General features: G+C 49.5%; 3 protein-coding genes and 1 pseudogene across 8 annotated transcripts in view; 1 reads left to right on the forward strand and 3 right to left on the reverse strand.

Annotated features, from left to right (window-relative positions):
• Positions 1–2,382: 2,382 nt before the first annotated feature.
• Positions 2,383–25,237, reverse strand: TRIB3 (tribbles pseudokinase 3). 3 transcript variants are annotated; one of them, XM_012455253.2, is made up of 4 exons: positions 24,928–25,237; positions 13,590–13,880; positions 8,680–8,972; positions 2,383–3,742 (listed from the first exon to the last, which is right to left on the reverse strand). In XM_012455253.2, the coding sequence occupies exons 2-4, from the start codon at positions 13,878–13,880 to the stop codon at positions 3,250–3,252; spliced, it is 1,077 nt and encodes a 358-aa protein (XP_012310676.1). In that variant the 5' UTR covers positions 24,928–25,237; the 3' UTR covers positions 2,383–3,249. The 3 variants fall into 3 exon arrangements, with proteins under 3 accessions (XP_012310676.1, XP_012310674.1, XP_012310677.2); XM_012455251.2 differs by lacking the exon at positions 24,928–25,237 and adding an exon at positions 19,347–19,424; XM_012455254.3 differs by lacking the exon at positions 24,928–25,237 and adding an exon at positions 17,762–17,842.
• An 18,844-nt stretch (positions 25,238–44,081) lies between these two features.
• NRSN2 (neurensin 2) lies at positions 44,082–51,756 on the reverse strand. Of its 4 annotated transcripts, none has more exons than XM_012455250.2 (5): positions 51,529–51,756; positions 50,508–50,547; positions 49,616–49,735; positions 49,150–49,366; positions 44,082–45,736 (listed from the first exon to the last, which is right to left on the reverse strand). In XM_012455250.2, exons 4-5 carry the CDS (start codon positions 49,333–49,335, stop codon positions 45,311–45,313), a joined length of 612 nt encoding a protein of 203 aa, XP_012310673.2. In that variant the 5' UTR covers positions 49,336–49,366; positions 49,616–49,735; positions 50,508–50,547; positions 51,529–51,756; the 3' UTR covers positions 44,082–45,310. The 4 variants fall into 4 exon arrangements, with proteins under 4 accessions (XP_012310673.2, XP_064238237.1, XP_012310672.2 ...); XM_064382167.1 differs by lacking the exon at positions 51,529–51,756 and adding an exon at positions 51,421–51,521; XM_012455249.2 differs by lacking the exon at positions 51,529–51,756 and having other exon boundaries at positions 49,150–49,344; positions 50,508–50,932.
• Positions 51,757–60,525: 8,769 nt separating this feature from the next.
• On the forward strand, positions 60,526–60,613 carry LOC135277076 (U6 spliceosomal RNA; annotated as a pseudogene).
• A 7,800-nt stretch (positions 60,614–68,413) lies between these two features.
• SOX12 (SRY-box transcription factor 12) overlaps positions 68,414–69,706 on the reverse strand; it is a 2,817-nt gene continuing 1,524 nt past the window's right edge. Inside the window, exon 1 of the mRNA XM_064382168.1 lies at positions 68,414–69,706. This exon is cut by the window's right edge and continues 1,524 nt beyond it. The gene's annotated coding sequence lies outside the window, so the exon portion shown is untranslated.

Below are 69,706 nucleotides of genomic sequence, written 5' to 3' on the forward strand. Positions count from 1 at the left end.
GAGTGGACTATGCTTATTGGAGGATGAGGCCACGTGGAGCAGAGAAAAGCCTTCCTGTGAAAGTAGACATTCGAGCTGCTTGCTGCCTGCAGCTGCAGGAGTGACCCAGCTGAATCCAGCCCAAATTGCCAACCCGGAGAATCATAAACTACTGTTTGGGGTTTGCAGCAGACTGACATGACCTCGTTAATGGTGGAGAATATTTTTCCTCCCTTCACTGGTGGCAAGTTTTCCTTAGTCATGGTAATTAACACTATCTACCAGACGAAGTCCGAATCTGAAAGACTTAGCACAAGAAGCTTAATTTCTTGCTCAGTGAAATCCAAGGTGGATCTAGTGGTTCTCCTCTAGCTTGTAGCTAAAGGAACTCGTGGCCCCAAAGTGGCTGTGGCAGGGGAAGAGAGGGATGAGGCTCACTAGCTCTCCCTTGCTTCAGCCTGTTACTGCTACACACAGCACATTGGTCAGAACTAGTCATGTGACTGTAAGGGAAGCTAGAAAATGTAGGGGAGCACCTGAAATATTGGGATGCCTGTGTTTGCCACAGCGAACTTCCACAAATATAATTAATTATGTCATTTGCATGGTTATCTGTTTAACATCTGTCTCATCTATGAGACTGTGAATCCTTGAGGGCAGGGGCACATCCGTCGCATGGCACCTGGCCTGTAGCAGACGTTCAGCGGTGGTTGTTGAATTGCTAAATGAATGAATAATCTGGCAGGTCACAATAGGATCTTTTGTGTTCAGCCCCCAGTGGCAGAGACAAGCCTCAAGTAAGTTTCTAACAGTCCTTCCCTTTGAGTAATATACATGTACTAATTTGATAGTGTAAAATTCATATACAATGATGATTTAATGAAGACAAATAGAACACAAAAGTCCTCACTAATTAGGGTTGGGGTGTGGTGACATCCACTATTTGATGAATGAATATTACATTTTTTAATTATTATCATTATTATTATTATTTTGAGAAAGAGTCTTGCTTTGTTGCTCAGGCTGGAGTGCAGTGGTGCAACTTGGCTCACTGCAATCTCCACCTCCTGGGTTCAAGTGATATTCCTGCCTCAGGTTCCCAAGTAGCTGGGATCACAGGCGCACACCACCACGCCTGGCTATTTTTGGTATTTTTAGTAGAGATGGGGTTTCACCCTGTTGGCCAGACTGGTCTTGAACTCCTGACCTCAAGTGATCTGCCAGCCTCAGCCTCCCAAAGTGCTGGGATGACAGGCATGAGCCACCATGCCCATCTGATATTACATTTTTTAATGGGCACTTTTCATGTGGCTGCATCTGTGTAGCCTTGTCAAAAGTTCTGCTTCAAGGCAAAACCAGATGAGTCTTTTTCTCTGTTGTGAGGTCTTGGATGAGTCTTCTGCTCTCTCCAAAGCTCATTTGTCTTTTCTGTAAAATGACAGGAGCATCTACCTCACTGAATTCTTGTGAGGTGTAAATGAGTCTCTTTGTGTAATGGAGTAAAGTGTTGGCACGGTATCTGCCCTTTTCAGCCCCTCCGTTCCCCTTGCTCCACTGGTAGGTATCAGGCCAACTTTCAGCTTGGAGGCAGCTAGGACAGGGTCTATTGGAAGCTGGGAGGGGCAAGGTAGAGAGGTCAGGGGCTGCCCCATGAGACCCTAGACACAACTAGGCTCTGTTCTGGGCAATGCTGGGTGCACAGAGATGAGACTGACTTGTCCCAAAAAAGAGATGCAGGAGCAACTTTCATTGCCGGCTTATTATGCCAGGCGCTGCTTGTTCTAAATGCTTTACACAAAGTACTCATTCAGGTTCTCATAAGTTAGGTACTATTATTGTCCCCCATGGTACAGTTGAAGAATCTGAGGCACAGAGTGATTAAGAAACTTGCCAAGGGTCAAACAGCTATTGAGTGCTGGAGCCAGGATTTAATTCTGGGCAGCCTGACTCCAGAGTTCTGAGTTCTCAGGTAGTACAATGCCCCTGCCTTCTTCCTCTGGTCACGGACCTCTCTAATGTGACACCTGCTATAGCCATTGGGCCAGCAGTCTCAAGGGACAATGCAGTCAAGAGACAGAAGGAACCTGGAGAGCCGGGGTCCTGCTCACAGCCTGGAGTTGAATGGACCAGCACTGAAGCCCACCCTATCCACTGACTTCTTGCTTTGTGTGAAACATATTTCTGTCTTGTTGAAGCCATTTCGACTCAGAAAGTACCCTAATAGAGACACCGCTGCTGCCAGAAGAAACAGAGGGCGTGCAGGAAAACCCGCTGGGCTCCAGGTAATCTGTTCTCACAAACCACTCAGCCGAGGTTGAGACACTGGGGGCCAGTTTTGAAGGCAAGGAAAACTGATAAAAGATGGTTGGAAAGGATGGAAGAAATCACCTAGATAAATGAAAGTATTTCATAATTCTCCTTTATTAGGCACAGGTGAAAATACATACTCATGGTTTCCAAAACCTAGAGTATTGACCTGGGATCGTGGACCCCAACTGTTCCCAGAACAGTCCCACCTGGGACTTTCCAGGTGGCCACAGGACAGACCCTGCCTAATCCTGTCCCTCAACCTTGGTGCTCAGGTCAGAAGCCCCATGGTTGACAGGCCTGGACCCTCATTCCAGAACATTCTTGAGTTAGACAATAACTAGCCTCATAGTTTGGATTCTTATCTCTGGCCCAAATCCCGGGCTTGGGCCTGGAAAGAGAATCTCTTGATGAAGAGGACAGAGATGCTGGGAACACAGGTCCCAGAGTGAGCTGGGCTTGGGTCCTGAGTTTCAGGGGAGCAGCCTGGAACCTTTGGCGCAGGGATATCTCCCTTTCTCTGAAAAGGTACAAGATAAAAATGCAGCTGGTTTGTTTGTGAAACGGATTGTCCTTCGACAGAGGTGCCTGAACACCAGTACCAGTGGAGGCTGACACTGGCACAAAGTGTACCCAGTGTAGACAGTGACCGATGGCCATAGAAAAGTGTTGTCAGCTCAAGAATCCCAGTTTGTCATCTCTGTGAGCAGGGAGTATTGTCTCCTTTGCTCACTGCTGTGTTCCCAGCACCTAGAACAGGGCTTGGCACTTAATACGCACCCAAGCAGGAATTGCATGTGTGTGGAACAAAGCAGGTGTGTACACAGCACACTCCACTCAGGCTTCTGCCTTTCTCCCTTTTGGAAGGCACTGAAGGTTTGGCTCAGTTCAGAGGCAGGAGAAAGCTTGGAGCCACCCCAAACTCAATCCAGTGTTGGCAGCTGAGCATGTAGTGGGGTGGCCCTAGCCATACAGAACCAATTCTCTGTCTTCCTGTTCTTCCTTGGCTTCATCCAGCCCTGGTCCATCAGGGACCACCTGGTCAGCCTCCCAGAGATGGGATCGGGTTGGGGCTGAGGGGATCGGGTCCTCCCGAAGCCAGGGGTGCAGGAGGATGCTTGTGGCTGTAAGCCGCTCAGCTGGCTCCCGACGAAGGAGGCAGCGAACCAGACAGCGGGCAGGGGCTGAGAGGCCTGCAGGCAAGGCATAGGCCCCGCGGCGGATCTTGCCAAAGAGCAGGACAGGCTCTGAGTCCTGGAAAGGGTAGCGGCCGGCCAGCATGGTGAAGAGTGCCACGCCCAGGCTCCAGACATCCGCTGCCTTGCCTGAGTATGATGCCCGTGAGCTGAGTATTTCAGGTCCCACGTAGGCTGGGCATGCGTTCTTATCCCACAGGGAATCATCCGGCCCGGTCAGCACACAGGTGTCCTCCAGGTTCTCCAGCACCAGCTTCTTCCTGGGACATGGGGAGAAACATAAGGGTCAAGTCCTACCCAGAGCCCCCATGCCACTACCCCATACTATCCCCTTAGTGGCATCCACTTTCAAGTGCCTGTTGGTCTTTGACAGACACAAGCCAGTCCTTTGATGTCTGATCCTATTTTATAGAAAACTAAGCCCAGGCTCAGAGAGGTTAAGTCATTTAAGGCCACAGAGCAATTAAATTTAAACTAACATTCTGAACGGAATAAATTTCTCAACAGTCCCTTGAGAAGGGGACTGATTAAGAGAGGCTTAACTCTTTTAGCCCCTCTTAAACCAGATGCAAACTTAGGGTCCAGGCAGGTATAAAATGAGAGAAACAGGAAGTGTGCCAGACATTTCAGCGCAAGCCTGCCTAAAAAGGGCACCACTAACAACACATTCTAGGGTTTATCAAGTGTCGGCTGTGTTCTTCGCCCTTGGCCCAGCTTATTACCTGGCTTATCTCCTTCTATCCAGGCTACAACCTGCAAGGAAGACACCATTTTACAGCTCTAGAGCATCAGCCTGGGATGGGAACCCTGGCTCGCAGATACCCAGAGCCAGTGCTGTGACCCACTCTTGTAGTTTTCACGATGGCCCCATGTTCCCATTCTTTTCCCCAAGAGAAGTCAGGAATCCTATTTTAATGAAAAAGTCCCCATTTAAAAAATATTGGCAACCAGTTTCAATAAAAAGCACGAACAGGTGAGCAGGGCAAAAAGAAAAGTGTGTGTAAGGCTGGGTGCGGTAGCTCAAATCTGTGATCCTAGCACTTTGGGAGGCTGAGGCAGGTGGATCACTTGAGTTCAGGAGTTCAAGACCAGCCTGGGCAACATGGTGAAACCCTATCTTTTTTTTTTTTTTTTTTTTTTAAAGATGGGGTTTCACCATGATGGCCAGGCTGGTCTTGAATTCCTGACCTCAGGTGATCAACCCACCTCAGCCTCCCAAAGTGCTAGGATTACAGGCGTGAGCCACCGCGCCTGGCCAGGTGAAGCCCTATCTCTACGAAAAATACAAAAATTAGCCAGGTGTGGTGACTCGTACCTGTAGTCCCAGCTACTTGGGAGGCTGAGGCAGGAGGATATCACTTGAGCCCAGGAGGCGGAGGTTGCAGTGAGCTGATAGCTCCACTGCACTCTAGCCTGGGGGACAGAGTGAGAACCTGTCTCAAAAAAAAAAAAAGCGTATCCTGCCATTTGCAATTTTCTACTTTAAACAACTCCCACAGAGCACTCTAAGATGACTTTAATAGTAATCATTCTGTTACCACTGCTATTAATTCTTCTTTATGGCACCACTCCCTGGGTGTCCATTGGCATTTCACAAATACTGACCAATCCTATGAATCACAGTATTGAGGGATGAGGAGTGTCAGCATTATTGGCCCATTTTACAGATGAAGAAACAAAGGCTCAGGCAGGTGAAGTCATTGCTCAGGGCTAAAAACCCAGTAAGAAGCAGAACCCAGGATTTAAACACAGGTCTATCTAACTTACGGTCTCTCTTCTACCAATGACTCATGATTTTTCTTTTCTTCTTTAGAGACAGGGTCTCACTCTGTCACCCAGGCTGGAGTGCAGTGGTGCAATCCTAGCTCACTGCAACCTCAAACGTCTGGGCTCAGCCTCCCAAGTAGCTGGGATCACAGGTGTGCACCAGCACACCTGGCTAATTTTTCTAAATTTTTGTGCAGATGAGGTTTCACTATGTTGCCTAGGCTGGCCTCGAACTATGGTGTTCAAGCAGTCCTCCTGCTTTGGCCTCCCAAAGCACTGGGATTACAGGTGTGAACCATCAGATGATTTCTTGAAAAGAGCAGGAAGCACGTTCTCTCTTCCAGAAGGTCTGGGGTAGTTGTGTCTACTCTGAGCTTAAAATATGTTTGAAGTTACGCACTAGCTTAAAAATCATTATAAATTCTACTTCTTTAAAAAAAGCATGCTTCTTTTACTATAAAATGTAGACAGAAATATTAATAGAAAATCAGCCTTTGGGGCTGGGTGCGGAGGCCCACACCTATAATCTCAGCACTTTGGGCCGATACAGGCAGAGCACTTGAGGTCAGGAGTTCAAGACCAGCCTGGCCAACATGGCAAAACCCCATCTCTATTAAAAATACAAAAATTAGCCAAGTGTGGTGGTGTGTCCCTGTAGTCCCTGTAATCCCAGCTACTTAAGAGGCTGAGTCAGGAGAATCGCAAGAACCCAGGAGGCAGAGGTTGCAGTGCGTCAAGATCATGCCACTGCACTCCAACCTGGGCAACAGGGCGAGACTGTCTTAAAAGAAAAGAAAATTAGCCTTAGGCAAGCACCACAGTAATAACTGCTACAGGCAAGATGGATGGCTGCTAAAATTAGTGGGTGAAAGTTGAGCAAAAACAGGATATTTATATGCTTAGCTTACCTACCCCAAGGTATTTATCCATTACAAAGGCTAAATTAAAAACTTTAGAGGAGAGAAACCTGGCAGGTCCTACTCTAACCAAGTGATCAAGGTTACAACACAGTAACGACTATCAACTCAATACATCTCCTGATATGGCGTGGAGAGGAGCCTATTAATTCTGTGTTGTTCTTGCCCAAAATATATAACCACGGCTGGGCGCGGTGGCTCACGCCTGTAATCTCAGCACTTTAGGAGGCAGAGGTGGGTGGATCACCTGAGGTCAGGAGTTCGAGACCAGCCTGGCCATCATGGTGAAACCCCATCACTAAAGAAAAAAAAATATATATATATATACACACACACACACATATGTATATATATATAACTGCAATCTAACTTTGAGAAAATATCAATCAAATCCAAATTGAGGGACATACAAAGTAACTGATCAGTACTCTTCAAAAGTCTCAAGGTTATGGTGGGAGCAGTGGCTCACACCTATAATACCAGCACTTTGGGAGGCCGAGGGGGGCAGATTGCTTGAGCTCAGGAGTTCAAGGCCAGCCTGGGCAACATAGCAAGACCCCATCTCAATTAGCCAGGCGTAGTGGCACACACCTGGTGAACCTGCTACTCAGGAGGGTGAGGTGGGAGGATCACTTGAGCCCAGGAGTTCGAGGCTGCAGTAAGCTATGATCACACCACTGCACTCCAGCCTGGGTAACAGAGTGAGATCCTGTCTCAAAAAAAAAAAAAAAAAAATCATGGGTCGTCAAAGACAGGGAAAGACTGAGGAACTGTCTCAGATTAGAAGAGGCCAAGGAGACCACTGATAACTAAATTGGGATCCTCACTGGATCCTGCACAGCAAGGGGTGTTAGTGGGAAACTCGGAAAACTGGAATAAATTTGCGGCTTAGTTAATGGTACTCTCCCAAGGTTAATTTCTTAGTTTGGGTAATTGTACCATGGCTATGTCAGTTGTTAACATTGGAGGAAACTAGGGGAAGGATATATAAAAAATCTTTGAACTATTTTTGTAGGTTTTCTAAAAGTCTAAAAGTATTTCAAGATAAAAAGTTTTAAAAAATGTAATGGGGTCACACTCCTTCCTCCACAGAAAAATTCTGTGTAACTGGCAGCTTAGTGCACTCCCTGACACATCCTGGATGCCCTCAGGAGTCTGGAGAGGGAACAGGAGGCGAGTCCCTCTGCCCTCCCGCCCCCGGAAGAATTATCTTTTAAAAATTTTTCTTAGCATCTAGGCCAGGTGCAGTGGCTCACACCTGTAATCCCAGCACTTTGGGAGGCTGAGGCAGGTGGATCACCTAAGGTTAAGAGTTTGAGACCAGCCTGGCCAACATGGCAAAACCCCATTTCTACTAAAAGTAGAAAAAAATTAGCCAGGCATGGTGGTGCGTGCCTGTAGTCCCAGGTACTCAGGTGGCTGAGGCAGGAGTATCACTTGAACCTGGGCAGCAGAGGTTGCAGTGAGCCAAGATCGCGCCATTGCATTCCAGTCTGGGCAACAGGGGGACACTCTGTCTCAAAAAAAAATTTTTAGCATCCCAACCTAGAGAAGGAAGATTATCTTTTAACCAAAAAGTACTAATTCTCAGTTTCCCAGAAAAAGTTCCTGTGTGGGGAACCTCAGACCCTGTCTTGTTTTGACTGTGGTCTTGGAATCCTGAAAACACCCTAACAATCCAGCCCTTTTCCCTACTAATGGGGAAACTGAGGCTTGGAGACACTAGGTCACCCAGAGTCAGTTGGTAAGCCCAGCCAGGACCCCTGTCCCTCTAGCTCAGATTGAATTAGGACCCAGGCTCTGGTTCAAATCCCAGCTCTACCATTTATTCGCTGTGAGATCTTGGGCAAGTTACTTGAGCTCTCTGGACCTCAATTTCCTTGATCATATGAGGATAATAATAATGCCTTTCTCGCGTTTGTAAGGAAGGAGACCACGGTAGATAATGCGGCGATGCTTTCATCACTGTCAGCTACTATGACTTTCGCATCTCAGTGCCCGATCCCAGCATCCCGAGAGGCTCCCAAGAGGACTTAATCAACTCTTTTTTTTTTTTTTTTTTTTTTGAGATGGACTCCCGCTCTGTTGCCCAGGCTGGAGTGCAGTGGCACAATCTTGGCTCACTGTAACCTCTGCCTCCCTGGTTCAAGCTATTCTCCTGCCTCAGCCTCCCGAGTGGCTGGGATTACAGTTGTCAGCCATCACTCCTGGCTAATTTTTGTATTTTTAGTAGAGACACTGTTTCACCATGTTGGCCAGGGTGGTCTCGAACTCCTGACCTCAGGAGGTGATCTACCCGTCTTGGCCTCCCAAAGTGCTGGGAGTACAGCCATAAGCCACGGCACCCACCCAGCGTGAGTCAACTCTTCTCTGGTTACCAGACAGGGGCTGCTGGTTACTCCAGCCTCTCTACTTCTTGCCTAAGTTACTTTGTTTCCTGGGCCTCAGTTTCTCTCCATCATGGCCCACCCCCTGGGTGTGTCTGTGACTAGGATCTCTGCAACCACACTCACCTCTCACAGTCAGTAAAGACAAAGCGACGCAGCTTGAGATCACGCAGGACCAGACCATGCTGGTGACAGTGCGCCACGGCGGTGGCCATCTGGCGGAAGAGCGCAGCAGCCTCAGGCTCAGGGATGCGGCGGCGGTTTCGCACCAGGCTGTGCATGTCTCCGTGGGTCCGAGTGAAAAAGGCATAGAGGAGCTGGGTACCAGCCAGGACCTCAGTGGGCCGAGCCACATGCTTGTGTGGGGGCAGCCGCACGTAGGGCTCCAGCACGGCCAGGGCCTCGTGGATGGGGTACACCTGTGGGCAAAGCATGGTGTGAGCACAGCTGGGGACTCCCGGGAGCTGAGGCTGGTATTGCAAACATTGCAAACAGTCACAGCTGACCTGTTAGACACTACCACGTGCTAGCCATTACACTAAGTGCTTCACTTACCAAGTCATTCAGCCCTTACCACAGTCTTATAAGTAGGATAACTAGCTTCATTTTATACTTAAGGAAGCTGAGAGGCCTCACAGCCAGGATTTGAACCTGTGCACTCCATTGTCTGTGCTTTTTTTTTTTTTTTTGAGACAGAGTCTGGCTCTGTTACCCAGGCTGGAGTGCAATGGCACAACTCAGCTTACTTCATACTTGGCCTCCTGGGTTCAAGGGATCCTTCTGTCTCAGCCTCCCGAGTAGCTGGGATTACAGGCATGCGCCACTACAGCCAGCTAAGTTTTGTATTTTTAGTAGAGATGGGGTTTCACCATATTGACTGGGCTGGTCTCAAACTCCTGACCTCAGGTGATCCTCACACCTCAGCCTCCCAAAGGGCTGGGATTACAGATATAAGCCACCGTGCCCGGCCTTTTGTTTGTGCTCCTAACTGCTATGCTATATGGCCTCAAACATCAGATAACTGAAAAATAACAAATCACTCAAACAGAAAAATAACCCTCAAAGCATCCTCCAGAAGGGCAGATGATGCAGAAGGCACCTGATGCTCATCACCCTCACAGCTCCTGTCCTCTAGGCTTGACTGCCAACCTTTATTCAGCAAGCTGGCCCTGGGCCTGCGTGGCCAGCCGTGTGTCCAACTGCACTGACAGTCATGGACTCTGCTCCCCCGTGCCCACTGGGAAACCAATGCCCCAAAACTAAATTTTGAAAATGCGGACAAGTGTTGCAAAGGAACCAAGAAAGATGCAGTAATAGAGCGTTTTGTTTTCTTTTTGATTGTTGTTGTTGTTGTTTGAGACAGAGTTTTGCTCTTGTTGCCCAGGCTGGAGTTCAGTGGTGCAATCTTGGCTCACTACAACCTCCGCCTCCCGGGTTCGAGTGATTTTTCCTGCCTCAGCTTCCTGAGTAGCTGGAATTATAGGCATGTGCCACCATGCCTGACTAATTTTTTGTATTTTTAGTAGAGACAGGGTTTTGCCATGTTGGCCAGGCTGGTCTCGAACTCCCGACTTTAGGTGATCTGCCCGGTTTGGCCTCCCAAAGTGCTGGGATTACAGGCATGAGCCACTTCATGTGGTCTGGAATACAGTATTTTGGAAGGGGGCACCCATTTTAGAAAGTATGGTTCAATAGGGACTCTGGGAAAATGATCTGAATGATTCAGAGATGCCCATGGAATAAGCTTTCCGAGTAGGGACATAGGCAGTGCAAAGGCCCTGAGGCAGGAAAAAACCTGGCCTGCTCTAGAGACCCAACCAAAAATCAGTGTGGCCAGAAAGGGGTGAGGAAGTGAAAAAGAACATGGGATGAAGGTGATGAGGTTGATGGGAAATGTGTTAAGGGTCTATGGGCATCACAGCAAAACCTCGCCCTAGCCTGAAAGATGTGTCCCATTTTACCGATGGTAAGACTGGGTTCAGAAAAGGAAATGACTTATTAGAAGCCAGACAGCTAATCAGTGGCAGAACTAGTATACTCACTTCTTTTTGTCTGACTTTAAATCCTTTGCATGTTGTGTTGACTATGCCATGAAGAAAAATAAATAAGACACATATATATTTAATCCGTGATAAAAAAAAAAAAAAAAAAGTTGAAGTACATGACTTTAAAACCCAGTTGGGCTGGGCGCAGTGGCTCACGCCTGTAATCCCAACACTTCAGGAGGGTGAGGTGGGAGAATCACTTGAGGTCAGGAGTTTAAGACCAGCCTCACCAACATGGTGAAACCCTGTCTCTACTAAAAACACAAAAATTAGTCAAGTGTAGTGGTGTGCACCTGTAATCCCAGCTACTCTGGAGGCTGAGGCAGGAGAATCACTTGAACCTGGCAGGTGGAGATTGCACTGAGTCAAGATCATGCCACTGCACTCCAGCCTGGGTGACAGAATAAGACAAACAAACAAAAAAAGCCAGTTGGGGTGACATGGGGGAAATAACCCCAAAACAGAGATTGCCTTTTTTTTTCAGTCAGGGCGAGCTCATTCCTGCCCCCGTGCACTTACACTTGCTGAACCTGCGCCTGGATGCTCTTCCACTAGACCACGAGGCTGACTCCTTCCATTCGTTCAAGTCACTGCTCAAACGTCACCCCTCAGAGAGGTCTTCCTGGACCTCCCTTGCTAAAATCACCTGCACTCCTGCCCTCCTTGTCCTCTGATCTCCCTGTTCCCAGATTTATTTTTCTCCATAGTGCTTGTGATTACCTGACACATTTTTTTCTTTCTTTCTTTCTTTTTTTTTTTTTTTTGAGACAGAGTCTTGCTCTGTTGCCCAGGCTGGAGTGCAATGATGTGATCTTTGCTCATTGTAACCTCCGCCTCCCAAGTTCAAGTGATTCTCTTGACTCAGCCTCCCAAGTAGCTGGGACTACAGGTGCACACCACCATGACCAGCTAATTTTTGTATTTTTAGTAGAGACAGGGTTTCACTATATTGGCCAGGCTGGTCTTGAACCCCCAACCTCATGATCCACCCGCATCTACCTCCCAAAGTGCTGGGATTACAGGCGTGAGCCACTGTGCCCGGCCACCTGACACGTTTTACTTATTCACTTGTTTATTGTCTGTATCTCCCACTAGAATGTCAGCTTGATGAGAACAGAACTTTGTTTTTAACCACAGCATGGTACACGGCACATACGGGTGCTCAATGAAGTTGTGTTGATTAGTGAATAAGGTGATCACTTACAAAGACAGGATATTGATCTTTCTACACACCAACCAGAAAAGCTAAGGAAGTGTGGAAATGATCGTTCAGTGCCCGTGTTGCACACTGGCATGGGGTGAGTATGTTCCAATGGATTTTTGCCAATGTTTCTGGAGAATCGGGGCCCTGTGAACGCATGGTGCTTCTGTCCTGAGCCTGCTTGCATTATTCCTCTTGCCACAGACTCACCTCCACAGGGGGAGTGGAAAAGAACCTGTGATGCTGCAGGAAGGGGACCCAGAGTTCCGGGCTCCTTGGGGCATCTGGTTAGAGCACTGGAGAGCTGCGCACAAGAGCCCTGGTGACGCTAGGGGCTGGACTCTGTCTGGATCTACCCCCTGCTCACTGCATCTCCATCAACAGAGCAAAGCTCTGCTGCTGCTCCCAGGAGGAGGAGGCTTAAGTCCTTCTGCCTCTCTGTGCATTCCCAAGGGACCCAGGCCTACGCTACTGTCCCTTGTGTAACCAGGTCCCCTTATCCTCCTTATGCTTACCTGCCAGGACAGCCTGCCCTGATTGTGTCTGAAACACTTATCCTACACAGGCACATGACTCTCTGGATTCAGCCCCCCAGGCCCAATCCTAGCTCTGATACCACCTGACTCTGTCATGTGGCAAGTAATAGGCTTTCTGAGTCTCAGTGTCCTCTATCTGTAAAATGGGCACACTGATAGTAACCACCTCATTGGTTGTGTGAAGATGAAGAGACTGCGCACACGAAGCAATCAACATGGTACTGGGTGCGCAGTGAATACCTACGGTTACATTTTTATTCTCATTTCTGTCCTCTTGGACAGTCACTTGCCAGTGTCCTGCATGGGCTGACCCTCGGGGGCCTTGACCCTGCCCATTTCTGTAAAATGGCCCCAGGTTAGGCTCCATCACCCCTGGGGTCCCAGGAGGTGTTTTTGTTCTTGTTGATTTGTTTTTTGTTTTTTTTTTTGAGATGGAGTCTTGCTCTGTCATCAGGCTGGAGTGCAGTGGCGCAATCTCAGCTCACTGCAACCTCTATCTCCTGGGTTCAAGCGATCCCCCTGTCTCAGTCTCCTGAGTAGCTGGTACTACAGGCACGCGCCACCACACCTGGCTAATTCTTTGTATTTCAGTAGAGACGGGCTTTCACCATGTTGGCCATGATGGTCTCAATCTCCCGACCTCATGATCTGCCTGCTTCAGCCTCCCAAAGTGCTGGAATTACAGGCATGAGCCACCGCACCTGGCTGTTCCCAGGGGTTTTGATGTCTACCATGCCCTACCCTTCTCTTGTGCAAACATCTTCAGTGGCTCCGCACAGCCCAGTGGAGGCCCCTTGTTAACACCTTCATGACCAGCTGCTGCCAACCCTCATGTCCTGCCCGTTTCTGCACACCCTCTTCACCATGGCCATAGTGAAGTCCTTTTCATGCTCTAAAGTGCTATACCCTCACTTTTCTAGGCCTTTGCACAGCTGTTCCCCCTGCCTGCAGCTCTCGTCTGCAGCCACTTCTACCTGGCTAACGTCTGCTCGGCCTTTTCTGTGTCCCATGATCCCTAAGCTCTACTCCTGCAGCGTTTAGCACCCTGTAGGGCCTAAGCGTGAACTCCTCCAGGACTGGGGCTCCATCTGGTTTACCTCTCTGGTATCGGTCCAGCAGGTGCTCACTGGATGCTTCCCCACTAAACACAAGAATGAATGGGCATAAGGACCACTCTGCACCCTGGCAATCCTTTAGAGGTTTCCTTTCCAGGCCTCCTGTGATGCTGGGGGACAGTGGCCTGTGGACACGTACCTTGCAGGTATACTCAGTGCTTGTAGGGCAGTGCAGGGCCCGGTAGGCCCGCCCGCCCTCCTCGGGCTCCAGGAGAACATAGGGCCCAAGACGGGAGGCAGTGGCCACGGCGGCTGCACGATCTGGAGCAGCGGGTGGGCTCAGGGGCAACAGGCAGGGGGGCAGCCTGGGCTGGGTCCCGCTTCGAGCTCGTTTCTGGACAGGACACTCAGCGTCTAAGTTGTCCTCCAACTTCAACCGCTTCTTCCTGGACAGGGAACCTGCAGGAGCAGCCAGAGGAGTGGCTCGCATCTAGCAAAAAGGGGAGAAAGGCAGTAAAGTGAGACTGCTTGGTGGCCCCTTCTTTCCCCTGCTGGTGGGAGGGTATGGGGCACAACATTTATCGGGGCGATTTGGCAGTGTGTGTTAAAATGACAAAGTCACATATCCTTAACTGGGTGTCCCACTTCTAGGAATTTATCCTCCAGTTAAACGTCTCACAAAAATTTAAATACGGTAAAGTCTGTTTATCAGAGCCTTGTGTCCAATGGCAAAAGCAGGAAACATCCCAAATGTCAGGCAGTAGAAAGCTAGTTAAAACATCATGGTATAGCCATACAGCAGAATACTACACAGCTCTGAAAACGGACAAGAAAGCTCTCTATATACTGATGTGTACTGATCTCCGAGATGTATTAAGAGAAGAAAGCCAAACACAGAATTATGTGTTATAGAATGTGTTTATGTTTTCTTTAAAATTTTCTTCCCCAAGAGGTGGGGCCTTGCTACGTTGCTCAGGCTGGTCTCACACTCATGGCCTCAAGTGAACCTCTCATCTCGACTTCCTAGTAGCTGGGACTCTAGGAGTGAGCCACCACACCTGGCTATGCTTTTGTGTTTAAAAAGAATATATAGCCGGGTGCGGTGGCTCACGCCTGTAATCCCAGCACTTTGGGAGGCCGACGTGGGCGGATCACAAGGTCAAGAGATCAAGACCACCCTGGCCAATGTGGCGAAACCCCGTTTCTACTAAAAATACAAAAATTAGCAGGGCATGGTGGCATGTGCCTGTAGTCCCAGCTACTTGGGAGGCTGAGGTTGCAGTGAGCTGAGATCACACCACTGCACTCCAGCCTGGCGACAGAGCAAGACTCCATCTCAAAAAAAATATATATATATAGATATATAAAATATATATGTTATATTATATATATATTTGTTTGAATATGTATAATCTCTCTTTCTCTGGAAGGATGCATAAGATTAGGAGACTCTTACTATCAGAGCTCACTTGCAGTCTTGACCTCAGTGTTCAAGTGATCCTCCTACCTCAGCCTCCCAAATAGCTGGGACTACAGGTGTGCACTATGATGCCTGGCTAATTTTTGTATTTTTTGTAGGAATAGGGTCTCACTATGTTGCCCAGCTGGTCTCAAATTCCTGAGTGCAAGCAAGCCACCTGCCTCCGCCTCCCAAAGTGTTAGGATTACAAACGTGAGTGACTATGTTTGCCTGACTCTTTATAATTTTGAATTTGAGCCATGTAAATGTATTTCCTGGCTGGGTACGGTGGCTCATGCCTATAATCCCTGCACTTTGGGAGGCCGAGGCAGGTGGATCATGAGGTCAGGAGTTCAAGACCAGCCTGGTCTACATAGTGAAACCCTGTCTCTACTAAAAATATGAAAATTAGCTGGGCATGGTGGTGCATGCCTGTAATCCCAGCTGCTCAGGAGACTGAGACAGGAGAATCACTTGAACCTGGTGGGGTGGAGGTTGCAGTGAACTGAGATCGCACCACTGCATTCCACTCTGGGTGACAGAGCAAGACTCCATTTGGAAAAAAAAAATACAATTAGCTGGGCGTGATGGAACATGCCTGTAGTCTCAGCTACTCAAGAGGTTGAGGCAGGAGAATTGCTTGAACCTAAGAGTCAGAGGTTGCAGTGAGCCACGATCGTGCCACTGCACTCCAGCCTGAGCAACAGAGCAAGAGACTCTGTCTCAAAAAAAAAAAAAAAAGTATTTCCTAATCAGGAATTTACATTTAAGGAAATAAATACCTGCTTGAAAACACGGCTTATTCCTAAAAATTATACTAAAGAAGATCAACTAGTCTCGTAATCCATGGGTCTAGTACATTCACAGATGAGAGATATGATCTTGTTCATCCACTTAACACTGGGTGCTAGGGAAGAGCAGTGAGTTTGACAGCATTCTTGCCATCAGGATCTTCCAGTCCATTTGGAGGGCAGATGAGTAATAAAATCACATCCAAGGCTAGGTGCAGTGGCTCACACCTGTAATCCTAGCACTTTGGAAGGCCATGGTGGAAGATGGCTTGAACCCAAAAGTTAGAGACCAGCTTGGGCAACATAGTGAGACCCCGTCTCTACCAAAAAAAATTTGTTAAATTAGCTGAGTGTGGTGGTGGATGCCTGTAGTTTCAGCTACTCGGGAGGCTGAAGGGGGAAGATTGCTTGAGCCTGGGAGGTTGAGGCGCATTAAGCCATGTTTGTGCCACTGCACTCCAGCCTCCTCTCTTGCTCTGTTGTATGTGGTACTTCCAAGGCCAAGGTCGATGCTGGAGCTCCAGCAGAACCAGAGAGGCCTCTAGGTTTTTTACACAGGAGATAAATAACCGTCTATTTCATTTTAGCTGTTGTTAAGTGGCTGTTTCTATATTACAGCTGAACAGCTGAGCCTAATCCTAATTAACACATAATGGGATTTGGAATTATCCAAAGGCAGTGGGGAGCCACTGAAGGATTTTCAGCAGGGGAACATCATTCCTTTAGGGTGGATTTGAAAGTACAACACAGCGGCAGTGAGACTAGCTAGCAGGAGTCTAGGCAGGAGAAGGTGACCTAGGTGCTAGGTGGAGACACAAAGTCAAGGGCTCATAGGAGGAGGATCAAAAGGACTCAGTGGCAGACTGGATGGATCGGATGGATTGGATGTGGGGGGTGAGGGAGAGGGTGGAAGCAAGGTGAGGTCCAGCCTTTGGATCCTGCAAGGAAGACAGTGCTAGTGGGAAATAAAGGTGCAACCTTTGAGAAGTGCATTTTGACAATATCAAAATGAAAAGTAGGCTGGGCTCAGTGCCTCATGCCTGTAATCCCAGCACTTTGGGAGGCTGAGGCAGGAAGATCACTTGAGCCCAGGAGTTTAAGACCTGCCTAGGCAACGTAGCAAGACCCTGTCCCGAAGGAAAAAAAAATCATCTGGTCATGATGGCACACACCTGTAATCCCAGCCATGCAGGAGGTTGAAATAGGGGAATCACTTGAGCCCAGAAGGTAAAGGCTTCAGTGAGCCATGGTCAGGCACTCTAGACTGGGCAACAGAGTGAGACTCTCTCAAAAAAACAAAAATGAAAAACGTGTGAGCTTTGATTCAGCAATTAATCCCACTGCTAAGAATTGTGTGTGTGTGTGTGTGTGTGTGTGCGTGTGTGTGTGTAATGATGCAAATACAAGGTTATTTCTGCAGCCCTTGTGACAGAAACAATTGGCGGTCTATAATTATAAGACTGGTCACATAAATTATACTTCATCCACACAATGGAACAATCTGCAGCCATTTAAAAGGTTGAGGATGCTCTTTATAGGCTAATTGGAAGGATCTCCAGAATGAACTGTTAAAAAAGTGAAAAGAAAACCACCATCCACGCAGCTGTGTGACTGTGTGTGGGGTGGCTGAAGGAGAGGGCAGTGGCACGTCAGGGCAGGAAGGTTCTCTCTAGAACCCATCTGCCCACCCACTGAAACTCCATTCCAAGGGGGTACATGCCCAGGTATGAGCAGGTGTGAGAGAGACCTCAGTCTGGTTAAAGACTTTCCCAACAGTTCAAGGCAGGATTAACAGGGAAACATCAGAGTCAGTTACCAGACAGAGGCCCGCTTCTCCAAGTACACCGCTCTGAAAAACAAGAGCTGCCTCGGAAGGGAAGGCCTCCCCATGAGAGTGAAAGGTCATGACTTTGGTTTGGTAAGAATGCAATAAGGGGTGGCTGTAGTCAGATATTCTTGGGTTCTAATCCTGTCTCAGACCCTTTCTGGCTGGCAGGTACCCCTGGTCAAGTTCCTCAAGCTTTTGGAGCCTCAGTTCCTGTAAAGTGGGAAGGGGATGCAGAGCTTACAGGTTTTTAGTGATGATGAAATGAAAACACAAATGAAGAGCTTAGCATGGACCTGTTGCAGGGTAGGTGCTAGGAAGTGGTCACTATTAGCACTCATCCTGTTATTCTTCACAGCAAGATGCTTAAGTACCATCCTTGGGAGTCTTAGAAAGCACCCCAGGTAGGAGGTGGGGATGACCATTCTCCTTACGTCTCAAGACTGTTCTGAGTCCTGCAGGATGATACCTGGCTGTGCACATGCTTTGTGCCCTGTGCAGCAGGAGACTGCCTGCAGCCCCTCTGGCCTGTGCCACATCAGTACTCCAGGCTGCCTTGGCCCCAGCCATCCCTCAGAGTCCGGTGGGGCCTGGGATAAGCTCCACCCAGATGTGGACAGATGTGGTAACTGAGTCTATAAATCTTGAGCAAGGCATTTTGCAGACCTCACTGCAGAATAGAATCTGTGCTGTGGAATGAAAACAGCCCCTAATATCTACCTCTTGCTGTTCCCTGCCACACTTAGGACCCAGGGAAATGAGGGCGGGTTACATCAAGCACACACACACAAACTCAGGGCTGACAGGTGTGCACACATTCCTGAGACACTGTGTCTAAGCCAGCCAGCGACAAACACATCCAGGGCAGACAGACATTAAGTGACACACCCACTCTCACACACTCACACACACAGCCCTCCCAGCTATCACACCCATGGTCTACACAAGCAAGGCCGCACCCTCAGCACCTTCACCCCGCCCCGCACCCACCCTTCCCTGCCCCGTAACCCCCATCCCCCATGCAGCCAGGCCCCTCCCCTGGGAGCCAAAGTGAAAGGCGGCGGATGCCCCGGTCAGGAGGTTCATCGGAAATTGAAGGGCGGCCCTGGGACAGGAGGCGGGTGAGGCAGAGGGAGGGAGGAGGCTCTCGTCCCCCGCCCTCCCTGGTCTACAGGCACAGCACACACACTTACACACGCGCACCGTTCACCTGCAAACCAGGAGCCACGCAGCGGGGAGAACCGGCGGCCCTGCCCGGCCCCGCCTCCCGCGCCGCGCCCTCGCTCCCCCTCGCCGGACTTCTGCACCCTCGCTCCGTCCGCGGCCCGCTCCCAGGGCACCCCAGCCCTGTCCCGGCGGTGTCCTTTGCACCGCCAACCCCTGCCACCAAGTGCCCAGTCCTCCACACAGCTCTCACCATCCTCGGAGACACAGGTCCCCGGGACCCACCGTCACCCAGAACTCTCCCCTACAGGTTCACGCGGAGTCCCGCAGAGCCCCCAGCACCCCCACAAAGAGTCCTCCAGTGCCCCCCACCAGCCCCTCACCTCACCACACGACTTCCCTGTTCCACATTCACGCAGAACAGACCCCCACAAACCCTCCTCTAGGGGTGACAGCCGGAGCTCTCCATCCCCGGCTTCCCCAACCCAACTCGGGCTACCCCACGCCCACGGGGCCGCGTCGCCTGAGGCCCGGGGGAGCGCTCGGCCCAGGAGGTCCCCCGGACAGCAGGGTCTGTTAAAGGTGTGTGTGTTTGTGTGTGTGTGTAACATGCAGCAACACGCAGATGCCCAGAGGCTCCCGGCGCCCCCTTCCCCGGCCGCCCCCTCCAACACCCCAGCCTCCGGACGAGTCCACTGTTCGCCCCCCGCCGAGTACCTTGTCCAGGCGTCCCGCGTGGGTCCTGGTGCCGCCGGTGCTCAGGGCCTCCAGGGCACTCGCAGATGGGCCGGGCCTGCTGCGCTGCTGCCGAGCTCGGGATCCCCGTCTAGCTCCAGCCACGGCCCCAGTCCCAGCAGCGGACGCCTGCTGAGCCGCCGCCACTTCGGCTGCGAGTCTTGTGCGCGCCCAGCTCCCGGCCCGGGTGATGTAAACTTGAGCTAATCAGCCGCCTGTCTGATGCCCTCAGGCCCGGGATTGCACCATCCCCCATGCTCCGCCTCTCCAGGTCACCGCCAGGGCGCGCTCCGCCCGGGCCTCTCCCGTTCGCCCCGGCCGCTGGACCCGGGGACCCCACCCTCGCCGGCCCACTGGGGGTGTCTGGTCTCAGTGCAGACACCAGCCACGGACTCTCCCTGTCACCTTGGAAAAAAAAATTTGCTTTTCTGAACCTCAGTTTCCCCAAGAACATTCTTCCTTCTCAGGATGGTGCTTAAGAAAAAGAGCAAACAGTGACTGATGTCCGGGTGCTTCCCCATTTATAAAGCACGTTCCCACCACTGCCTTAGAAAACCTTTAGGAGAAGTGGACAGGCGGGAATCTCCATTCTCCCCGTTCTACTGCGAGCCAGCCTGAGGCCCAGCTATGGGCAAGTGGTCCAGAAACTTCGGGAAGGCTTAGGGACCTAAGAACTGACTCTGGGCTCAAAAGAACCAGTGTGGCCGCTGGGTGCGGTGGCTCACGCCAGTAATCCCAGCACTTTGGAAAGCCGACGCTGGTGGATCACCTAAGGTAGGGAGTTGCAGACCAGTCTGACCAACATGGAGAAACCCCGTCTCTACTAAAAATACAAAATTAGCCGGGTGTAATGGCACATGCCTGTAATCCCAGCTACTTGGGAGGCTGAGGCAGAATAATCTCTTGAACCTGGGAGGCAGAGGTTGCGGTGAGCCGAGATCAGGCCATTGCACTCCAGCCTGGGCAACAAGAGTGAAACTGCGTCTCAAAAAAAAAAAAAAAAAAAAAAAAAGAACCGGTGTGGCGCCCTGGCGAGGCCTGAGGTCTTGTGAGCTTCCCTGCGTTCCTTTGCTAGAGGGAGTCCAGCCTAGTGGTGAAGAGTCCCTAGAGCCAGCTGGCCTAAATGTTTCCTTCACCTCCGCTCCAACCCACAGTGCTACCCCAGAGAAGCTACCTAAAACCCTGCCTCAATTTCCTTCTCTATAAAATGGGCTCATAATTGCACTCACTTCATAAAGTTTTTGTAAGGGTTAAATAATTTAATATGTGTAAGACGCTTAGAACAGTGTGTGGCACACAGCAGATGCTCAATAGTGTAAACACTGGAGACAGACAGGAAAAGGAGCCTTTCATACACTTGCACCCTGGGCCTGGGAGGACTTGGTGTTACTTGCTTTGCGAAATCTTGGCTCACCACAACCTCTGCCTCCTGGGTTCAAGTGATCCTCCTGCGTCAGCCTCCTGGGTAGCTGGGATTATAGGCATGCCCCACCACATCCGGCTAATTTTGTATTTTTAGTAGAGATGGGATTTCTCCATGTTGGTCAGGCTGGTCTCGAACTCCCAAACTCAGGTGATCAGCCCACCTTGGCCTACCAAAGTGCTGGGCCCAGCATCTTTCTTAGAAATCCCTTTTAGGCCAGGTGCAGTGACTTAGAGGCCTGTAATCCCAGCACTTTGGGAGGCTGAGGCAGACCTCCCAAAGAGGTCAGGAGATCAAGACCATCCTGGCTAACACGGTGAAACCCTGTCTCAATTTTTAAAAAACACAAAAAGTTAGCCGGACATGGTGGCACGTGCCTGTAGTCCCAGTTACTCGGGAGGCTGAGGCAGGAGAATCTCTTGAACCCGGGAGGTAGAGGTTGCAGTGAGCCAAGATCGAGCCATTGCATTCCAGCCTGGGTGACAGAGTGAGACTCCGTCTCAAAAAAAAAGAAATTCCTTTTGATCTGAATTCGCCAGTGTCAAAAAATAACTCCTCAGCTGGGCAAGCTGGGTCATGTCTGTAATCCTAGCATTTTGGGAGGCCAAGGCGGGAGGATTGCTTGAGGCCAGGAGTTTAAGAATAGCCCAGGCAACATAGTAAGACCTTGTCTTTACAAAGAGAAAAAAAGAGCGGGCATGGTGATGTGAGTTTGTGGTCCCAGCTACTCAGGAAGCTGAGGCAGGAGGATCACTTGAGCCCAGGAGTTCAAGGTTACAGTGAACCGTGATTGTGCCTTTGTACTCCAGCTTGGGTGACAGTGAGATTCTGTGTCAAAAATAAATAAATAAATAAATAATTCCTCTAGGCAGAGGCTGGACTGGAAGCAGGGTGGAGTCATATTTGTTTTCCTGTATCCAAATCCCTGGGGACCAGTTCACCTGTGTCCCAGAGCCTTCAGGGCATATCAGGGTATTCTGGGATCTCATTTAACCTTGGTGACTCCCCTGCTGAGGAGGGGTGAATAAACTCATTTTCAATCCCGGGAAACCGAGACGGTTAGGAAGATCCCACAGCTGTAAGGGGTGAAGAAAGGCGGGAGGGTAGTTTCCTGGGGACCCCTCTGAAGGTGTGCTGGGTGTGTTTGCACATACTTAACGTTGTTTTGTGCTGTGTCACCCTGTTTTTTTTTTTTTTTGAGACAGAGTCTCTCTTTGTTGCCCAGGCTGGAGTGCAGTGGTGCAATCTCGGCTCACTGCAACCTCTGCCTCAGCCTCCCGAGTAGCTGAGACTACAGGTGCCCACCACCACACCCGGCTAATATTTTTGTATTTTTAGTAGAGACGAGGTTTCACAGAGTTAGCCAGGATGGTCTTGATCTCCTCACCTCGTGATCCGCCCGCCTCAGCCTCCCAAAGTGCTGGGATTACAGGCGTGAACCACTGTGCCCGGCTGTCACCCTCTATTATAAATGCTGGGGACTCAGCAGTGACCAGACTGACCCATCCCTGCTCTCACAAATCTTACAAATCAGTGGAGAGACAGACCATTATCAGGAAAATGAAATTGAAATTATGATTATGTAAAATAGATTGCATCATGCATTTTCTTGAATAAAACAGGAAAGATTTGTTTTCTGTCATGACTGAGGATGGCCATTTTCAGCAGGGCTTATGAGAAAGGTGATGTTTAAACTAGAAGCTGAGGGAAGAGAAGGGGTAAAGAGTACAAAGATGCAAAAGGGAGACAGAGAAAAATAGTAAGTCACCTCCATTCTGCAGACAGAAAGAGTCAAGGTAAGGGGCCTACCCAAGACAAGCCAGCTGATTGTATAAGACTGATTTCAGGCGGGGCGTGATGGCTCACGCCTGTAATCCCAGCACTTTGGGAGGCCGAGATGGGCGAATCATCTGAGGTCAGGAGTTCGAGACCAGCCTAGCCAACTTGGTGAAACGCTGTTTCTACTAAAAATACAAAAAATTAGCCAGGCGTGGTGGCATGCACCTGTAACCCCAGCTATCGGGAGGCTGAGGCAGGAGACTTGTTTGACCCCGGGAGGCAGAGTTGCAGTGAGCTGAGATTGCAACACTGCACTCTCAACAGAGTGAGACTCCATCTCAAAAAAATAAAATAAAATATTCAGTAAGATAAAAAATTCTCAGTCACACCAGCCACATTAGCCATGCATGATGTGCTCAATAACCACATGTAACAAATGGCTACTGCTCTGGTTTAGATGTGTCCCCCAAATGTCATATGCTGGAAACTTAATCCAGCAGTATTGAGAGGTTGGGAACTTTAGAGGTGATTGGATCATGAAACCTCTGCCCTCATGAATGGACGAATCTACTCATGGATTAATGGATTTGTGGGTTATCATTGGAGGAGAACTGGTGGCTTTATAACAAGAGGAAGAGAGACCCAAGCATAGGATGTCAGCATGCCCAGTCCCCTTGCCATGTGATGCCCTGTGCCACCTCCAGTCTCTTGAGAGAGTCCCCACCAGGAACAAGGCCCTCACCAGATGTGCCCCCTCAATCTTGGACTTCCCATCCTCCATAGCGGTAAGGAATAAATTACTTTTCTTTATAAATTTTTCAGTTTCAGGCATTCTATTATAAGCAACAGAAAACAGACTACAGCCACTCCCACCGGGGGTGGTGGCTCACGCCTGTAATCCCAGCATTTGGGAGGCCAAGGCAGGTGGATTGCCTGAGATTAGGAGTTTGAGACCAGCCTGGCCAACATGGAGAAACTCTGTCTCTACTAAAAATACAAAATTAGCTAGACATGGTGGTGCATGCCTCTAATCCCAGCTACTCGGGAGGCTGAGGCAGAAGTGCTTGAGCCTGGGAGGCAGAGGTTGCAGTGAGCTGAGATCACACCATTGCACTCCAGCCTGGGCAACAAGAGCAAAACGCTGTCTCGAAAACAAACAAACAAAACAAAAACAACAACACAAACCACTACCACATTGAGCATTACGACCCTGGACCAAGAATTCCTAACACATGGTCCAGGAATACAGCAGAGGTGAAGAGTCTAGGTAGGCTGGAGTTTGACTCCTAGATCCACACCATAAACACCAAATAGCCTCGAACCTCGGTGTCTGCATCTATAAAATGGAATTAATTATACCTCCCTTGCAGTGCAGTCATAGGATTAAATGCGTTGAGGCTGCCTCGTGTCATAGTAAACCACATTTCTTGGGTTCAAAACCACAGCTATTTTGGGCAAGTTACTTCAGCTCTTTGTACTTCAGCTTCCTCATCTGTAAAACGGGGATAAACAACAGTCCCTACCTCACTGGTTTGCACGAGAATTAAAGGATAATATTTGTGAAGTGTCTGGAATATAAATGCTATACAAGTATTTGTTTAGAAGTGAGAAAAAAAATAGTGACCAACACCTTAAAATTAAATGCAAAAATGTGCTCTTTTCTGGAGAGAGAGCCAGGCTTTTATGAATTTCTTTCTCTCTAGGCTCAGAACATCTTTCTACTCAGGTTTCTGAGCCCAGAAGGCTGCTTTTCTCTTTGCTGTAGTTTTCTTTTTCTTTCTTTTTTTAGACAGTGTCTTGCTCTGCTGCCCAGGCTGGAGAGAAGTGGTATGTGATCTCGGCTCACCGCAACCTTCACCTCCCAGGTTCGAGCAATTCTCCTGCCTCAGCTTCTCTGGGATTACAGGTGTGCACTATCATGCCTGACTAGTTTTTTTTGTATTTTTAGTAGAGACAGGGTTTCACCACATTGGCCAAGCTGGTCTTGACCTTAAATGATCCACCCACCTCGGCCTCCTAAAGTGCTAGGATTATAGGCATGAGCCACGGAGCCCGGCCTCTTTGCTGTAGTTCTGATGAATTCTGTCTCTGAGCCCCAGCCCTGGGATGAGGAGTTCAGAGGGCTGAGCTCGGAGGAATGAGAGGATGTGGAGCCCATAGCAATGACATGAGCCATGCCCGCCTCCTTCCCTTCCACCTGGGTGTTCCTGGTGACTGCCATATGCCTAACATCCCACCACAGGTGTCCTTGAAACTTTTCATTTCCATACATTTTCCCACAAAAGTGACACGATGCCTTAGAACTTCCGGTTTCATTCCAGGTCTGGCTGAAGCCTGTGAGATTGCGGACAAGTCACCTACCTTTGGGGGGTTCTCAAATTTCTTTTTTGTTTTGTTTTTTGTTGTTGTTGTTGTTTGAGACGGAGTTTTGCTCTTGTTGCCCAGGCTGGAGTGCAGTGGCAAGATCTCAGCTCACCGCAACTTCTTCCTCCTGAGTTCAAGCAATTCTCGTGCCTCAGCCTTCCTGAGTAGCTGGGATTACAGGAGCACACCACTACACCCAGCTAATTTTGTGTTTTTAGTAGAGATGGGGTTTCTCCGTGTTAATTAGGTTGATCTCGAACTCCCAACCTCAGGTGATCTGCCCACCTCGGCCTCCCGAAGTTCTGGGATTACAGGCGTGAGCCACCACGCCTGGCTCAAATTTCTGTAAAATAAGAAGAGAAAGTTGGAGTAGGTCAGTGTTTTCTGAAATATACTATGTACAACAATGGCAGATTGCCAGAGGGCTTTAGGGTCTCCAGTTTCTGTACGAAATAACATTGACTCATAATTGTGATGCACTTATGCCCTTTCAGTTTTCTTCCTGTTTCTCCAAGGACTCAGGGAGAAAGTCTCATTTAACAGCTTCTATGTTTTTAATGCCTCTCTTGTTAAGAATGAGAGAGCAGAATTCGGCTTGGAGCCTTCAGGAAGAAACAGGATTTAGCTAAAATGGAATAACCTTGTTCTGCTTTTCTCGTATTTAATTTTATGCTTACCTCTTCTTTATGTCAAATCATAGCATTCTATTTGAGGTCAGTGATTTAAAATTTTCATGGTAAATAAACTTATCTAAGTTTTTAAAAATGAGCTGGTTGAGGTCGGGCACGGTGGTTCATGCCTGTAATCCTAGCACATTGGGAGGCCGAGGTGGGCAGATCATGAGGTCAGGAGCTCAAGACCAGCCTGACCAACATGGTAAAGCCCCATCTCCACTAAAAATACAAAAATTAGCCAGGCGTGGTGGTGCATGTGGTTTCAGCTACTCAGAAGGCTGAGGCATGAGAATTGCTTGAACCCATGGAGGCAGAGGTTGCAGTGAACTGAGATCACACCACTGCACTTCAACCTGGGGACAGAGTGATACTCTGTCAAAAAAAAAAAATATATATGAAACTAATATAAAAAAGGCCAGGTGCGGTGGCTCATGCCTGTAATCCCAGCACTTTGGGAGGCTGAGGTGGGCGGATCATGAGATCATAAGATCAAGACTAGCCTGGCTAACATAGTGAAACCCCCTCTCTAATAAAAAAATACGAAAAATTAGCTGGGTGTGGTGGCACGTACCTGTGTTCCCAGCTACTTGGGAGGCTGAGGCAGGAGAATTGCTTAAATCTGGGAGGTGGAGGTTGCAGTGAGCTGAGATCGTGCCACTGCACTCCAGCCTGGGTGACAGAGCGAGACTCCATCTCAAAAAAAAAAAAAAAAAAAAATATATATATATATGTATATACACACACACACACACACACACATACATATACATGTGTATATAAAATAAATAAACGGCCAGGCTTATGCTTTTCTTTGGGAGCCCTTATCTAGGAGGCTGGGCACCTCTCTTCTCTGTCGGCTCCTACCATCCAGATCATGTAGGCTGGTCCTCAGGAGAGGCAGGAAGGCCAGCCTGGCAGTGGCCCCAGTGGGGGCCTGGGATTCTTCCTGAGAAAGGCTATTCTCGTGCCTGTGGGTGGAGCATGGCCCTGTGTGGAGACCTCCCTTATGTCAACTCATGTCATGTCATCCTCAGACTTCCCCATGAAGCTGCTGTTTTCATCCCTGGAGACAGATGAGTAAACCAGGTCTCAGAGCAGTGACATCAGCAGCCTAAGGAGTGAGGGGACAGTGGGATGCAGAGCCAGCTGGCCCGGCTCAAAATCATGTGGTCTCTTGTCCACTGCCTTGGACAAGTCGCTTAGCTACTTGAGACCCACGGCCCTATCTATAAAGCGGGATTGATGACAGTGTTCTCCTGTAGGGTTACTGAACTGCTTATTGTGATTGGGATTTTTTTTTGAGAGAGAGAGTCTCGCTCTGTCGCCCAGGCTAGAGTGTGGTGGGGTGATCATGACTCACTCTAGCCTCAACCTCCCAGGCTCAAGCGATCCTCCTGCCTCAGCTTCCTGAGTAGCTGGGACTACAGGCACGTGCCACCATGCCTGGCCTGGGAACTTGGATTAAAAGGAGGGTTAAATGGGTTAATAGAGGTCAAGTTCACCACTTAGGAGAGTTCCCAGCACAAAAGCAGCGGAGGGTGAGTGGCTATTATTATTTCTAAGGCGCCAGGGCTACTGCACTCCCTCCCACAGCAAACACACCTCTTGAGAGCTGAGGATGAAGGGGGAGGTGGGGACTCACTTCCTGAGAGTGGCCCATGTCTAGGCTGTGCCTTCCAGTGCTTTCTCATGTCAGCCTCACCACAGCCCTGTGAGCTAAGGATGAATTTACACCCACTTTGCAAGTGAGCAAATCCGCTGTCAAAGAGTGAAAGTAACCTGCTCGGGGTTACACAGCAAGCCAGTGGGGTGTTTTTGTTTTTTGTTTTTTATTTGAGACAGAATCTCACTCTCATTTAGGCTGGAGTGCAGTGGCATGATCTCAGCTTACTGCAACCTCTGCCTCCCAGGTTCAAACGATTCTCACGCTTCAGCCACCTGAGTAGCTCAGGTTACAGGCATGCACCACCATGCCTGGCTAATTTTTGTATTTTTGGTAGAGATGGGGTTTTACCATGTTGGCCAGGCTGGTCTCAAACTCCAGACCACAAGTGATTTGCCTGCATTAGCCTCCAAAGCGCTGGGATTACAGGCGTGAGCCTGTGCGTCCAGCCTGGGATTTAAACCCGGTCTTTGTGGTTCCAAAGTCCTCGTCACTCCACCATTTCAGGAGCCTCAGCAAGATTGATGGGAGGTTCTTGGGGAAATTCCATGCCCTCCTCAAGGGTGAAGGGTCCTCTCCCTCTGTGTGGTGGAAAGAGCTAGATCGTAGCCATGGGCTGAAGACAGCTGGCCTGCTTCTAACCTTGCCTATGACCTTGGACAGCTACAGGTCTCTCCCTGGGCTTAGCCACATAATTGCTGCTTTGTGTGTGCAAGGGATTAGAATCTCCAAACTTCCAGGGATTCTGATTCTCTTTCTTACCTTTCAGCTGAAGGAGAAGGGAGCCCCAGATCTGCCAGCTCCCAATGCTGGAATCAGTGCTGAGTCACCAGATCTTCCTTCCTGCCTTCCTTCCTACCTTCCTTTTGCCTTCAGGTCCTGAAGCCATCAGAGGCCAGAGAAGGAAGGGGATTATGTATGTCCAGTCCCAGTCACTGCCCAGCCCTTCTCTTTCTGAGAAGAGCTTTGGGATGGGGCAGTGGGGAGGGTGTGGAGCGCGGAAGCACTCAGCCAGTTGCATCAGAAAACCTTGCGCAAGGCACCCTCCTGGGTCAGGCACAGAGCCCTGTCCCATAGTCCCCACCCCTACCCTGTCCCCTGGGATGCCAGAGTGAGGACTGTTTGGCCTTGTGAGGAACACTGAGCCAGGACGGGCTGTCAGGGAGTGATGGAGGAAGTTGAGGGATGGAGGAAGGCTTTGGGGCCAGTGCTGAGAGGGGTTAGGCTGCCTGGGTGATGGAATTTGAGCTTGGAAGTTGCTCCTGAGGGCATTCAGATCCACCCCACCACCTGGCTCCTCTCCTGAAGAAGAAGACGAGATGAAGCCAGTGCCGTGGACACTGACCGAGCCCAGATCCTTGACTCTGGTCCTAGGCTGAACCCTATTGCCTGACTTTGCACTTCAACTGCACTCTGGCCTGAAACCTTGAACGTGGTCTGAGCCCTGATCACTAAGCCCTGAGCCCTAGCCACAGCTCACCCCTGAGCCAAGCCCCAAACTGAACGCTGTCTTGGTCATTGATTGGGCAGCCACCTTTTCCCCACAAGATCCATAAACTGAATTTGAATTCTAGCTCCTGATTGAGTTATAATCCTGGAGACAGATTTAGTTCTAATCCATTATGTGTGACCCCAGGCCCCAGAAAATCCCCAACTCTAAACCCAGATATCCTGGCCGTAGATTCTCTAGTCTTAACAGGGCAGTGATCAGGCACAGGCATCAAGAGATTGGCAACTGCTCCCCTCCCCTCTGGCCCGCTCCCCACGCCTCCCCACCCAGATCAAGGAAGGCCAATGGGCTGGATTGAATGTGGAGCAGCCCCCTGACCAGCCCGACTCTGACTCAGCAGGGTGGGGGCTGGAGGTGGAGTCAGGCAGGACCACTGGGGCTAGGCCAGGCAGGTGCTGAGTCAGGGCAGAGAGAGGGGATAGTCTCTGAGGGCAGAGCTGGTCTGGCAATGTGGGACGGTACATGTGGCCTGCCAGGCCCTTTGTAAAGCAGCTCCAGCCCTAAAGCCAGGTCCTTTAAGGCAAATAGCCCAGGTCCTATCCGTCTCCGTCTACCAATTTATTGTCCATTTTTCCATCACTTATCCGTGTTACTCTCTCCCAGAGCATCCTGTTCTTTTCACCAGAATACTTTTTTTTTTTTTTTTTTTGAGGCAGAGTTTTACTTTTATTGCTCAGGCTGGAGTGCAGTGGCGCAATCTCGGCTCACCGCAACCTCCACCTCCCCAATTCAAGCGATTCTTCTGCCTCAGCCTCCTGAGTAGCTGGGATTATAGGCATGCTCCACCATGCCCATCTAATTTTGTATTTTTAGTAGAGACAGGGTTTATCCATGTTGGTCAGGATGGTCTTGAGCTTCCAACCTCAGGTGATCTGCCCACCTTGGCCTCCCAAAGTGCTGGGATTACAGGCATAAGCCACCGTGCCCAGCCCGGATTCTAGGTGTATTTTAAAGGTGGAGCCAACAGGATTACTGATAGTCTAGATGTGGAGTGTGAGGGAAAAGGAGGTGACAGGTGCTGCCAAGTTTTCTTGGCCTGAACAGCGACACATATGGAACTGCCGTCAAATGAGATGGATCGAGGTGTTTGAGGGAAGCCCAGATTCTACTTTGGTTCTGTGGAGTCTGTGATGGCTTTTAGACATCCTTGAGGAGACATCAGGTAAGTATTTGAATGTATGGGCTGGAGTTCGGGGGAGAGGTCTCGGCTAAGGATACAGAGTTGGGAGTCACGGATGTGAAACTGGATGAGAGCTCCAGGGACCAAGTCCCGACTGCCCCAACAGGAAGGGGAGAAGCAGCAGGCCTGGGAAGGAGAAAAGCCAGCAGAGAGTGGAGGCCTGGCCAGCAAGTGAAGAGAAATACCTCAAGGAGCAGGGAGTGGTCAGTTGTGTCAAAACTGTTGAGCCGTTAAGAAGATGAAGAATGAGCACTGGGCATTGGATTTAGCAATGTGGTGACCTTGACAAGAGCAGTTTCAACTGGGGAAGTGACAGGTAGAAGCATGATTGGAATGGACTTAAGAGACAAGAGGGCCAGGCATGGTGGCTCCTGTCTGCAGTCCCAGCACCCTGGGAGGTTGAGATGGATGGATTGCTTGAGCCTGGGAGTTTGAAAGCAGCCTGGGCAACAGGGCAAAACCCAGTCTCTACAAAAAACGCAAAAATTAGCCAGGCATGGTAGTGCATGCCTATAGTCCCAGCTACTCGAGAGGCTGAGGTGGGAAGATCGTTTGAGCCCAGGAGACTGAGGCTTCAGTGAGCCATGATCACGTCACTACACTCCAGCCTGGGCAGGAGAGCAGACGCTGTTTCAGGGGGAGAGAGAGAAAGAAGAGGAATTAAAAACAGTGAGTATAGACAATTTTCTCAAAGACCTTTGCTGCAAAGGGGAGAAAAAATAGGATGGTAGCTATGGGGAGGGCTTAGGATTGAGTGAAAGAGGTTGTCTTAAAGACTCACTTATGAATCTATTCAATCACCTCGTGCCATGTACCTGTCCATCCTTACCATGCATCTGACCCATCATCCATTCCTCATCCCTAAGCTAAGAAGTCTGTCCAGAACCCCTGTAGGATACCAACTGCCATGCCAGACACTGGAATGGGACGTGGAGGGCAAGAAATGGACGAACCCAGACTCTGGCCCAGAGTAGGCAATTCAGTTTAGGTGAACTGAATGAATTGCAGAGCAAGAAGACCCTGTGCCTGCCCTCCTGCTCCTCGAGCAGGAGAGACAGAATGTCAGGGCTGGGGAGTATTGTCGAGTAGAAGTCAGAGGCGGGGGTGTCTTGCCTGAGGTCACACTTAAGGTCAGTGATGGAACCAGGACTCACACCCGGGCCTGCTCTCTTGGCAGACAGAGTCTCTCTTCCAGGGGGAGTTCCACTGGGACGGAACTTAGCTGAGGGCAAAGAGTGCGTAGGAGCATGGCACTTTGAGCAGACAGATTTTATTTTTTATTTTTATTTTTTGAGATGGAGTTTCACTTCTATTGCCCAGACTGGAGTGCAATGGCATGATCTCGGCTCACTGCAACCTCTGCCTCCCAAGTTCAAGCAATTCTTCTGCCTCAGCCTCCTGAGTGGCTGGAATTACAGGCATGCGCCACCAAGCCAGGCTAATTTTTTTGTATTTTTAGTAGAGACGGGGTTTCACCATGTTGGTCAGGCTGGTCTCAAACTCCCGACCTCAGGTAATCTACCCACCTTGGCCTCCCAAAATGCTGGGATTACAGGCATGAGCCACCGCAACCGGAGAGCAGATAGATTTTTAAATATTTTATTTTATTCAATATTAATTATTAATCGTATTATATTAATTATATTAATATTTATTTAAATATTTTAGCTCAAAATTCAAAGGCACAGAAGGGTAATACTTGAGAATTCTCCCTCCCATTCCTATCCCCAGCTCCTAGTTCGTCTTCCTGGGGTCAAGCCATTCTCTTGGGTTTCCTTCAAGACATAAGATATGACTATTTATTGTCACCTTTTTACACAGATGGGAGCACACGCCATGTCCTTCAGATTGCTTTTTTTTTCCTTCCTATTTATCAATTTATCTTGGGGAATCTTCCATGTCAGTCCAGAAGGACCTGCCCGTTCAGTTTTTACAGCTTGGTCCTATTCCATGGTTAGGAATGCACTGCTTTATTTAAACCACCCCTTGTCCATGAACATTTAATTATTTCCAGTCTTTTGCTGTAACAAACAGTGCTTCAATGTTCATACATGGGGGTGTGGAGAGGAGTTCTGTGCTAATTTCCTAGAAGCAGAATTTCTTTCTTTTTTGTTTTGTTTTGTTTTGAGACGGAGTTTCACTCTTGTTGTCCAGACTGGAGTGCAATCATACGATCTCGGCTCACGGCAACCTCTGCCTCCCAGGTTCAAGTGATTCTCCTGCCTTAGCCTCCAAGTAGCTGGGATTACAGGCACCCACAACCATGCCCCGCTAATTCTGTATTTTTAGTGGAGATGGGTTTTCTCCATGTTGGTCAGCTAATCTTACGCTCCAGACCTTAGGTGATCTGCCTGCCTCAATCTCCCTAAGTGCTGGGATTGCAGGTGTGAGCCACTGCACCCTACCTAGAAGCAGAATTTCTAAGTCAAAAGTTTGTGCATTTGCACTTTTAATAGGGATCTCCAACTCCTCCTCTATAGAGATTGTTATCAGTCTACCTCCTGCCGGCAAAGCATGTGAGTACCTGTTTCCCCAGAACTGCAACAGCTCTGGGTGTTATCAGTTTTTTATTTTTACCAATCTGATTCTGTAAAATGAAAGTACCTTCCCACAGCTTTCATATGCATTTCCCTTACTCCAGTGGATGAAACTTTCCGAATTTTCCAGCCACAAAGGCAGATGTGGAAGAGGTGCTCTCTCACAGTCGGTACCACCCCAGCCGCCCCTGTGGACAATGTGAGTCCCATCTCCGAGGTGAACAGCGGAGGTGAGAGGATACAAGGCGTGTTGGCTGAGTGTGGAGGCCCTGCGCTTCTGAGCACCGTCTCTACTCCCTTGGCTTCTCGGTCCTTCGGGCTCCCTCACTTCCCAGAGGGGATGTGTCATGGGCTGTCACATCTCTATCATGCCCCTGCATCTCTCACCCAAACAGGCCACCCAAGCCTAGCTCCCCTCCTTACTAAGCCATTTCTCTCTTCCTGCCATTCCATCTTTCTTTGGCCCAGAGCTTCTGGGAGGCTGGGCTAAGGTGACATCAGGCCCTCCTGCTTGGCCCCACGAGACACTAGAGAAAAATGTTAGTGTTTTAGACTACCATGGCTGGTCCAGTCCTTAGCTGTGGGTCAGCATGCAGCATGTGCATGTATGTGCATGCGTGTGCATGTGTGATAATGTGCACACATTGTTGTATATGGCAGAGATGCATGTCTCTGAGGCAGCCTGGAGCAAAAGAAAAAGTGCCTGGGTTCTGAAACAAGAACAGACCAGCCAGGCTTGCTGAGTCATCCAGAACAGACCAGCCAGGCTTGCCGAATCATCCAGGACAGACCTGCTAGGCTTGCTGAATCATCCTACAGCTATGCTCCCTATCTCCTAGTCCTTGACCCTACCAAGTTCTTCCTGCCCCAGGGCCTTTGCCCTTGCTGCTCCATCTGCCTGGAACTTTTCCTACATCTTTCCAGGCTCTTCCTTCTTCTTCAGGTCTCAGATCAAATATCTGGTCCTCAGAGAGACCTTCCCTGACCACTCGTCAAGCATCATGCCCCACTCCAACCCTGTAATTTGTTTCTAATCCATAACTCTGCTTTTTTTTTTTTTTTTGAGACAGATTCTCACTCTGTCACCCAGGCTGGAGTGCAGTGGCGCAATCTCGGCTCACTGCAACCTCCACCTCCTGGGTTAAAGTGATTCTACTGCCTCAGCCTCCTGAGTAGCTGGGACTACAGGTGTGTGTCACCACGCCTGGCTAAATTTTTGTATTTTTATTAGAGATGGGGTTTCACCATATTAGCCAGGATGGTCTCGATCTCCTGACCTCGTGATTTGCCTGCCTCAGCCTCCCAAAGTGCTGGGATTACAGGCGTGAGCCACCATGCCTGGCAACTCTGCCTTATTTTATTCATAGCACTTGCCAAGATTTGAAATGATCCCATTTATGTATTGAATTGTCTTTATTTTGAGACTGAGTCTCACTCTGTCACCCAGGCTGGAGTGCAGTGGTGCAATCTCCGCTCACTACAACCTCCACTTCCCGGGTTCAAGCGATTCTTGTGCCTCAGTCTCCCGAGTAGCTAGGATTACAAGCGTCCACCTCCACACCCAGCAATTTTTTGTATTTTTAAAGTAGAGACAGGGATTTCACCGTGTTGATCAGGAGTATCTCAAACTCCTGTCTCAGTCTTGGGATTACAGGCATGAGCCATGGTGCCTGACAAAATTGTCTTTTGTCCATCCCTTCTGCCCCATTAGAATGTAAGAACCTTGAAGGCAGGGATGCTGCATCCCCAGGTCTAGCACAGAGCCCAGCACCTACCAAGTGTTCAGTGAACGTTTGTCGAATGAATGAAGGAATGTAAAGTGCTCAGCACAATGCCTGACATAATAAAAAAATCAAAATTGCTGGCTCTTGTTGTTACATAAGTGTTAGTGACTATTATTGCTATTTTTGAGGACTACACGTCACTCAGCAATTCTTAGAGCAGGTAGTTATTTGAGTCCCGTATAATGGAGTGTCATAGGAGAAACAGGGATATGAGACTTAGTGGATACTGTTGAGGAATAGACAATAAACTGGGAAGACAGGAACTCAGCAAAAACAATCATGATGTGTTGAGCTCATGATGCATTGAGTTATTTTAACAAGACTGGAAGTGAGTATAATTACCCTTCCCCTCCTTTTTTTTTTTTTTTTTTTTTTGTCTTCAAATGGATTCTTGCTCTTGTTGCCCAGTCTGGAGTGCAATGGCACAATATCGGCTCACTGCAATCTCTGCCCCGTGGGTTCAAGAGAGTTTCCTGCCTCAGCCTCCCAAGCAGCTGGGATTACAGGCGCCTGCCACCATGCCTAGCTAATTTTTGTATTTTTAGTAGAGATGGGGTTGCACCATATTGGCCAGGCTGGTTTCGAACTCCTGACCTTGTGATCTGCCTGCCTCGGCCTTCCAAAGTGCTTGGATTATAGGCGGAGGCACCATGCCTGGCCCTACCCTACTTTTAGATTAGAAACTGAGGCTCAGAGAGGGTGACATGCCTAAGATCACCCAGTATGTCTCCAAAGCACTTAGCTCAGTGTCTGTGGAGACTGAGTGGCCAATGTGTCATCTGCACATCTGTCTGGATCTCCCTGGGGCATCTCCAGCACTTGTGTGTACCAGGGCACACTCCATACCCATGGGCACGGGGTGGTGAGCTTTGGCTGTGTGTGTTTCTCACTAGGGGTCAGAGAGGTCTTTACTCATGAGCTCCAGGGTCTGGGCTGAGGAGGCCTTTGTCCTGTGACTGGAAGAAGGAGCTCTTGCGTGGGTGTCAGGCATGACATGAGGCAGGCCTAGCTGGCACACAACAGGGGTGGGGGTGAAGAATGAGGATGCGCTTGTGCTCGTGGGGACACCTGCATTGGCCAATGGCTGGTTGTGCCGGCGCACACGTGCATACACACGGACACACACAGGCACACAAGTATACACACATATCCCTCACAGCCTCTTGCTCCCCCAGGCACACTGACAACCCTTGCTCACACTGCTGAGTCACTCTGCATGTCAAGGGCCTTTCCAGGTCCCCAGCCTGACTGATGTCTCTCAAGCTCTTAGCGTTGCAATGACAGAGCTATGTCCCTCCTGCTCACTAGACCTCCACAGAGCCCTGCCCAGGGGCAGCACAGAGTGGGCACTCAGATTTGTGTAGCAAATAAATTTACAGCATAGCACGGTGGCTCATGCCTATAATCTCAGCACTGCAGAGGCTGAGGCAGACAGATCGCTTGAGCCCAGGAGTTTGAGACCAGCCTGGCCAACACAGTGAAACCCATCTCTACAGAAAATACAAAAACCAGCTGGATGTAGTGGCACGCGCCTGTAGTCCCAGCTACTTGGGAAGCTGAGGTGGGAGAATCACTTGAGCCTGAGAGCAGAGCTTGCAGTGAGCCGAGGCTGCACTCCAGCCTGGGCGACAGAGCAAGACTTTGTCTCAAAATAAACAAACAAATAAATAAATTCACTCCTTTTCTCATTCCATTATTAACTTATTTACTTACCTCTTCCTTCCTTCCCTCACTCACTCAGTCATTCATTGAGTCAGTCGCTCACTTACTCCCTCATTCCTGGCCTCCAGGATGAAGCAAAGCTGCAATCCTGCCTTCCCACCATCTCCTCCCCCACCCAGCCTCTATCTGCTGAGTGCCTATCAGATGCCAAGCCCTGACAGCTCTTCCCCTGCCACACCTGGTCCATCGACCCTGCCCCAGGACACACCCTAGTGGACATCCTGTTTTTCTCCCTTCTCCCTGCCCTGACCACGTGTCCCAGGCCGGATGCTTATGAAATCCTGTGAGTTATTCCATCACCAGGGCCCTGCTGGCCTGATGCCCAGAGCTTGGTTTTGAGTCATGTGCTCTGGGACATGGCAAGGCTGGGATTGGAAGCTCATGGCCCTGGTGAGACCAAGCCAGGCTGAGACTCAGAGCAGGGCCAGGTTGCTGATGCCATCCGTGCACATCCATGGAGCACATCTGTGAATGGACTCACATGACAATGTGGCCCAGACAAGGCCACACCATGTCCAAGGTCACAAGGAATGTCAGTGAGGGAATCAGCCATGGCACAGCTCTTCACTCATGGATACCTCTGCACAGAGGTGGAAGTAGACACCATTGCCTAATATTATAGGGCCGGGGCTTTATCTTTATATATATATATATATATATATATTTTTTTTTTGAGATAGAATCTCACTCTGTCAGACTGGAGTGCAGTGGTGCAATCTCGGCTCAATGCAACCTCCACCTCTCAAGTTCAAGTGATTCTCCTGCCTCAGCCTTCTGAGTAGTTGGGATTACAGGTGTGCACCACCATGCCCAGCTAATTTTTGTATTTCTTTTTTTTAGACAGAGTCTCACTCTGTTACCAGGCTGGAGTACAGTGTCGAGATCTCAGCTCACTGAAACCTCTGCGTCCCAGATTCAAGTGATTCTCCTGCCTCAACTCCCGAATAGCTGGGACCACAGGTGTGCATCACCACGTCCAGCTAATTTTTGTATTTTCACTAGAGATGGGGTTTCACCATGTTGGCCAGGCTGGTCTCGAACTCCTGACCTCAAATGATCTGCCCACCTCGGCCTCCCAAAGTGCTGGGATTACAGGGATGAGCCGCTGCACCCGACTGCTTTATCTTCACTTACATAGAGTAGGTGCTCAGTAAATGTAGCTGCGAAAAAATTCAGTAGCAGAGTGAGTGCAAATACAGTGTGCCAGTGCCTACAGGCCTCACCAGCGTAATTCACATGCCCGTTGGTGTGTACGTGAATGCATGTTGGTGTGCATCCAGGCATGTAACGTGCTATTCAAGAACTCCTGTGGGTCCCTCAGTTTACACTTGAATGCGTGTGTCTGTGAGGTTTTCGGAGCGGACTTTTTTTTTCCTCAACAATGCACATCATTCCTGGTGTGGCATCGTGGAGGATTTTCTGAGCGCTTGGTATAGACGGCAACTGGTGTGTATCTGGATAGACACGTGTGTGCTTTCCTGTGTCTGTGTGGACCTGTGTGAGGGGCTATGAGTGTAACTTCCAACCTGAATCAGGTTAGTTGTTGGTGGAATCTGTGGGGTCATTTCTGCATCTGGGGCATTCTGGACCTGAATTTCTTGGGTTCAAATTTCAACTCTGCTAGCTATGCCGTCTTGACAGGACACAAACATTCTGTGCTGTTTGCTTTTCTGTGAATTGGAGATAATGGTAACCAGCTCATGGTGGTCTGAGGACTGCCAGAGCTAATGTATGTGATGGATTGAGTGCAGAGACTGCATGGACAAGCGCTTGTCTCTCACTCACAGCCCCCATGTCTGCCCCGTGATAGGATATCACTTTATTCTTCTATTTCAGTATTTACCTGGTTATATTGCCATTTGCTGTTCACAGGACTGTCCTTTCCACTAGACTGTGAGTCCCTGGAGGACGGGACCCTGTCTGAGCCATCCATTTTCATAGCTTGTGTGTTGCCTGATAGTTCTGAACCTCAGACTTCTCTCTTTCATAATAGCAGCTGGCATTTAGGGGGCACGTCTATGTGCCGGGTCCTGTGTTAAGTACATTAAGTCTTCGGTCTCAAGGGATTGGTACCCTTGTTGATCCTATTTTAGAGACAAAACAAAACAAACAAAAAATGCTGACACTCAGGGAGGTTAAGAAATTGCCCAGGCTCACATAGTGGCTTGAACCCTGGCAGACAGATTCACTTTCAGCCTGCACTAGATATAAGCGGTAGAGATTTTGAGGCAGGAGCGTTGCTGAACAAAAGGAATGTCTGCCTTCCGGACTGCCCCAGCAGGCTGTCTCTCACCTCACCTCCACTAATCCCTCCCCCGTCTATATGAATATCACTGCTTCTCTCTCTCACCCTGGGGCATGTCAGCCCCCTGCCCTGGCACAGTGCTCCCAGGGACCAGGCAGTGGCCCCAGATCACTTCTTCGTTGGTCCAGTTGTGGATGAGGTAGAGGGGCTTTTCTGAGCTAACCTCATCCCCTGGGTCAGTAGGGATGGGGAGGGCATGCTGGACTCAGCGGGAGAGGGGGAACATTCAGGGTGGTTTGTGGGTTGGGGGGCTCTTGGATAGAATAAAAACATTCTATCTGGAGTGAAGTGGCCCCATCTGCATAAGAGGGAGAAATCGAAGGGCATTTGGTTAGAAGTGGAGTGGAGCAGAAGGTGGACCCCACTGGTCAGCCTCCTCTCCCTCCCAGAGCTTCCCACCTCAGAGAGGAGAGGGAATGGTCCTTTCTTAGGTGCTTTTTGGGGTGTGTTAAACCTGATCCCTGTTACTCAATCTTGACCAAAGTAATTTTTTTTTGAGATGGAGTCTCACTCTGTTGTCCAGGTTGGAGTGCATTGGCGTGATCTCAGCTCACTGTAAGCTCCAAGTTCCTGGGTTCAAGTGGTTCTCCTGCATCAGCTTCCCAAGTAGCTGGGGTTACAGGTACATGCCACCACACCTGGGTAATTTTCGTATTTTTAGCAGAGACAGAGTTTCGCCATGTTGGCCAGGCTGGCCTTGAACTTCTGACCTTGTGATCCACCCGCCTGAGCCTCTCAAAGTGTTGAGATTACAGGCATGAGCCACTGCACCAGGCCTTTTTTTTTTTTTTTTTTTTTTTTTTTGAGATAGAGTCTTGCTCTGTCGCCTAGGCTGGACTGCAGTGGCACAATCTTTGTTCACTGCAACCTCTGCCTCCTGGGTTCAAGAGATTCTCCTGCCTCAACCTCCCAACTAGCTGGAAATACAGGCACACACCACCACACCTGTCTAATTTTTGTATTTTTCATAGAGATGGGGTTTCACCATGTTGGCCAGGCTGGCCTCGAACTCCTGACCTCAAGTGATCCGCCCTTCCTGGCCACTCCCAAAGTGTTGACATTAGAGGTGTGAGCAATCGCACCCAACCAGCAATTGTATTTTTTGCTCTGTATTTTGAAATACTTGTAGATTTGTAGTAGAGTTACATGGACAGCACAGGGACATTCTGTATATTCTTCAGCCATGTCTCCCTAGTATCCTCTAACCTGAGAGTGTTTCTTGTCCTTTCCTTGTCTTTTGTGACCTGGACCCTTTGAAGAGTGCTGCTCAGATCTTTTGTAGAATGGGTCTTCTCATGATTAGGCTGAAGTTATGGATTTGGGGGAAGAATACCACCTAGGCGAAGTGCCCTCTCACCACATCATTTCAGAGGCTGTGATATCAACAAGACTCGTGATCGATGGTGCTAGCCTTCATCATTTGGTTAAGGTGGTATCTGGCAGATTTTTCCACTGTGAAGTTACTGTTTTTGCCTTTCCATATTCTATTTGTTAGAAGGAAGTTGCTGAGTCCAGCCCACACTAAAGAGGAGAAAAATTAAACTCCATTTCCTAGATGGCGGGGCATCAAATAACTTGTGTGCATATGTTAAAACCACCATACTAATTAACACATATTTGGGGGTAGATACTTTGAGGTTATGCAAATATCTTGTTTTAAGCCTGGTGGGGTGATATGTGCCTATAGAAGCAGCTACTGGGAAGCGTGAGGTGGGAGGATCCATTGAGCTCAGGAGTTCCAGACCAGCCTGGACAATGTAGTAAGATCTTGTTTCAAAAAAAAAAAAAAAAAATCTTGTTTCTCCTTAAAGTCTCACTCATTCATTTTATTGTTCATTGGTAGATGTTGCCTGCAGCAATTATTACTGTGGTGGGTTTTTTTTGTTTTTTGAGTTTTTTTTTTTTTGAGACAGAGTCTCACTCTGTCACTCAGGCTGGGAGTGCAGTGGTGCAATCTCGGCTTACTGCAACCTCCGCCTCCCAGGTTCAAGTGATTCTCCTGCCTCAGCCTCCTGAGTAGCCAGGATTAGAGCTGCGTACCACCACACCCAGCTAATTTTTGTATTTTTAGTAGAGACAGGATTTCACCATGTTGGGCAGACTGGTCTCAAACTCCTGACCTCGTGATTTGTCTGCCTCAGCCTCCCAAAGTGCTGGGATTACAGGTGTGAGCCACCGTGCCCAGCCTGTTACTCAGGTGTTCTAATAATGATTTTTCAATTTCTCTCAGTCCTTCTACATTTACTAATTGGAATTCTTCTGTAAGAAAACACCTGCCCCTTCCCCCCACCCGCCTTTTTTTTTTTTATTTTCTTTTAGAGAATCTTGCTTTGTTACTCAGGCTAAAGTGCAGTGGTGTGATCCTCCTGCTTCAGCCTCCCAAATATTTAATAGCTGTGCCGCCATGCCCAGCTAATTTTGAATTTTTTGTATAGATGGGGCCTTGCTATGTTGCCCTATGTTGCCCTGGCTGGTCTTGAACTCCTAGCCTCAAGTGATCCTCCTGCCTTGGCCTCCCAAAGTGCTGGGATGACAGGTATGAGCCACTGCACTCAGCCTTACCATACTTTATTAACTAGCCCCTGCCACGAGCATTTAGGTTGTTTCCCAATGTTTTCATTACAAATAATACTATATTGTTTCAACATGCAGAGCTGAACCTATAGATCCACCTGCATGAGAGGGAGAAATCAAAGGGCGTGTGTATTTTCTATTTTGATATCGTCAAACTGCCTGCACTCATTTATACTCCATGTTAGCTTCCTTTTTTTTTTTTTTTGAGATGGAGTCTCGCTCTATCGCCCAGGCTGGAGTGCAATGGTGCAATGGTACAATCTCGGCTCACTGCCATATCTGCCTCCCAAGTTCAAGTGATTCTCCTGCCTCAGCCTCCTGAGTAGCTGGGATTACAGGTGTGTGCCACCGTGCCTGGCTAATTTTTGTATTTTTAGTAGAGACGGGGTTTCACCATGTTGCCCAGGCTGGTCTCGAACTCCTGAGTCTCCATCTGCCTGCCTCAGCCTCCCAAAGTGTGGGGAGTACAGGTGTGAGCCACTCCGCCTGGAAATGGCACGGTTGCGTTTTTAAATAGGCTGCTCAGGGAAGGCCTCGCTGAGAAGGTGATGTTTAAGCATTGACTTGAAGGAATTGCCCATGTGGGGCACTGGTGAGGAGCACCCCAGCAGAGGGAACAGCGAGGCAAACTCCCCGAGTCAGGATCCTGGCTGGAGAGGACACGGGAACCTGGAGAGCGGTGGGAGTTGAGATTACAGACAGAGGTGCGGGGCGAGTGGAAATCAGCAGATTGTGCAGAACGCTGGAGGCCACAGGGAGGGTTTTGGCTACTCTGAGTTAGGAGGGAGCCGTGGAAAGGTCTGGAGCGGAGGAGGAACACGACCTAACTTGTGTTCTAACAATATCTGTCTGGCTGCTGGGTAGCAATCAGACTTGGGGAGTTGAGGTGTGGGGTAGGGTGGGGTTCAAAAGTCAGAAGCCAGGAGACCAGGAGAAGCTGATGCAGTGATCCAGATGGGAGGCCATGGTAGCTCAGACCACAGAGTCAGCCATGGGGCTCTTGAGAAGCGGTTAGGTACAGGATAGATTTCCAAGGTTGAGTTGACAGGACTTGCTGATGGATTGGATTCAGGGTGTGAGGAAAGGGGAGGTTTTGGCTGGAGCAGCCAGAAGGATGGGGCCGCTACCCTCTCAGATGTGGGCAGCTTAGGAGGGCCAGGTTTGGTCGGGGAGGCAGTAATAAAGAGAACAGTTTGGGAGAGTTGAGTTTAAATTCAGCATCCAGGTGACTACAGACAGAAACGCAAGCCTGGAGCTTAGAAGAAACCAGGCTTGAGGCTAATAGTCACCACCTCAGAGGTTGTCGTCCTGGTTAAATGAATTCCTGAATTCTGTAAGGCACTAAGAACAAGGCTCAGCCCCCGGAGAGTGCCAAAAGGGGTTCATTACTCTTCCAGGCCTGGAAAAGATCTTACCTTTGGCTTCAGCCCCCTCTCCCACACCCCGGCCCTCACATTCCTTTCAGAACTGGGAGAAGTGGGTTCCCAAGGTGACTGAGAAATCTCCTTCCCACCCAAAGACAGGTGCTCCACACTCAGGCAATAGGTCAATCAAGCTAAGCATTTTTTTTTTTTAAGATGCAGCCTTGCTCTGTCGCCCAGGCTGGAGTGCAATAGTGCCATCTCAGCTCACTGCAACCTCTGCCTCCTGGGTTCAAGCGATTCTCCTGTCTCATCCTCCTGAGTAGCTGGGATTACAGGCCCATGCCACCATGCCTGGCTAATTTTTGTATTTTTAGTAGAGACAGGGTTTCATCATATTGGTCAGGCTGGTCTTGAACTCCTGACCTCAGGTGATCTGCCCCCCTCGGCCTCCCAAAGTGCTGGGATTATAGGCGTGAGACACTACGCTCCACCTAGGCTAAGCATTTAAATCCACTGCACAACTTGTGCGGAGTTGGAGGCCATTATCCAAAGTGAAATAACTCAGGAATGGAAAACTAGATATGGTAGGTCTCACTTATACAGTGGAAGCTAAGCTATGAGGATGGGTAGGCATACAGAGCTGTTGTTACGGACCTTGGGGACTGAGTGGGGGGAGGCTGTGAGGGGGTGAGGGATAAAAGACTGCCTGTTGTGTACAGTGTAAGGACCTTGGGGACTGAGTGATGGGGGCACTAAAATCTCAGAATTACTATAGAACTCATTCATGTAACCAAAACCCACTTGGATCCCAAAGGCTACTTAAATAAAAAGAATTAAAAATAAAAACAAGCTGGGCGCGGTGGCTCCAACCTGTAATCCCAGCGCTTTGGGAGGCTGAGGTGGGCGGATCACCTGAGCTCAGGAGTTCCAGACCAGCCTGGCCAACATGGTGAAACCCTATCTCTAAAAAAAAAATAAATAAATAAAAGAAAAATAGGCTGGGTGGGGTGGCTCATGTCTGTAACCCCACCACTTTGGGAGGCTGAGGCAGGAGGATCAGGAGGTCAAAAGATGGAGACCATCCTGGCAACATGGTGAAATCCCGTCTCTACTAAAAATACAAAAATTAGTTGGGTGCAGTGCCATGTGCCTGTAGTCCCAGCTAATCGGGAGGCTGAGACAGGAGATTCGCTTGAAACCAGGAGGTGGAGGTTGCAGTGAGCCTGGATGGCGCCACTGCACTCTAGCTTGGCAACAGAGCAAGACTCCATCTCAAAAATAAAATAAAAAGATAAATAAATAAATAAATAAAATCCACCACGGGGAAGCCTTAGGCAAAGGACTCACCTCTCTGATCCTCAGTTACTGCATCTGTAAAATGAAGATGGTAAGGCCGGGCGTGGTGGCTCACGCCTGTAATTCCAGCACTTTGGGAGGCGTGGGGAGGCGGGGTGGATCACGAGGTCAGGAGATTGAGATCATCCTGGCTAACACAGTGAAACCCCGTCTGTACTAAAAATACAAAAATTCGCCGAGTGTGATGGAGGGCGCCTGTAGTCCCAGCTACTTGGGAGGCTGAGGCAGGAGAATCGCTTGAACCCAGAAGGGGGAGGTTGCAGTGAGCCGAGATCTCCCCGCTGCATTCCAGCTTGGGCAACAGAGCGAGACAACGTCTAAAAGAAAAAGAGACAAAGACAATAATTTCTTTCTTAACAAGTGATCCTGAGGAGCAAATGAGAAATAACGGGTCGTGCCCAGCACACAGTAGGTGCCCCTAACAGTCTGTGTCTCTCCTTCCCACGCCACAGTGGCCAGGGAGAAAGGAAACAAAGTCAGTATCCATCCCAGCCGTTTATTGAAAGGGAAGGTGGGATGGAAGGGGTGCAGGATGAGGAAGGGGGCGTGAGGCACAAGAACAGTAGGGTGTTCCCTGGTGGGGGCGGCCTGAGGAGCCCCCAGGAGGCCCTTCAGGCTGGTGGAGACTGAGGGTGAGGGTTAGGGAGGGGAGGGGAACCTTGAGCGCTGCTCTCCCGCTGTATCGGAGCTCCCTCTAGTGGTGCACAAGAGAGACGACGCCTCCAGTAGGGAGGGGCTGGTGCCTCCGAGAGGGCACATTTATTATCACGGTCACGGTCAAGACTTGGGGGCTAGGTTTCTAGGTGGGTAGACTTTCAGAGGCAAAGACAACCCACTTCTCCTGACCCCCATCCCCGGCTCTTAGAGACCATTTAAATCCATAACTAAAGTAAATCCGGAGCCACCTGGGAACATCAGGCCTCCAGCTAGTCTTTCTGAGCTAAATCTGTCCCCCACCCTGTGGACCCTCAGGGAACCAGGAAGGTGCGGGACTGGCTCTGCCCCACCTGTAGCACAAGAGCTGGCCCAGGAGGAGGATGAAGATGTGTTTCTAGTTTCTGCATGCTACTTTGTTGTGTGACCTTGGACATGTCATCTTCAGCCTCCTTCACCCACCTCACCTATCATCTGGGGCTAGTAATTGCCTGTGGTGGGTGGGCTAGGGGGCTCTGATGCCAAGATGCAGGTAGAAGACACTGTGAGAGGCAAAGGTCTTCACACATCCTGCAGGGGAAGTCCAAGTGAGCATCTGGGACACATTCATGCTGAATGACCCCCACCCCTTCATCTGTGTCTACGGAGGGCAGTGTGTGCCCTCAAGCCTGGGGAGAAGAGGAATCTAGTCCAAAGCACTCATGGTAGAGAGGCAAGAGCTGATGGCTTGAAAAGGCAATGGGCTTGCCCAAGGTCATTCAGAGGAAAGAGTGGGGATGGGTTGAGGGAGATGTTTTCTGCCCCTGAGGGCCTTGGAAAGAGGGTGTGGGCGGGAAGTTTGGGGAGGATTTGAGGAAGGCCGGCATCTCGGATGAGTTGGGGCCCCACCCCTGGGGAAGGAGCACTGGGATTTGAGCTCCAGACTTGACCTGGGGTTGGGCTCTAAAGGGACCGTGCTGAAAGGGAGAAGTTGGGGAAACACTGAGAGAGGGTTGTGGTGAGAAGGGGGAAGGTTCCAGAACCCAGATCTGTCTCCTCCTTAGGCCATGTGGGTAGCTCAGGAGTCCCTCTTGGGCTGGATGGTCTGCACAGAAGATTGCCCAAAGGGGCTGGCAGGTGGCGAGAACCATGACTGGCCACTGGCATCACGGAAGATGGGGGAAAGCTGCTGGTCTGGCTCGTCCCCGAAGACCTCCATGTGGCTGTCAGCTTCAGGGTCCAAGGGTGCTGCCTTGGTGTCCTGGCTTAGCCAGCCCATCATGACCCAGAAGAGGCAGATGGCAAGCAGAACTCCAGCCACCCCACAGAGCGCTATGCCTGCCAGGCGGCAGGTGCCCAGGGCCTGGTTGTAGTCGGCTGCCCGCTGATCCAACACCAGGAACTCACCTTCACCGATGCCCTCCAGCTTGGGGGGCACCACATAGCCAGTGGTCAGAGCTGCCACACCCAGCAGCATAAGCAGGATCCCCGAGGACAGGCTGATCTGAGGGGAAGCAGACAGAGCAGGAGGCAGTCAGGGTCAGCCAGGGGCCCCTGGCCAAGGGATCATGTTGGATCTTCATCATACTTAAGGGTAACCCCTTGATCCAACCGTAGGAGACGGGAATCACAGAACATACTTGTTGGGGTCTAACTGACAGGAGGCATAAACTGTCAAGTTCTATTTGGAATCCTGAGGCCTCTTAATTTCCTTCCCAGCTCCCACCTAGCACTGCGTTTCTCCAGCCAACCCTGCGTTTCCCTCCGTCATGATTTGGGTCCCAACTCATCTCCTTGTCCTTTCTACCTTCTCTGTCTCTATTGGGTTAACTCCTATGCACCATCAGATCTCATCTCAAACCTCACCTCCTCAGGGAGGAGAGCCCAGGACTGACTCAGATCCCTTGCTTTACTCTGGGCAAACTCTGTACCCATTCATTCTTCAATACATTTACCATTGTGCACACTTGCACATGTATTTTGGTTGCAATGTAAGTGATGTCTGCCTCTCCCACAGTACTGAGAGCCCCATGAGAGCAGAGACTGTGCCTGATTTGGCTCACTAGGAGTCTTCTGTGCCTAGCATGTGCTAGCACAGAGCAAAGGCTGAATAAATGTTTCCTGAATGACTAAATGAACCACAGCTAAGAGAGTTCCTCAAAGTCAGGGACCATGGCATTTTTATTATTATTATTATTTTTTGAGACGGAGTTTCATTCTGTCACCCAGGCTGGAGTGCAGTGGTGTGATCTCGGCTCACTGCAACCTCTGCTCCTGGGTCCAAGAGAGTCTTCTGCCTCAGCCTCCCGAGTAACTGGGACTACAGCCACATGCCACCACACCCAGCTAATTTTTGTATTTTCAGTAGAGACAGGATTTCACTGTATTGTTCAGGCTGGTCTCAAACTCCTGACCTTGTGATCTGCCCTCTTCTACCTCCCAGAGTGCTGTGATTACAGGCCTGAGCCACCACGCCCGGCTGGACCATGTCTTAAATTCTGTGTTCCCAAGAGTCTGGCACAGTGCTTGGCAATAACAAGATGCTTAAGAAATTTAAATACACACTAACCCTTCCTTGGAAGTCTTCCTTGATCATTTCTTCTCCTGGTGTTCCCTGCAGACCTGACCTGAAGTTATGTAAGTTGGCCTCTCTGCACAGGTCGGCACCTTACCTCCTCACTAGAGTGAAGTCCTCTCCCGAGAGTATTTAGCAAAGAGCTATGCTCATCGAAGGGACTCAGCTCATTGCCACCTCTACACCTTGACCCATTGGTGCACCCTGGCTGACTAGTCTCCTTGGCTGTTATGGAAATCGATTCTTCACATTTTTTCCACTGCCCTGGCAAGGTACCCCAGTCTATCATTGGGAAGCCACAGTAAGATTTAAGTGAAATGAACCTCACTTCCTGCCAGTCAGCATAGTCCATTTCTTAACCATAGTGATTCGTTCAAGGCTGGCAAGTGACCCAGTGAGAGCCAATGCAATGCTTGTCAGGATTTCTGGAAATGAAAAGCATTGTTTCTTTTCACGTCTCTTGTAAATGGTGTTTTAAATTTCTGGCTATCCTGAATCTTTTACTTCTTCATATAAATGATAGGATCAGTTTGTTGATGTCCACAAAATAACTTGCTGGGGTTTTGACTGGGATTGCACTGAATCAATGATCAGGTTAGGAAGAACTAACATCTTGACAATATCGAGTCTTCCAATCCACGAACATAAACTATTTTTTCATTTATTTAGTTCTTGGCTATCTTTAGAGTTTTGTAGTTCTTCTCGTATTGCAGATATTTTGTTAGATGTACATGTAAGTATTTCTTTCTTTTTTGGTGCTAAGGTAAATGGCAATATGTTTTTAATTTCTTGCTATTTTTCTTTCTCTCTTTCTTTTTTTTCTTTTCTTTTTTTTGACAGGGTCTTGCTCTGTTGCTCAGGCTGGAGTGCAGTGGCACGATCATGGCTCACTGCAGCTTCAACCTCCCGGGCTCAAGCGATCCTCCTGCCCCAGCCTCTTGAGTAGTTGGCATCACAGGCCACGCTACCACATCCAGCTAATTTTTTTATTTTTAGTAGAGATGAGGTCTCACTATGTCGCCCAGGCTGATTTAGAATTCCTGGGCTTAAGCAATCCTCCTGTTTCAGCCTCTCAAAGTGCTGGGACTACAGGTGTGAGCCACTACCCCTGGCCATTTTTTTTTTTTTTTTTTTGATATACAATTTTACTCTTGTTGCCTAGGCTGGAGTGCAATGTCACGATCTCTGCTCACTGCAACTGCCATCTCCCAGGTTCAAGTGATTCTCCTGCCTCAGCTTCTCAAGTAGCTGAGGCTACTTACAGGTATGCACCACCATGCCCGGTGAATTTTCTATTTTTAGTAGAGACAAGGTTTCACCCTGCTGGCCAGGCTGGTCTTGAACTCCTGATCTCAGATGATCCACCCACCTCGGCCTCCCAAAGTGCTGGGATTACAGGCTATTATTTTTTTCTGAAGGAACTACCTCTGAAAATGTTGACTTCCCTTGGATGGTGTGGGGTTAAGATCTGAGGGTCCACACAGTAGTGGCTATTTGGGGAATATGTGGGGAGAGTCTGAAGCTTACAGGCTACTAGGGTGGGGGCACCATGAGGAGCCCAAAGACTAAGAAACCTTGCAAAGTCCTTGGTGTAAAGGTTTGAACTGCCAGATCAAACTTTGCCTGAATGTATGCAACCTTTGGTCTCTTCTAAAAAATGAGCAATCTCTTCTCTTCATTATTATTTATTTATTTATTTATTTTGAGATGGAATGTCACTCTTTCACCCAGGCTGGAGTGCAGTGGCGCAATCTCAGCTCACTGTAACCTTTGCCTTCTGGTTTCAAGCAATTCTCCTGCCTCAGTCTCCCAAGTAGCTGGGATTACAGGCACCTGACACCACACCTGGCTAATTTTTGTATTTTTAGTAGAGATGGTGTTTCATCATGTTGGCCAGGCTGGTCTCAAACTCCTGACCTCATGATCTGCCTACCTCGGACTCCCAAAGTGCTAGGATTACAAGCAAGAGCCACTGTACCCAGTCCATTTTTGTATTTTTAGTAGAGACAGGGTTTCGCCATGTTGACTGGGCCGATCTTGAACTCCAGACCTCAGGTGATCTGCCCACCTCAAGCCTCCCAGTGCTGGGATTACAGGTGTGAGCCACTGCACCTATAATTATTCACATACAACTAATATATAACTAATTATGTTAATAATTGTATGTAAATACAAATACAGTGAAGGCTCCCTTCTTTATTTAAACCCATTGGAGTTGCGTTGCTTCAATGTGCAAGACTCCTAACTATTACATTATCTCTTTTTTTCCTCTGAGCCTCAAATTCAGACTCATTTCCTCCATCAAGGCAGAGGAATCACAGGAGTTGCTCATCTGGCCTTACCTTCCAACACAGTGAGGGCCAGGGCTGGCGTGGGCACAGGACCGGAGGTCCCTCAGGGTCGTTGCTGAGAGCGGTGCCTGCACAGTCCTCATAGAAGAGGTGCAGGTAGGAGCGGACCCCATACCACTTGCCATCCTCCACATTGGGGCCATGGCTGCAGCCGCAGGAACGATCGAAGCTTGGCATCGTGGATCTCTGTGGAGCAGGTAAGGTGCAGCTGGCAGAAGGAGGGATTAGTGGGAGCTGCTCATGGTGACCTTCATAAGCTCACATATCTTTGTGTCCCACCTGCTTCTCCTCCCACTCGAGACACCCCACACTCAGCACAGTCTGGCCTTTTGGAATCCCAGCCTGTCCTTCCCGAAGCACACTGTGAATGAGCCAATGCACTGAAGGCTTTAGCCCAGTGCCCAGCAATTGAAGGTGTCAATAAATGTGCATGTTTACTCTGGAGGCCACCCAGTACCTGGGACTGTGGGCTCTGGAGCCTGACCACCTGGACCGGACTGGAGTCGTGGACACACTGCGTCCTGGATTCGTGACCTTAGACAACTGCTTCCACTTTTCGGGGTCTCAGTTTCCTCATCTGTAAAACAGACCTAATAATCATACTTGTTTTGTACAGTTATTGTGTCTGGTGCTGTGAAATGGTAGCTGTTGTGATTAGTACAGTAATTTTTTTTTTTTTTTTTTTTTTTGAGACGGAGTCTTGTTCGGCTTATTGTAAGCTCCGCCTCCCGGGTTCAAGCGATTCTCCTGCCTCAGCCTCCTGAGTAGCTGGGACTACAGGTGCATGGCACCACGCCCAGCTAATTTTTGTATTTTTAGTAGAGACAGGGTTTCACCATGGTGGCCAGGATGGTCTCAATCTCTTGATCTCATTATCTGCCCACATTGGCCTCCCAGAGTGCTGAGATTACAGGTGTGAGCCACTGAGCCTGGTCCTGATTTTTTTGTTATTACTTCCATCTTGAACTTTTTAGGCTCCATGTCTGGAGTGACAGAGGCTCATCTTCTGCTCTCCTTCAGACACCCTCTTGGGGATAATTGTCATGGCTGACACTTGTCCAGTTGGGCTGGAGTTCCCGAGCTGCAAGGCTATAAAAGGTCCTCCCCAGGACTGAAAGCCTCTAGATTCCAATAAATTTTGACTCCATAGGAAGTGAAAGTCAGGGACCCTCAGGATTAGAGGCTCTTAGGCTTAAGGGCTGTTAGATTTCCAGAGAAACCTATCAAAGAACCCTTTTTTTTCCACAAAAGTGGCCACAGGTCTCGGGAGTGGAAGGTACTTGTGTATCCACATGCAGGTTTGGCCCAAACCAAAGCCAGGAGGTGCTGGGGGAGGACTGGGCTTTTACCCTCGTCTCCATGATGACCCTCAGCCTTCAGTAGCAGCTCCTACAAAATGAAACAATGTGCTTGTTCCAAAGGGGAAGATAAAGGTCCTGCCAGCTCCCTCTCACTTCCAATCGGATGTGGTCCTCAAATCCCTGCATAGAGAAACTCACCAAAACAGCACAGAGAAACACACAGACACATGCTCACAAAGCACACAGAGACGTACCCAGATAGGTACGACACACACACACACACACACACACACACACACACACACACACACACACACACACGGTTGGAGGTTCTGCTTGGACTACAAGGCGCACGAGATCGCTGTCAAGAAAGCCTGTACATAAATCGTGGCTCTACACCCTCCTCGCTTACAATTCAGGGAAAAGAAGAGCGGGAGGGAAAAAAAGGAGGAAAAATAACAGCAACAAAAGCCAGGACAGAGAACGGAATAAGGCAGAGACTAAAAGCGAAGGCCCCTCGGAGGAAGAGGGCGAGAGGTCTGGAGGGCAGGGCTCTCCGGAGGAGGTGGGCGGGGCGGGCTCTGCGGAGGGTGCGGCCAGCGCGGTACCAGCCCCGGCGAGGCGCTGGGGAGGCCCAGGTGGAGAGAATAAATGGGGCCGGGAGGCGGTAGGAACCTCAGTGCGGAGACCATTATTAAAGACCGCAGGTGAGGAGGCGTGGAGGCGGCTTCGGAATTGTTGGCCTGGGTCAGATCCTCCCCTCCGATTCACGGCTTTCCCCACTCCAAATAGATGTAATCACTCAGTCCCACTGGTATTGGAGAAGGAGGTGACCTTGACAGTGTCTCCCCCTCGGCCTGGCCCCTCCCTCTCCCGTTTTAGGGTTGCAGGGAGTAGGTCTAGCTGGCCGGGGGCGGGGCAGGGAGGAAAGGAGGGGATGCTGAGGACCCGACGCAGGTACCAGGGACGAGGGTTGCCATGGGAACCGCTAGGGTGATGTCCCTAGCCGGGAGCCGGGAGGAGCTTGGTGAGAAGGGAGCGGGAAGAGGAGGGGGCTGCGTTGTCCGACCGGGGAGACTGCGGCGGAGGAGGCAAGGGGCAGGAGGCGTAGACGAAGGTGACAGGCGCCAGGGCCCAAAGACGGATGGAATCTGTCGCCTCTGCGCGGCCTCATTCAGTTCTCCTTCCCAGGCCCTCAGACCCGTCCACTACAGCGCCCAGCGCGGCCCAGGCGGGGAGGAGAGGAGCCCTGCCGAGGGGTGTAGGTGGGGCGTGTTGGCCAGGGAAAGCAGGCCACTTTCCCCTCCCTTTCCCCACCAACACCCACACCACTCTTTCTGACAGGGCCACAGATCCCCTGGTCCACACTAACTGCGTCCTTTCCCCCAGAGAGAAACTGAGGCAGAGAGGGGTAGGAGTGGGTTTTTGGTTTGAAGAGTTGGCGCGGGGTGGGAAAGTCGTTCTTCGAAGCCTCTACGCACCCTATCAACCCTGAGGTATCTAGGGCCGATGGGGCTGGTGCTCTCTCTCCTCCCTGCTACTTCCCTGGGACCCCCACCTCCCAAACGCTAGGCTCGGGCGCAGTCGTCCAGTCCCAGGCGGGACACGGCCCGGACTGGGGCTGCAGGCAGAGCGCGGGGATTCTCCAGGGGATGGGGCTGGGGTCGGGCCGCGCGTGGAGCAGGGCTAAGCTCACCTCTCTGCCTGCAGTCTCCGCCGAGCTAGCGGGAGCCGGCGCGGGAGCCGAGCAAAAGCGGGCTCAGTTCGCGCCTGCGCCGCAGTTCGGGGCGCGGGTGACATGGGGGCGGAGGGGGGTGGGGGGCGGAGGGGGGTGAGGTGGGGAGCGGAGGGGGCCTCGGCCCGCCGCAGGTTCTGGCTCTGCAGACAGCGGCCCCCTGCATCTCCCCCAGCTCCTGCCCCCTTCCAGAGTTCCCTTCTCTCTCTGAGATCCCAGACCCCTCACAGAGACCCTTTGGACTACCTGGGCCCCAACCCCTCAAACTCCTCACCGAAGCTCCCATCACCCCCGCAGTTCCCCATCCCTCTCATGGAAGACCCATCCCCTCACTGAGCCTTCATCTCCTCGCTCTACCCTCAGTCCCTTCTCTGGGTCTCCTTCCCCCTCATGAAGTCCTCACCCAAGTATAGAAACCGGCATCTCCTCGCTAAGCCCCCGCCCTCTTCACAGATTCCCATCTCCCGGCTCCTACCGGGAAGTCCCCTCCCACTCGCCTTGAAAGCCCCTAGTCTCTCTGAAGCCCTCCCTTCTCACTCAGTCCCCATCCTCTTTTCATCCTCTTTACCTCTTTGAGTCCGTACCCCTCCCTGGTACAGGATCAGCCCTCGTACCTTGAGAAGGGCGTTTGGGTGGGGGCGGGAGGTTGGGAGAGAAATGACTTCCACTTTGGAAGGAGCCAATGATACAGCCTCCCTTGTTCTCTCCTCCCCAGCCCCAGTTCTGCCCTGGGCAGTGTGTGCCCACTGCCCGTTTCCCTGGAGAGCCAGCTGGTGCCAGGCATCTGCATCTACTTCACGCCCTGCTATGAGCTGTCAGCTTTGGTTCTGTTCCACATATGCTGTGTGATCTCGGGAAAGTCATTGTGCCCCTCCAACCTTCATCAGGCACCCTTGCCTTCGTGTCTTGAGAGTCCATTCTCTTTCTCCTTGTGCTAGAGGCTGGGGACACACGAATGAATGTGCTTTGCAAGATGGGGCCACGTCTTTCTTTCTATCTTTAATTTTAATTTTTTGAGCTAGCCTCTCACTCTGTTGCCCAGGCTAGAGTGCAGTGGCATGATCACAGCTCACTGCAGCCTCGATCTCCTATGGCTCAGGTGATCCTCCCACCTCAGTCACCTGAGGAGCTGGGACTACGGGCACGCACCACCATGCCCGGCTAATCTTTTGGATTTTTAGTAGAGATAGAGTTTTGCCATGATGCCCAGGCTGGTCTTGAACTCCAAAACTCAAGTGATCCACCTGCCTCAACCTCCCAAAGTGCTAGGATTATAGGCGTAAGCCACCACATCTGGCCAAGGGCAGCCACATATTTCTTGTTCATGTCGTATCTGTGCACCTCCCATAGTGCGTGGCACTGAGTAGGCAGCCCAGTAAATATTTACTGAACACAGTCTATTAATAGTAGCAAACAAATTATGCTCGTTATGTGCAAAGTGTTTAAGTGCTTTATATGTGCTATTTAATACTCATTTAAGAGTGTGTGTGCGTGCACGCGTGCGTGTGCAGTGAAAGGAACTCTTGCAACTCAAAACTAAAGGCCCCAAATCGTGACAGGAGGTAGGTAGCATTGGAGAGGCAGGCAGAAATAAGACCCTGTGGGGCCTCATAAGCCAAGGTGAGGAGTTTGAGCTTCAACCCAAGGGTAGTGGGGAGCCATGGAAGGGTTATAAAGAGGAGTGGGATGTGATCTAATTTCCACTCTGAAAAGACATCTGTCTGCTATCAGGAGAACAGCATGTTGAGCACAAGAGTGACAGCAAGAGATCAGTGAGATCAGAGATGATGGCGTCTTGGCCTGGTGCAGAGAAATGAAGAGATTCAAGATATATTTGAATGTAAAATGAACTACAGAATAGCAACAGATTGGAAACAACCTGTGGTGGTTTTAAAATATGGCTACAAATTCTTCAGCACTCCTCTATAGAGAGGTGGGATGCTTGTACCCTCTCTGAAACTTGGGTGAGCTGATGACTGCTTCAAGCAATGGTGGAAGTAATGCTCTGACTTCTAAGGCCAGGACATAAAAGTATGTGCAGCTTCTGCTAGAACTCTAGCTCTTGGAGCCCTGAGGCACCATGTGAGAAGTTTGTCTAATTAGAGGCTGCCATGCTGTGAGGATGCCAAGACCACTGGGAGAGGCCACATGAAGGCACCAGTCCCAGCTAAGCTTAGCCTTGAGTCATCCCAGTTCAAGCATAAGACAAGTAAGTGAAGAAGATCCAGATGAGGCTGGGCATGGTGGCTTACCTCTGTAATTCCAACACTTTGGGAGGCCAAGGCGGGTGGATCACCTGAGGTCAGGAGTTTGAGACCAGCCTGGCCAACATGGTGAAACCCCACCTCTACTAAAAATACAAAAATAGCAGGGCATGGTGGCATTTTTTGTAGAGATACGATCTCACTGTGTTGCCCAGGCGGGCAACACTATTTTGTGGTCTCAAATTATTGGGTGCAAGTAATCCTCCCACTTTTGCCTCCCAAAGTTCTGGGATTATAAGCTTGAGCCACTGAGCTGGACCCATATCTAAAAAAAAATTTATTTTTTTTAGACGAAGTCTCACTCTGTCTCCAAGGCTGGAGTGCAGTGGTGTGATCTCGGCTCACTGCAACCTCCACCTCCTGGGTTCAAGCAATTCTCTTGCCTCAGCCTCCTGAGTAGCTGGGATTACAGGCGTATGCCACCACACCTGGCTAATTGTTGTGTTTTTAGTAGAGACAGCGTTTCACCACGTTGGCCAGACTGGTCTCAAACTCTGGACCTCAGATGATCCACCCGCCTCCCAAAGTGCTGGGATTACAGGAGTGAGCCACTGCACCGGGCCCCATATCTGAAATCTTTAACTATAAGGTCCCACACTCTGACTAGAGACTTTCTTCCTTCCTTTTCATTCTTGGACTTCACTGAGCGCCTCATGCTGGAGTTCCTGCATCTTTCCCAGATCCATCCCTTCCTAGCAGCCCTGGCATCCTTCCCCGCTGAGCTGGGATCCATCCTGAGGCTCACCATGGGATCTACTCTCCCCACTTCTATCTGCATCCCCCTTCACCTCCTCTTTCTGCCCTACCTTCCAGGGAAATTCCAACCCAGGAGCTGGGATACCAGCAGCCTTCTTCTTCACTCCCACTTCTGACACTGCCAAAGAAAATTGCATCCATGTAGATGGTTGTCTCCATAGGTCATGACCTCAGAGCCATCAGAGCAAATTCAGATTATCTGCATCATGATTGAGTGGCCTCATGCAAGTGACTTACCCTCCCTAGACCCAGTGTTTCTCATCTGTAAAATGAGAATTATCATAGTTCCTATCTCATAAGTTCATTGGGAAGATTAATTATCCTGGCATATAATAAATGCTCAATAAATGATACCCATCATCATCACCATATTATTTACTTACTTATTTTTTGAGACGGGCTCCTGCTTTTTTGCCCAGGCTAGAGTTTAGTGCTACAATTACAGCTTACTGCGGTCTTGGCCTCCTGGGCTCCAACAATCCTCCCACCTCAGCCTCCTGAGTAGCTGGGACTACAGGCAGGTGCCACCATGCCTGGCTAACATCATATTATTGTTGGTTGTGCCAAATCTTCACTATTCCTTTTTTAAAATTATAGTAGAATACACATAACAAAATTTACTGTTAGTGACACATATTACATTCACAATGTTGTACCATCATCACCACTCTCTATTCCAGAATAATTTCATTACCCAGAAAAGGAAACTCATTAGGTAAGAACTCCTCATTCCTCCCTTCCCCCAGACCCTGGCAACCACTAATCTGTTTTCTGACCCTATGGTCTTTGTTTTTGCCAACTCCACACCCACTGCCCTTTCTTACAGTAACAGTATTTCAATTTCCCTTTAGGGAACCTCTTCGAGCAGGCTCTCAGTCCAAGAGGTTTCTCTGGGTTACTCAGTGCAAGCCACCCAAAGGGTGAGCAAGTAACCAGCCAATTTCAGAGACACTCCGGTGGGTTCAATAAATGACATATTACCCAACTAGGGGGAGGGGAATCAACATAAGGGCTTTTCCTGGGACTACAGGGAGAGAAAGATTCTTTTCCCAGCAGTTATATTTGAAGTCTGTGGCCATTTTGCTACCATATAGGGAAAAATCTGCCTGACGCTGAAGCCAACACAGACGAGGGAAGAGCCAAGCGATAAAGAGATAGATACTGAGCATCTGGATCCAGCCGTGCCTGAAGTCAGTGTCCCTTGATTTCCCAATTATGTGAGCCTTTATATTCCCTTTGTTTAAAGCCAGTTCAAGTTTAAAACTGCCACTTGCAGTAAGAACAATTCCCTACACTGTATCTAAGGCCAAGACCTTGCCCCTGATTCTAGGCCAGTATGTCTGTACAGCGCCATTCAGCTCTGCCAAAAGCTAAGGACATCAGCTTCGCCACAGCTTGGCTTCCCTCGTCTATTTTCCATCTGTCTTAATGGGAGCATCACTCACGTAACCTATAGGCATAACAGTCAGCCTCTCTCCTCTCTCTCCCTCTGTCTCAATTCCTCTCACTTCCCTTATTTCTTAGTAACCAACCCCCCATCTCTACCAAATACAAAAAATTAGCCGGGCATGGTGGCATATGCCTGTAATTCCAGCTACTTGGGAGGCTGAGGTAGGAGAATAGCTTGAACCCGGGAGGTGGAGGTTGCGGTGAGCCGAGATCACACCATTGCACTCCAGCCTGGGTAACAAGAGTGAAACTACCTCTCAAAAAAATAAAAAAGGTGCTAAACATACTAAAACCAGCAATTTATTAAAATGCTTCAGGGCAAAGATTATGTGAAGAGTGTAGCCTTCGCACCAATTTTTTAAAATTTATTTTTTTAATCTATTAAAATACTTCAAGGCTAAAATCAACTAAAGTACGAGACTGGATTTCAAAAGGCTTTGAGTGAAAAATGTCCTGTAAAACGTCTCGCAGCCAAGATCACGTTAGAGGGCAGCTCTGCCACCTGTTCTTCTTGCTAATTGCCATTGCATTGAGAGTGACAGCTTTGAGATAGCAAAGCAAAGGGAAAAAGCAGACTTAAGGACAATCTATTGAAAAGTATTGTAGGTGGTTTAGTACCATTAACTACAGTCAAACGGATAAGAAACCTAAGTTTTGTTTTGTTTTGTTTTTGAGACAGAGTTTCACTCTTGCTGCCCAGGCTAGGGTGCAATGGCACAATTTCAGCTCACTGCAACCTCCACCTCCTGGGTTCAAGTGATTCTCCTGCTTCAGTCTCCCAAGTAGCTGGGATTGCAGGCATACACCACCACACCCGGCTAATTTTTTATATTTAGTAGAGATGGGGGTTTCATCATGTTGGTCAGGCTGGTCTTGAACTCCTGAACCTCAGGTGATCCACCTACCTTGGCCTCCCAAAGTGCTGGGATTACAAGTGTGAGCCACCGTGCCCATCCAAAAACCAAAGTTTTTAAGAGAATTGGACTGTCAAAAAAATCACGAGCCTGGGCGATAAAGTCTGTGAGGCCGGGCGCCTGTAATCCTAGCACTTTAGGAGGCTGGAGGTGGGTGCATTGGTTGAGCTGAGGAATTTAAGACTAGCCTGACCAACATGTCAAAACCCTGTCTCTGCAAAATATACAAAAATTAGCTGGGTATGGGGGTGAGTGCCTGTAGTCCCAGCTACTTGGGAGGCTGAGGTGGGAGGTTCATCTGAGCCCGAAGAGGTGGAGGCTGCAGTGAACCATGATTGCACCACTGCACTCCAGCCTGGGCAACAACAACAAAAAAGCCTGTGACTGTTTGGGTCTGAAAATGATCCTAGTCTTCATACCCATTAGGATGACTACCATAAAACAAAACAGAATCACAAGTTTTGGCAAGGATGTGGGGAAACTGGAACTCTGTGAATTGCTGATAACAATGAAGAATGGTGCAGATGCTAGGGGAAACAGTATAGGGATCCCTTGAAAAGGTAAAAATAGAATTACTACAGATTCTGGCAATTTTACTTCTGGGTACATACCCCAAAGAACTGAGGCCAGGTGCGGTGGGTCATTGCTGTAATCTCAGCACTTTGGGAGGCAGAGGCAGGCGAATCACTTGAGGTCAGGAGTTCGACACCAGCCTGACAAACATGGCAAAACCCCGTCTCTACTAAAAATACAAAACAAAACAAAAAAATTAGCCAGGTTTGGTGGCGTGTGCCTGTAATCCTAGCTACTCAGGAGGCTGAGGCAGGAGAATCACTTGAACCTGGGAGGCAGAGGTTGTAGTGAGCGGAGATGGTACCACTGGACTCCAGCCTGGGCGAAAGAGTGAGACTGCCTCAAAGAAAAAAAAAAGGTTGGGGGTGGTGGCTTATGTCTGTAATCCCAGCACTTTGGGAGGCTGAGGTGGGAGGATCATGAGGTCAGAGTTTGAGACTAGTCTGGTCAACATATAGCGAAACCCCGTGCCTACTAAAAATACAAAAATTAGCCGGGCATGGTGACACGCACCTGTAGTCCCAGCTACTTGGGAGGCTGAGGCAGAAGAATTGCTTGAACCCAGGAGACAGAGGTTGCAGTGAGCCAAGATCGCACCACTGCACTCCAGCCTGGATGACAGAGTGACACTCGGTCTCAAAAAAAAAAAAAAAAAAAAACCTGAAAGCAGTGTATCTTGAAACCCATTTTCATAGCAACATTATTTCCAATAGCTAACAGGTGGAAGCAACTCAAGTATCTGTCAACAGATGAATGGATAAGCAAGATGTGATATACACATACAACAGAATATTACTTAGCTTTAAAAAGGAAGGAAATTCTGATACATGCTACAACACAGATAAACCTTGAGGACGTTGTGCAAAGTGAAATAGACCAGTCACAAAAAGACAAACACTGTATGATTCTGCTTATATGAGACATCTACAATAGTCAAATTCATACACATAAAAAGTCCAATGGTGGTTGCTAGGAGCTAGGGGGAGGGGGAAATGAAGTGTTAGCGCGTAGTGGGTCCAGAACTTCAGTTTTGCAAGATGAGGAGTTCTCAAGATGGATGATGGTGATGGTGATGGTTGCACAACAGTGTGACTCTACTTAATGTCAATAAGTTGTACACTGAAATGTGGTTAAGATGATAAGTGTTATGCTACCTGTATTTTACCACAATATTTAAAAGTTATCAAAATATTTTTTAATGATCCTAGAGTCCCCGACAGTTTACAGGCAGTGAGTGAGCTGAAAAAGCTGCGTATCTCCCAAGGTACTTCTGGGCTTTCTTGGCTTCCAGTGGATTCCCTGGTCTTTCCTGCTCTGCAGAGCTGACCCCTGGAAGCTACTCAGCCTCCTTTGTCAGCTGGCCTCTAACTGAGGTCACCCAGGGTGAGGCACCCACAGGAAACTGGAAGAAAAAAGGAAGAAGCCAGGCTTTTTCTTCACAACCTTCCCTGACTTCCCTAGCCCATCTTGACTGATACAACCTCCTCATGTAAAATAGTAGCCCCTCCTTCCACTTTATCCTCTTCACTGCATGACATCATTATCAACATTTATCTGGTTATTCATTATATGTTTCCATCTACTAGAGGAGGGAAGGGACTATGTCTGTTTTATTCACTGATGAATCCCCAGTTCTTACAACAGTGCCTGGAACATAGTAGGTGCTCGATAAAGGCTTATTGCAACAGTGAATAAATTTTGCAGTCGAACAAAACACATACAAGAGAAGAGAGAAGTGCTCGTTTCAGCAGCATATATACTAAAATCAGAATACCACAGAGGGCTGGGCACAGTGGCTCATGCCTGTAATCCCAGCACTTTGGAAGGCGGAGGCAGATGGATCACTTGAGGTCAGGAGTCTGAGACCAGCCTGGCCAACATAGCAAAACCCTGTCTCTACCAAAAAATACAAATATTAGTCTGGCGTGGTGGTGTTTGCATGTAATCCCAGCTACTTTGGTGGCAGAGGCAGGAGAATCACTTGAATCTGGGAGGTGGAGGTTGCAGTGAGCTGAGATTGCGCCCTATACTCCAGCCTGGGTGACAGAGTGAGACTCCACCTCAGAAAGTAAAAAAAAAAAAAAAAGAACAGGCCAGGCACGGTGGCTCATGCCTGTAATCCAGCATTTTGGGAGGCTGAGGTGGGTGGATCACTAGAGGTCAGGAGTTCAATATCAGCCTGGCCAATATCGTGAAACCCCATCTGTACTAAATATACAAAATTAGCTGGGCGTAGTGGCACGTGCTTGTAATCTCAGCTACTCGAGAGGCTGAGACAGGAGAATCGCTTGAACCTGGGAGGCTGAGGTTGCAGTGAGCTGGGATCGGGCCACTGCACTCTAGCCTGGGTGACACGGTCTCCAAAATAAAAATAAATAAATAAATAGAAGAACAATACAGAGAAGATTAGCATGGACCTTGTGCAAGGATGACATACAAATTTGTAAAATGTTCCATATTTTTTGATAGCACAACAGGGTGATTACAGTCAACAATAATTTATTGTACATTTAAAAATAACTAAAAGAGTAGAATGCCAGTTGCAGTGGCTCATGCCTGTAATCTCAGCACTTTGGGAGGCCAAGGCAGGCAGATCACCTGAGGTCAGGAGTTCGAGACCAGCCTGGCCAACATGGTGAAACCCCATCTCTACTAAAAATACAAAAATTAGCTGGGTGTGGTGCTGTACACATAATCCCAGCCATTTGGGAGGTTGAGGCATGAGAATGGCTTGAACCCAGGAGGCAGAAGTTGCAGTGAGCTGAGATCATGCCCTGGGCAATAGAGTGAGATTCCATCTTAAAAAAAAAAAAAAAGAAAAGAAAAAGAGGAAAAGGGAAAAGGAATATAACTGGATTGTTTATAACACAAAGAAAGGATAAATGCTTGAGGTGATGGATATCCCATTTACCCTGATGTGATTATTACACATTGTATGCCTATATCAAAATATCTCAAGTACCACATAAATGTATACACCTACTATGTACCCACAAATAAAATATTTTAAAAAGAAGAAGGAAAACTCATATGACAGGTCATCACAGACTGAAATGAAAGCCAGAGAGGTCAAAGAGCTTCTCCAAGTCACACAGCAAATCCTCCACTGACCTCAAACCCAGGTCTCTCTCTATTCCGGGTTGTATCCAGTTCTCCACAGAGACCTTTGGCCTCAGATTTTCTGGAGGAGAAAGAGCAGAACTTGACATTTAGTTAAAAGGAAACCCTGAAAACAGCTAAGGGTGAGAAACTGGGTTGCTAAGAAACCCCCAAGGGTGGGGGAGAGGGTTGGCATCCATTGCTAGGCAACGTAGAAGAAGCTAAGCAGGCAGGTTTGGCTGCAGACACCTTTCTCCCTCCTTTTCATAGACTCCTAGAATGCCAGGCTGGATATGCTCTTAAGAGACATCTAAGGCCAGGCACGGTGGCTCACGCCTATACTTCCAGCACTCTGGGAGGCTGAGGCAGGTAGATCACTTGAGGTCAGAAGTTCAAGACCAGTCTGGCCAACATGGTAAAACCCAATCTCTGCTAAAAATACAAAAAATTACCTGGGATGGTGGCATGCGTCTGTAATCCCAGCTGCTTGGGAGGCTGAGGCAGAAGAATCACTTGAATCCAGGAGGCAGAGGTTGCAGTGAGCTGAGATCATGGCACTGCACTCCAACCTGGGCAACAGAGTGAAACTCCATCTCAAAAACAAAACAAAACAAAAAGAGACTACTAGTCCCACCACCTAATTATACAATGGGGAAACTGAGGCCTAAAAGGCAAGGTGATTAGCTCAAAGTCCCTCTAATTCCTCTACATGAACAAAGATAAATAGCATGGGGGAGGCAGGGAGCACGGTCACTGGAGAGTGGCCTGGCATAGCTGAGGCAGTTTGAGGATAAATCTATAAAACATAAAGTGACCGAAGATAAATCTATAAAAGAGTGAGGGAGTCAATTGCAAAATGCCTTGGATTTCAAGTCAAGAACTTGAGAGTTTATCTTGAGGATAGTAAGGGGCCATCGAAAGGTTTTCAGCAATGGTCAGGTTTGTGTTTTCAAAAGACCCTGGCTGGGCATAGTGGCTCATGCCTATAAATCCAGCACTTTGGGAGGCCAAGGTGGGCTGATCATTTGAGGTCAGGCGTTCGAGAGCAGCCTGGCCAACATGGTAAAATCTCTTCTTTACTAAAAATACAAAAATTAGCCAGGTGTGGTAGCATGTGCCTGTAATCCTAACTACCCAGGAGGCTGAAGCAGGAAAATCGCTTAAACCTGGGAGGCGGAGATTTCAGTGAGCTGAAATTGCACCACTGCACTCCAGCCTGGGCAATAGAGCGAGACTCAGTCTAAAAAAACAAAAAGACCTCTTGGAAGCCGGGCACAGTGGCTCACACCTGTAATTCCAGCATTTTAGGAGGCCAAGGTAGGAGGATCTCTGGAGGCCAGGAGTTTGTGACCAGCCTGGGCAACATAGCAAAACCCCATGTATACCACACATACACAGACACACAGACACACAGACACACACACACACACACACACACACACACACACACACACACACACACTCCTTGACCCCTTAGGCTGCAATGTGGAGACTCTGGATAAATTCCAAATACCTTCAAGGTCCTTCTCACTCTTGCCTGTCACCCTCCTTTCTCTACACCATCCCTGCAAACTGGTTAGCTTCTGTGTCAGCTGCCCTTGCTGGGCCTTCCCATGTGCTGTTGTTGGCATCTGTAAAGTCCTTTCCTTTGCCTCACTCTGCCTTATCCTATTGTTCCAGTATTACTTCATAACAAATTGCCCCAAAACCTAATAGTGTGGACAACTGACATCTCCCTATGCTCCTGGATTCTGTGGGTCAGGAATTCAGACAGGACATGGAAAGGATGGCTTGTCTCTGCTCTGCGATAGCTGGGCCTCTGCTGCGAAGACCCTCCAACAGCTGGGAGTGACTTGAATGACGAGGGGCTGGAATCATCTGGAGGCTTCTCCACTCATGAGTCTGGTACCTGGGCTCAACTGTCAACTGAAGCACCTACCCACACATGGTCTTCCCACGTGGCCTGGGCTTCCTCACCACTTGGCAGTCTTGGCTGTTGGCCTTTCAATATGGCGGTTCAGCGCAACTTAACCTTAGAAATCCTGCAGCATCACGTCTGCTGTGTCCTGTTAGTGACGAGTGAATCATGAAGGCCAGTCCAGATTCACAGGGAAGGTAATTTAAAGGAGGAATGCCAAAGAACTTGTAGCACGTTCTGAGATCATCACATCCTACTGAGGTTTCAGGCCACAGCTTAAACATTACCTCCTCCAGGGAATGACCTGACCACGCCCTGCTCCATGTCTGGACTAAGCACCTCCTCAGGGTTCCCCCAGACTCACTGTCCATCTCCAGCAAAGCATCTCCATTCCCGAGTTATGCGTCTCCTCAGATCTGTGAGGAGGCTCACTGCAGCCTTGAACTCCTGGGCAGAAGGGATCTTCCCGGTTCAGCCTCCTGAGTGGCTGGGACTACAGGCTGGCTAATTTTTTAAATTATATTTTGTAGTAGCAGGGTCTTGTTTTCTGGCTCAGGCTGGTCTCAAACTCCTGGCTTCAAGTGATCCTCCCACCTCGGCCTCCCATAGTGCTGGGATTACAGGCATGAGCCACCATGCCCAGCCCAGACCCTTAATAATGTTTATTGAATGGGTGAATGTATGTGCTAAGGCATTCACTCACCGATTCCTCCCTCATGAAGCTTACATATGAATTGGAGAGAGAGAGACAAAAAATAAAAACTACATGTGATAAATGCCATATGGTGATAAATGCTGTTAAGAAAAATAAAGCAAAGGAAGAGAATAGTTCCTGGAGGATGTTACTTTATGTGAGTGGTCAGGGAGGACACTGTGAGGTACTCCCTGTGCCCACTCCAGAGCACTTTGAGGTAGTGGGCTGGGAGCTGAGACCTGAAGGAAGGAAGACATGTGGCTTTCTGGAGGAAGGGTATTGTTTGTTTGTTTGTTTGTTTAGACGGAGTCTCGCTTTGTCTCGTCCAGGCTGGAGTGCAGTGACATGATCTCGGCTCACTGCAGCCTCCGCCTCCCAGGTTCAAGTGATTCTCCTGTCTCAGCCTCCTGAGTAACTGGGACTATAGGCATATGCCACCATACCCAGCTAATTTTGTATTTGTAGTAGAGGCATGGTTTCACCATGTTGGCCAGGCTGGTCTCCAACTCCTGACCTCAAGTGATCCACCCACCTGGACCTCCCAAAGTGCTGGGATTACAAGTGTGAGCCACCACACCTGGCCAGAGGAAGGGTATTTTAAGCAGAGGGAAGAGCATGGGCAAAGGCCTTCAAGTGGGAGTGTGCTTGGTACTTTTGAGGAACAGGACAGAGCCCAGTGTAACTGGGCATGTGAGAGAAGGAAAAAGTAGTAGGAGATGAGGCCCAGGCTTGGCCACAGGCCAGTTCTCATGGGATTTTGCAGGCCATGCTGAGGACTTTGGCTTCTGCTGAATGAGAGGAGAGCCACTGGCGAATTTTGAACAGAGGCAGGGTGTGTGTGATTTATAGTTCAACCAGATCACTCTGGCTGCTCTGTGGACGATAAGATGATGAGTGGGACAAAGGAAAATGCAAGGAGCCCTTCGGGGAGGCTGGTATAGGATGCCAGGCAAGGTATGATGGATCCTGGACCCGGAGGGGGGCATGAAGTCATGAGAAGTGACAAGACACAGGGCATATGTTGAAGGTGGAGCCAACAGGGTATAACGGAGATCGCGCTGGGAGGAAAAGAGGCGTCAAGGATGACTGAGAGGCTTTAGCCTTTCATTTCACCTCAGCTGTAAAGATGTGGTTTGCAGAAGCAGGCTTGGGAGCACTGTGGAAACAAGAGTTCATTTTTTGGCATGTCAAGTTTGAGGTGCCAATTAGATATCCCAGTGGAGGTGACAAGAAGGCATCTTCTTGTCACCCAGTCATTCATTTATGTTACCTGCCTGGTCCCTACAGGGGTGAGTTTGCTATTCTTCAAGAAGACCGGGGAGTCTAGCCATGTCCGAGATGGAGCTGTAGACTTGAGGAACCTCAGCTACGATACTTCAGCCTCCCAAGTAGCTGAGACTGCAGGCATGCACCACCATTTCTGGCTAATTAAAAAAAAAAAATTAGTAGAGATGAGGTCTTGCTATGTTGCCCAGGCTAGTCTCAAACTCCGGGACTCAAGAAATCCTCCCACCTCCACTTCTGGGAGGTGCTGGGATTACAGGTGTGTGATAAGCAGAATTCTAAGATGGCCCCCAAGATTCCCAGTCTCTGGTGTAGCTGTGCTAGACAGCCTCCTCCCTTTGAGTGTAGGCAAATCTAGTATGATGGCTGTCACTCTTATAAGGCTACAATACACTGCAAAGGTGATGAGAAAGAGACAGGATTTCCCCATGTTGGCCAGGCTGGTCTCGAACTGCTGACCTCAGGTGATCCACCCACCTTGGCATCCCCAAGTGCTGGGATTACAGGCATGAACACACTATGCCCGGGCAGGAGAGGCTTTTAACAAAGAACTTAAACCTTCCCTGAGCCAAGTGACTCCAACCAGCAGAAAAATTCTCCGCTAGCCTTGACAAAATAAGTTGCAATATTGTGAGAGGGCTGGGGAGGCCCAAGGGGGGCCATGTGTCAAGAAACTGTGAGCAGCTCTTAGTAATCACGAGTGGCACTGACAGCCAGCAAGAGAACGGGGACCTCTGTCCTTTAAGCACAAGGAACCAAATTCTGCCCACTACCATGAGTTTGGAAAAGGCTGCTGAGCTCCAGGAAGGTATGCAGGGCAACACCCCAGTTGTTGCCTTGTGAGAGCCTAAGCAGAGACCCAGCTTAGGCATGCCTGGACTCCTGACCCATGGAGACTGAAATAACAAATTCATGTTGTTTTACCCTGCGAAGCTTGTGGCAATTCGTTATGCAGCAACAGACAAGAACCAATACATCTGTGTATGGTGTTTTTAAAGCCTTGGAACCAGGGTGGCTCACATCACCTAGGCAAGGGGCATGACCCAGCAATGAGTCAATGACTGTATGAATGGAGGGAGACTGCAGTGGGAATCAGTTCCTTGGCGTGGGACACACCCTGACTCCCACCTCCCAACCGCATAGAACCTTGGTTATACTCCTCTTAGCCACTAGGTGGCCCCAGAGACCCCATAAGGAGGTGTGTCCCCCACTTTCAGGTCAGCATCCGAAATGGAAGGAACAAAATGAGATGGTCCCTCTTCTAGTCCTAATACCCACTCCCCATAAGGCCTGCAAAGGGGAATACGCTTGCCCAAGGTCCCACAGCTCTAGCATTATCTCCAATCAGGCATTCTAATGTGCCCCCCATTCCAGGCTATTCTGAAAGACAAACTCAGACAACGACCTTCCGCCAACCTGTTTTTACCAGGGCAGGGACTGGGAGCGCGAACGGCATCAGCAGCGGGCCCAGGAGGGCCTGTGGGCTGAGGCTGGAGTCTGTAATTGACGTGACTGGTGTATCGACTAGGAAAGGGTCCAGCCCTGAGGTTGGTGCTGATGGCGTTGGTGAAGAGACTCTTGAGACTGGGATACATCCGAGGGGCTTTGCTGCAGTTGCTGGGCCACTGACCCCATTCCCTTTGTCCAGTCCCTTGAACCCTCTGTTGAAGACTGGGTTTCTCTAGAAGCAGACGCTGAGACTGAGTTTGGGTTGCAAGATGTTTATTAGGAGTAAGTACCTGTGAAAAGAAGAGGGAGCAGGACTGGCATAGAAGGTCAAAGTGTGCTGCAGGCCTGATGAAGCCCTGGCTGTTGTGGGCCTGGTGGGAGTACCTCCTGTCAGCATCCGTCCCATGTTGGACTGAAATGACCGGGTGTTCATACCATGCTTCACTCAGACACCAGATACAGGCTGCCCCAGGAAGGGCGTGGTCTCAGGTGAAGTGGCTCTCTGCAGCTGGGGCCTACCCTGATGGCCACCGCACCCAGTGATGGCACTTTCCACAGCTGGGGAAGTCTTTCCTTGAAGACAGTTCTGGGGACAGGTAGCCCTATCTTCCACACCTTCTCAACTTTACCTCCTCTCAAAGGATTTTTTTTTTCTTTTTTTGCTAGCTTGCTTTCAACCCAAAAGGCTGAGAGGAAGCAGTCACTGTAATTTCCACACTCGGCCCTGGCTTACTGGGAAAACAGAGGCTTTGTCCCAGCTTAGGAATGCACTGGATGTGACAGATGAAGAATTGGGGGGGGGGTGTCAGAGGGACAAAGGAGGGAAAAGCCTTGGTCTCAGTTGTAAAACACTGGTCAGAGCCTCAAAGACAGGAATCACTGTGCTTCTCTTGCTCTTTGGTCTTTCAGTAAATCTACCCTGCAGACCAATGTGTGCCAGGCACTGGGACCAATCCCACCACTCCAGGCCCTGCCTGACCTGGGGGCCTAACACCATCTGCAGATTCAAACAGGGAGGGAAAGGCAGCACCCCGAAGCCATGCTTCACCAGGAGGCAGAACCAAGCCCTGTCTCTGACCCTGGCTGTTTGCAGTCCCTCCTGTGAGTTGCTTCCCCACCTGACCCTGTCTCCTCTGACAACAGAGTAACACGATTTGTGGGCGCCATGTTGAATGCTTCTTACCTCAAACTTCATCTCACCCTGGGAAGCAGCTACTATTATTAGCTTCATGTTACACATAACGAAAGAAGAGTTGGGACTTAGTTAATTTGCTCAATCAAAGTCACACGGGTGCTCAGTGGTGGAGCTGCGCTTTGAGTCCAGACAGTGTGGCCCAACCTTGCTGCTTAATCCTCATTAAAGGCACGGAAAGGCATGGTCAAGCCAGCCCCCTCTGACCAGACCTGCCTGCATACTTGTTTCATTTGGCTCACAGAGATTTAAAAATATGAGTCAGCTTTCCTTTTGAAATTAACATGACTCAGAAACATCCATCCAGCTTCTCTTTAAGTCTGGCCACCTGGCCACTGTGGACTGCATTCCCACAAGGTCACAACTGGCAGGAGGTGGGCCCCCTGAAGTGGGTCATGACACCAGCGTCCACCCAGAGTCACTCGTTTATGTTACCTGCCTGGTCCCTTCAGGGGTGAGTTTGCTATTCTTCAAGAAGGCCAGGGAGTCCTGAGATAGAAGCCTAGATAGGCCAGGTGGCTTGCCCTAGGACACCCAGCTGGGGCTCAAATCACACGGACTTGAATCTGGCAAACTGTTTCAGGAGGGTTGAGGAAAAGCACAGACATGCAGAACCACAGGGCAAGGTCGGGGCAAATATACTTTATTCAGTCCTGGCATCAGACTGGCGGAGTCCTGCTGTGGGTGCCAGTGCCCCAGACGGAGGGACCCCACCCCTCAGCTACGAGACTAGTTCTCCAAGACCACAGACAGTGACATCTCTTCACTCACATGACGTCTTTTTTTTTCATTGTCTTTTTTTGTTGTTGTTTTTCTTAAAAAAAAAAAGAAAAAAGAAAAAGAGAGAGAGAGAAAGAAAGAGCGCAAGAAAGGCCCAGAGCCGGAGCACCAAGCTTGAAGGAGGCAGCTGGTGGCTTTGTCAGCGACGGGAACGCGTGGGGCAGAGACCTGTAGAGACCCTGGGCAAGGGTCCCGGAGGACTCTGGGACCGTTTGTTCCTGAGATTTGTGTGTGTGAATGAGAGTGTGTGAGCCACCCGGGAGGGTGAACACACGCCGGTGAGATACAGGTAGTGAGGGCAAGGGGGGTGTGGGGAGACCGGAGGGTCGGGGCGGGGCTGAGCGGAGAGATGGCGGCGTGAGAGGGGTCACAGCATCAGGGACAGGGCTCCGGAGGGCGCCCTGAACTGGACACAACTTCCTCCTAACAGCAGCGTTTTCCCCATTTCTCACGTGGAAAAACCGAGGCGCAAACGGCCCATCTCTACTCGCAATCCATTCTCAGTCTCACTGGCCAAGTCCATGGTCTCTTTCAAGCCTGATGTCTAAAAGTGGAACTCTTCCTGCCATCACGGCTGCTATCCACGCCTCAGTCCCAAACCCCTAGCACCAAAGTGCCTCAGTTTTTCCCGCTGAATACTGCAGCTGTGGGTACTGAGGGTGGACCTGGGTGACAGGACGGGTCGGTGGGCTTAGGGAGGAGCCCAGGTTTCGGGTGCCCTGAGGTGAGAGGGCACTTCCCAGGAGGGGGTGGAGGAGGAGCAGCAGGGATCCTGTCCCGAAACAGACTGGTAGCTGTCTTGGTTTTGAGTTTTCTTGGGTGGTCCCTTCCTCTAATGTTGGATTTCCAGAGCAAGACCTTACCTCCCAATTCCCAGTTGGGGAAAGAAAGGGACATATAGATAAGACTGTAGAGGCAGCCACGCGGTTGGAGAGGTGGTCCGCGTGGGTGTAGGAGACCCCATACGGGAAAAGGGGCTATGCCACTTGGGAGAGTTTCAGGCCCAAACCAACCCTTCCGAGAGCTCCTCCCATTAAGGCAGCGACGCCCCGTTGGGTGGAGAGGAAACCCAGGGCTCTAGGATCAAAGGATTTCCCAGGATCGCTCTACACTCGCCCCCGCTTCTGCCCGGAGGCGGCG

The sequence above is a fragment of the Aotus nancymaae genome, unplaced genomic scaffold (assembly GCF_030222135.1).
Source record: "Aotus nancymaae isolate 86718 unplaced genomic scaffold, 86718_ANA_hifiasm-v0.15.2.pri h1tg000029l, whole genome shotgun sequence".
Lineage (NCBI taxonomy): Eukaryota > Metazoa > Chordata > Mammalia > Primates > Aotidae > Aotus > Aotus nancymaae.

Coding starts and splice junctions, on each gene's coding strand:
- NRSN2 (XM_012455250.2), bottom strand. CDS start 49,335: ATGCCAAGCTTCGATCGTTCCTGCGGCTGCAGCCATGGCCCCAATGTG. Junction 45,737..49,149: donor GGCCCTCACTGTGTTGGAAG/GTAAGGCCAGAT, acceptor GCTTCCCCTCAG/ATCAGCCTGTCCTCGGGGAT.
- TRIB3 (XM_012455254.3), bottom strand. CDS start 17,842: ATGGTACTTAAGCATCTTGCTGTGAAGAATAACAGGATGAGTGCTAAT. Junction 13,881..17,761: donor TAGCACCTACCCTGCAACAG/GTCCATGCTAAG, acceptor CCTTTTTGCTAG/ATGCGAGCCACTCCTCTGGC. Junction 8,973..13,589: donor GCACTGAGTATACCTGCAAG/GTACGTGTCCAC, acceptor CTTTGCCCACAG/GTGTACCCCATCCACGAGGC.